The 72,089-nt window shown below is 48.3% G+C and overlaps 1 non-coding gene across 1 annotated transcript; it reads left to right on the forward strand.

Annotated features, from left to right (window-relative positions):
- Positions 1 to 37,417: 37,417 nt before the first annotated feature.
- On the forward strand, positions 37,418 to 37,524 carry LOC133755368 (U6 spliceosomal RNA). Its single transcript, XR_009865386.1, has one exon. It is a non-coding gene; the product is annotated as a U6 spliceosomal RNA (small nuclear RNA).
- Positions 37,525 to 72,089: the final 34,565 nt, after the last annotated feature.

Here is a 72,089-nt window from a genome sequence, read left to right on the forward strand (position 1 = left end):
CACAGGCCTCCAGGAGCAGAGGGGAGCTCTCAGGCCTCCTCTGACGGCCCCACAGCCAAGCCCTGGGCTCCACTGTGAGTCCCTAGGCTGAGTGCAGAGCCTGGGCCATCTCCGCAGGAGTGGGGATTGTGGAGGGGCCATTGGTAGTGGTCACCTGCAGTACATCAATAACAGCACTTTCCAGACCTGAGCTTGCATGGGACCAAGGGCTTTTGGATGCATAGAGAAGGCCCTGCTCTCTGACTTTCTGGCTCTGGGCTCCAGGGCCCCATGAGGCCAATGGAGCCCTGCAAGGGGCTTGTTGAGATGTCCCTGGGTGACACCTGCTTCCTCCTCCCACCAGGTCTGAGTGTTTTTGTGTTATCTAACCATTTGCATCTTGACTCTGCCTCAAGAGTTTGGGCCCCTGGCTGCACTCTCTGCCAGATGTCGCTGCCTATGCCCCCACCTGTCCTGGACTGGTGCTTGCTCCCACCTGGGCATCCTCTCTCACCCTGTGCTTCCCACTCCTGACAGCTGTGGACAGCTGAGCGTCTCTCCAGAGCAGCTTCTAGCTGTGGATCTCGGGCTGCTGCCTTGCAGGGCATGCCCAGGGAACCCCTGCATTCAGTTCTCCAGTCCTCCAGACTTTCGAAGAAGTCTTGGGTCACCTGGTCAGTCACCTCTTAGCTAAAGGCAGGAAAACTACTGTCATGTAGTCCCATCAAGGATACACAAAAGGGAGCCTTAATTTTCTGAAGATAATGCTGTGGAGAACAAGGCCAGTGAACTCAGCATCCAGACTTCCTCCACACCTGAGGCTCCTGGGCACAGCAGGGTTCCAGGGTCGGGGGATGGGGGCATGGGGGAGGATGCCTCATCTCTCCCCACCCTGCAGTTCCCCCCAGGCTGTGTCTACTCAAGCTCTTGTGGGTTCACTTCAGCCCCATTCAACCTGTGTGGAAAATGTGTTGGAGGCAGGGGCTGTGGTGTCCCTCCAGCAGGGACACAGTGCAGCCCACCCTGCCCCTGCTGGTATGGCTGGCACAGCTCCCACCTGGACTGCTGATGTGCTGGCTCCCCCTCATCCTGGGCACCTGTTGCAGTGTAGTGCCTGTAGAGTTGTGTGGTGAACACCCTGACTCTCCCCATCTCTGGGCCATGGAGTCAGGGGGTGGACTCATGCCAGGAGCAAGCCTACCACCAGCACCACATTGTGACCCTGGCTGAAGTCCCTGCAGAGCCAGGAGCTCCCTATGAGGCTGTGCCCCCTTCCCTGACAAGCCTTGCCCAGCTACACAGGGGCCCCAGACTTCTCTCATTCAACATTTCACTTTTTATCCCAGATTTCTGCATAAGTAGAACTTGAAGCTTTGATGCTTTATTTATTTTAAAATCAGGTTTAACTGCTTCCCACATTGCCAGATGTTCCTTCCCCCTGCTGGTTTTAATTTCCTCTGGAAAACGGAGTGCAGGCCAGTAGGACCAGCCCAGGTGTTGGTGCAGGCAACCATGCACCCCCAGACCTCTCTCCTGCCTTCAGGCTCCCTACCACCAGTCCTGGGCTCCCTGTGTTCCTGGGCTCCCTGTGTTCCTGCACCCCTGTTAATATGAGTGCTGCTGAATCAGCGCACACATGCAGGCAAATTACAGAGACAGGGAAGAACCGGCTCATGAAAGAAGCTGAAATAAACAGCAGGGGCACTTGGAGACCTGGAGGCAGATGAATTTGGTTACCATTGGAAAAGGCACGGTCATCAGGTTTTCTTCCTGGATCTGAGCTGTGGTGTAGGAGTGTTTCGCCATGGGAGAGCCAGAGGTTCGGATCCTAGTTTTGAAATTTCTCCCCTAGACCATCCTGGGGGCTGCCTTAGACTCAGCTGCTCTTTCTTTGTGTGGTGCAGGCACGTGATTCACTGTAGGACCCTCTGCCCCAGTCACAGGGCACCAGCACCATGGTCTGCCCCCACTGCAGGGGAGTCAGAGGCTGTTATTAACACTGCTGGAAAAAATTAAATAAGCAAAGAGGAGTCCTTGTCCTTAAATTTCCTCTAAGAGATATCGATTACATTTTCTGTGTTTCCTAGGAAACTAGCTCAGTGTGAAAATATATTCTTTGTCTTCTGCTCTTGGTAAAATTGTTTGAAACATCAAAACTCACAAAAGGTTTTTTCATAGGAGATTTGCACAGCATTAAGAAAAACTTAATTTGCAGTTTGCTGCGCTCAAGGCAGTGCACCTGTCTCACAGGCTGAATACCACAGATTATATTTGTTGAAAACTGGTGAGACGATGTCATTATTTCTGAAGTGTCTGTGAAATCAAATCTTGCTGTCTTTTTCCCTCCAAATCCTGAGTCTTTTCCCTTCAAGACACACAAATTGCATTGACTGCTGAAGTAGTCTTAGGAGATTCTTATCAGTGTTTACACAACAGAGCATTAAGGAAGGGAAACAATCTTTTCTCTCCCCTCCCCTCTCTCCTATCCTCTTTCCCTCTTTCCCTCCCTCTGTTGTCCATCCTCTTCTCCATCCCTGCCTCCCCTCTCACATATCAGGCTTGTGTGAGTGCTTGGTCTGTACAGAGTCGAGGGGCCTGGGGTCCCCAGTGCTACCCTAGGGTGGAATCCACCAGAGTCTTGGTCACCTCTGATGGGTGTCCTGGTCTCAGCATGGCCAGCTCATCTTGTGGTTTTGCAAAGGGCTGAGGTATTGGGTGTGCACTGGGCTGGGGATCTGCTGAAGGTGAAGGGCACAGGCAGGTTTTCCCTGAGTTTCAGATGTGGGCATTGCAGCCTGCACACCTCATCAGTGAGAGCCACCAGAGAACAGGATGAGAGCCTGGCTACCTGTGCCCCAGCTGTTCCTGGGCACATGGCCCTGAGTGTTGGTGGGATCCCACCCCTGGTGGGGGAACGACCGAGGCCGCTTCTGACATGTCCGAGCCCCAAGCCAGCCGATGAGACAGAGATGGAAAGGACTGGCTGCGGGGTGACCTCATGGTAGGAATGGCAGCTTTCACATCTCTGTAGTGCAGCTGCCACATCTGTTGAATGGACATGACAGAGGAACCTATCTGATGTGGTTCTTGGGAGGATACAGTGGCCTGGTGCCCAGGAAACCTGGCGCAGGGACTGGCCCTGCTGAGTGTGCAGCTGACACTCCGTGGGGAGTGGCTCACTTTTGGTGCCATGTGGAGACTGCTCCTCACCATGTGTCATCTGATAATGAGAGCTTGATGTAGCAAATGGTGCTCTGGGCACCTCCAACCTGGCAGGCTCAGAGAGACATGGAAGTATAGAGGTGAAAAAGGTACCATTTCTGCTCTTGTCATGCTTATAATCTAAAGAGGGAGCAGAGCTTTGCAATGTGTGGTGATGTGCCAGGAGAGGGCACCCAGACCATGTGCAGGGCAGGAGCACCATATGTCTTGTGTGTTCCTGTGAGACAGAGGAAGGTACAATGCTGGTTTCCTGACACAGGCTGACTACACTCAAGGTGCACAACACGATGATCTGGCATACTGGTCACTATGACCAAGTCGACACATCCAGATCGTGTTCCTCTTGTAACAGTTTGTGTCCTCTGCCCAACATCTCCCTGGCTCTCCCACCCCAGCAACCACCAATCCAGTCTCTGCTATTGTGCCAGCTACTTTGCTAGATTCCATGTGTAGGTGAGGTCATGCAGTATTTGTCCTTCTGTGTCTGGCCTAATTTATTTAGCATAATGTCGTCTACATTCACCTGTGTCTCAAGTGACTGCATTTCATTATTTTAATAGTTGAGTAATAGTCCATTTTATACACACACCACAATTTGTCCATTCATCCATCTATGGAGGCTTATGTTGTTCTGTGTTGTGGCTATTGTGGATGGTGCTGCAATGGACATGGGATGCAGATAAGTCTTCCACACCCTGATCTCACTTCTTTGGGACCCCTACCTGTTGTGGTTTGAGGAGTAATTTGGTTGTCCCCCAGAGACCCATGTGTTGGACTCTTGATCCCCAGAGTCTTATATGAATGCATTATGGGCACTGTGTTCAATCCAATTTCGATCTCAGAAGCAGAGGCCTTAGAAAGTGATCAGAGTGGGTGAGGATGAGAGGCTGGAGTCCTGTGATCAACTCTATGTGGCTCTTTGGAGAGAGACATGTGCTTTGAAGGAAGAGCCTGCTCCAGCCCCTGCTCCCTGGCCTGCCCCATGAGTGCGCTTCTGCCCCGCATCTGCTTTATTCAGCTTCCCCCAGGTGCAGCACCTCAGACTGTGGCCCCCTGAGCTGTAAGCTGAAATTGACCTCTCTGAAACTGCTCCTGTCAGGTGTTGTGAAATGTTGTGAAAAGCTAACGAATACAGACCCAGAGGTAGGACTGCTGGGTTGGATGGCAGATCTGCTTGTCACTTTTGAAGGTCCTCCATCCTGTTTTCCATGATGGCTGTAGTAATGTACATTCTGACCCACAGTGTGTGGAGTGTCACCTTCTCCATGTCCTTCCCAGCAGTGGTGATCTGACAGATGTGAAGTGACATCTCCCTGTGCCATTTTGACTTGAGTTTCTCTGATCAGTATCAATGTAGAGTGCCTTTTCATAGATCTGTTGGCCATTTTTAGATTTCCTTTGGAATGAGATCCTTTACCAGTTTTAAAAATTCAATTTGTAGTTTTCGCTATTGAGTCTTGTGAATTCCTTATAAATTTTGGATATTAATCAGAAATATGGTTTGCAAGTATATTCTGCTCTTCCACAGTTGACTTTCCATTCTTTTCACTGGTTGTATTGCTGTACAGAAGCTTTTCAATTGAATGTCCCATGTGTTTATTCTTGCTCTTGTTGCCTGTTCTTTTAGTGTCCTATATAAAAAGTTATCATCAAGGTCAGTGTCAAGGAATCTTCCTCCTTCTGTTTTCTTCTAGAGGTTTTGTACCTTCAGACTGTATGTGTAATCTTTACTCTGCATTCCTTTTAAAAGCAATACAATCTGCTGAGTTTTATCAGTGCACATGGCCCAAAGTCTTCATTTCCCTGCTTCTCTGGCTGTTTGGTGTGGCTCTGGGATTCCGTGCCTTCCCGTGGGATGTGAGTGAAAGTGTTCCTTCTGTGTGGCTCCTGGGTTAGTTAGTAAAAATTACTGGGTCTGTTGCACCCACTGCCTCTCTGCCCTTCCTGTTCACTGAGAGACTGGCACAATTAGAAAAGCTCCTGGAATCCAATTAGAGTCTGAAGCTGGATGGCACAAACTGAGCCTGTGGAGCCATCTGCCAACCCTGCACCACATGCTTTGGGGCTGTCACCTGAGAGGTAGATCAAATTCTACCTTTTTTCCTTTTCATTTTTTTCTTTCCTCTTTTTCCCCCCATTTTATCCAAAAGGCAGAAAGAGAGAGAAAGAGACAGATGTACAGATACATAGAGATCTTCCACCCACTGGTTCATTCCCTAAATGCCTGCAATGGCCAGGGCTGGACCAGGCCAAAGCTAGGAGCCTGGCATTGAATCTGTGTCTCCCACGTGGGTGGTAGGGGGCTCAAAGACTTCAGCCATTCCATTTGCTTCTGAGGGTGCACTTCAGCAGGAAACAAGATGGGACTCCAGCCAGGCACTCTGACATGGGAGGTGGTCATCCCAAGCGGCAGCTTATTGATTGTGCCCAGTGCCCACTCCAAATTTGTCTATTTCAGACTGCATGTTCTGAGTTACTATTTTCAGAAGCTAATAGAGGATGGTCTTGGCAGTGCGGTGGATTAGAAATGGGGACACCTCCTTTTTGCCACTAGTGTGTGGCAAGCAACTCTCAGGTTGTGATTTCTTCATCTTTAAAGACAGCTATTGAACCAGGTCTCTGGGCACCATGAGATGTGCCCTCATATTCCATGTGCTGCTTCAGAGTGAAAACAGAGTCTTCCTGTTGAAAGGAGTGGCAAGAACTCATGGCAGGAGGCAGGAATAGGCTAAGGATGGAGGGAGCAGCACTTCCCCCCTGGGGCCACCTGCAGCTGAAGATGGAAACTCTCCAGGCCCAGACAGAGGAGCACACAGATGCATTTGGGGAAACAGTTGTGAGGGAATCAGCTCTGGCATTGTGGTATAGCTGGTGAACCTGTAGAGTATGACACTTGTATCTCATAATGCCTGGGATTTAGTTCTGTCTCTGCTTCTGATCTAGCTTCCTGCCAGTAGACACCCTGGGAGGCAGCAGGTGATGGCTCAAGTCCTTGTGCACCTGTCACCCATGTGAGAGACCCACATGGAGTTCCAGACTTCTGACTCCAGCTCTCTGCTAATGCACACGCTGCTGGTGATAGCGCAAGTGCATGGGTCCCTGTTACCCACATGGGAGATCCCAGTTGAGTTTCTGGCTCCTATCTTTGGCCTGCCCCTGCCCCTGCTGTTGTGGGTGTTTGGGGAAACAAAGCACCAAATGGAGGTTCTCTCTCTCTCTCTCTCTCTCTCTCTATCTATCTATCTCTCTCCTTTTCAAATCAACAAAAAAGTGAATAAGTAAACTAAAAACGGAAATAGTAAATTGCCATAGCAGACAGATAAGCTCAGGTGTGCTGGTGCCATTTGCTGGTCACAGGCACCATGAAATAAGGCAGCAGGTGGATTTCCAGCTGTGCTCTCTGCTGTGCATTCTGCCACCTTCTCAAGACCTGAGGGTCTTGCCCAGAGATCACAGATGAGGCCAATCAGGCAGAAGAGCCCTAGGGGTAGGGGACATGGAGATCAGGGAGGGAATGGCCAGTTCTCCCCAGACCCTGTACATCTGGGAACAAAGGGAACTGAGTGACAGTGTTCAGAGATCCCAGGCCTGGAGTGGGCATCAGGATAGAGATGGCCACCCCTGTGGAAAAGACCAGAATTCTTTATCAGGCCCAGCAAGGCTTCTGTATCCCCAGGCCCGCCTTGATGTTTTGTTGACAGATAAGAAGAATAGGGGACAGAGAAAGACATTTCATGGTCAGTAGGATGGGGGCTCACGTCCTTTAATGTGATGTCTGAAAGGCCGAGGGCTTGTCCATGCACTATGTGGTGAAGGCAGGTGCAGTACATTTTTGCCAGCACTGGTAGAATGCTCCCCACTGCTGATATTTCCTCTCCTCACCAAAGGCTTTTTTGCAGATGTAGACAACACGGTGCCAAGAGTTGGATTTACTGGCCCAAATGGCCAGGCCAGCTCTAACTGGAACCCAGGTGCACAGACTCACAACAGGACCTGCTGTCTTGGAAGCCACACCAGGCTACCACCTTAGAGATGATGGTCACCAGGTGAGTCATGCTAGGGCTGGAGCTGGCTCTGTGAGCCCCAGTTGAGTCATTAGGACTGTTCTGGGTCACTGTCTCCCAATTACAAGAGCATCCCTTTGGTTTTTGTTTGGAAAGCCCTGCAGATGGAGTGACAAGGAAAGGTTTTGATCTTGCTTTGCAGGCACCCAGTTAAAATGAGATGCAGATGCTCCAAGACATAGTAATTTTCACCTTGCTTACGTTGGCTGCCGCGCCAACCTTGCCCTACTAACTTATACTGTTTAAATTAGAGTCAGACAACATGGCTAGATGTAGCTGCTTCTAGTCATACACACCAGTCTCACATCATCTCCTCTCCCCAAGCAAGAGAGGTCACCACAGCCCTTCCCTTCACCATGGAAGCCGAATGGGATTAAGCTGCAGTTCGTCAACAAAATTAAACATCAGTAAGAATTCAAAGCAGCCACACTTATATCAACCTTCAACCATGTTGCTCCTCTGCCTCTTTCTCCCCACCCCCCACAACACATCACTGTCATGTCCCCTGCAAAGGCAGGGCAGATCTTCAGAACAGTACAGCCCATGCAGTGCACACTTTGGAATATGTAACTTCCTTTTTAACTGCAGGCTCTTGACTGCGACCCATGAGATGGGTGGGAGGCAGCTGTTTGCACAGTGCCTCTCTTCACAGAGTGCACATGTGCTCCTTCCCACAGCTGCCTTGGTAGATGCCCTCCATGTCCCCATACTGACCAGCAGGCATATCTGGGACTGTGAAAGGCTTTTGTCTTCTTGAGGTCATGTGTTGAGTGCTGGGTGGGGGGTATCTGAGCAGGAACTCCATGTGGTGACACTAGGGAGGAGATGGTCAGCCTATCTCTGCCATGGGCACTCACGGCTGACAGACTGCAGGGGGTGAGTGTGGGGTGGTGACAGGGATTGTGGGGCCAAGATGTGGAGGAGGAATAGCTGGGAGGAGCTACCTCTGCCTCCATCTCCCACTGGAGGCTCTTCCAGGCTCAATCTTTCAGCGTGTCCATCAGCAATGATGTCGGAGTGCTCCTTGGGCAGAGTGGCCTAGAGGGCTGGCATGAAAAGCCAGCAGCTGCTTCACATATGTAGTCCTTCCTGTCACCCTCTCACTCTGGTGTCTCAACATCTTGGGTTTATTTGTGCTGATTGCCCAGCTGGAGATTCTTGGCCTCCAGTGAAGGTAAAAATGTGGAGACATTCGTGTCTGTGCTGCCTACTCCACTGGCACTAGCACCATGGAGCAGATTAAGATGCAAACTGGAGGTGCTGTTGATGTAAACTGTGGTTGCTAGTGACAACTGGAAGCCCTGCCCCCCTGTGTAGGGGCCTGTTCCCCTTTCCATTTTCTTGCTGAAATCCACGCTTTTGCAGTGACTTGGGACTGCATGTACTAAGTGTCCAGTCCTTGCACCGGAGAAATGACCTTGAGCTGGGCCTGTATTCTCACCACTCTGTGACCTGTGCATCGGAAAGAGAGTGACTGGATGCCAGCCTGGATTTCTATCTGTTCTTTCCTGTCCTAGTAAACCCCTGGGGGTCAAATTGTGTCTGTGTCCGTTATCTGCTGGTATCCTGGCATTTGTGTCCGAGGTCACCTTTATCTGTTTTTTTTCTCCTGTTGTTGGAAACCACCCTTCAAGAATGCTCCTGATTTCACAGTTACCTGCTCTCCCTACTGCTGCAGCCGAGAGAGATCACCGCTAGCTGAGAATGACTGCTCTCAGAATACTAATGGTTCAGGCTGGTGCCATGGCTCACTAGGCTAATCCTCCACCTGCGGCACCAGCACCCCAGGTTCTAGTCCCAGTCGGGGTGCCAGTTCTGTCCTGGTTGCTCCTCTTCCAGTCCAGCTCTCTGCTGTGTCCCAGGAAGGCAATGGAGGATGGCCCAGGTCCTTGGGTCCTGCACCTGCATGGGAGACCAGGAGGAAGCACCTGGCTTCTGGCTTCAGATCAGCGCAGTGCCCCGGCCATAGCAGCCATTTGGGGAGTGAGCCAATGGAAGGAAGACCTTTCTCTCTGTCTCTCTCACTGTCTAACTACGCCTGTCAAAAAAAAAATACTAATGGTTCTTGGGAGGCTGATTAGGATGAGTAAGAAAGTCATTGGCCACCCCAGCTGGGGATTGCAGCTGCCAGGGATAGCAGCTGCCAAACCCACATTTTGACCTCCACAGCAGGGCTGGCACTGAGTGGCATCCATGGGTGCACGTGTATATGTGTGCAGCTGCCTCTCTTCATTTTCTCAGGTTTCATTTCCATTCACTGGAGGCACATCTGCACATCTTCCTGTCCAGCCACGTTTAATGCCCTCAGTTCAGCCTTCACCCTCTGAGAGGTCATGGGCCCATCCCCACCCCCCAGGGGAGTCAGTGAGAAGGACTTGTGATCCTCCCAGTGCAATGCTAAAGATCCCCATCTGTCTGGTGGCCCCAATCAGTAAATGGGAGCCCTCCTGTGCCACTTCTGGATCAGGGTTGCCGCCACCTAGTCCTGAGACAAGTGGGGCCCTAGCTCCTGGGGCCAACAGCCCAGCCCAGAGATGTGCTGTTCTTAATCACATGGTTCAGTTCCTTAGCACACTGGGTGTCTTTCTGACTCTTGCACCAGTTGAATGTCTGTTTGTTTTGGAAGAGCTTTTGCTTCTGCAGTGAAAGCTGGGCAGGGGATTCTGGGGCACTAAAAGGCTGAGCAATGGAGACCAGACAGTGTGACTTGGCCCAGCACTTGCAAAAAACACTCAGGACCTATATGTCAGCTCAGGGCCTCCAGAATGCCCAGCATAGGGACAGCCACCGTGCAGGGGCAACAGCAAAGACCTCTGCAGAAACTCCAACCCTAGTCCCCCACAGACATGGCAGTTAGAAGTTGGACTGTGCCATCTGAGCAGACACCTCCCTGGGAGGCCCTGTCACCTCTGCAACAGACCAGTACCAAAGGCCACCAGATGGTCAGTGCCAGCTTGTACTGCACAGTTTGGAGCTCCTGTCCATGGCCTAGCTTTGGCTGGGATGAAGGAGCTGAAGGGCTTCCAGGATAAAGGCATGTTGAGCAAGGCAGAGATGCAGCCCGTGAGCTGCTGCTGTGCCACAACCCAGATGATGAACATGGAGATAAAAGACAAAGGCTATCAACTACACACTATAGGCCACAGTGGTGCCTGGGGCCTGCAGAGCGCCCTTTGTTCCTAGTAAGAGTCTACAAAAGCCCCCTGCCCCACTGCTGAACAAATGAAAATCAAGTGGCATGGAAACACACTCCCTGCTGCGCCTCTATCCACCACAACAAAAAGATAAACACACACACACACACACACTAAAAACAAATTCTTTCTCCCAGCAGTGTCTCCCACTCACTGTGGTACTTGGCCATGCACTGGGGCCCCTTGGTGAGCATAGCAGAGGCTGACCCACCATGTCTATTTTCATTTCTCTGCCTTGTGTGCATTGCATGTATATGCACGGCACCCAGCTTGGAGACACCACCCAGGTATCTGCCCAACCGTACATGGCATGGTCTCCAGCCAGTTGGTAGGGGGGTTTGCTGGCTCATGAGAACATGGCCTGATTGAAATGGTCTGAGGATGTAAGGGATGGGGGGGGGGGCTCTGGAGGTGGGAGGGGGATCTGTCACCCACAGCCCAGGGGCCCATGCTTGGCAGTCTCAGGGTGGGTGAGTTGGCATGCCCAGACTGCCACATCACAACCACCACACCTGCATTCTCCTTTATTCTGTCTGATTCCAGTCTTCCAAGGGACTGGAGGGATGAGGGAGTGTCAATACCTGCATTTATTTCAAAAGGGTTATTGGTGGTGGTGGGGAATGCTGATCATATGGACAGTTCACAGTGAACACAACTCAGGGTATAAGGCACAAATTTACATGTGGAAAACAGACTATTCAGAGATGTCACCCCACAAGAATCCCGTGTGATCAGATCATTCGCTTATGCAAGAGAGCAGCTGGCATACCATTGCTTCACACTGTCGGTGGACTTTGCTGTCTCAAATGCAAGGTACAATGAGCAGTGACCCACAAGCTGGTGCCTCCACAGAGACAGGGACCCATGGCAAAGCAAGGCTGGCAGCAGTGGGCACTGGATGCCACTCCAACAGTTTCTCTCCTGCTTGCTTTTGAAGTCTGAATCTGGAAGGACTTGTCAACTCATTATTTTGGTTTTTTTGCATGTTATAGGCCAGAGGAGACCTGACCAGCAAATTAAGTGGTAGGTTTTAACAACTATTCCCTTCTTAACTTTTTCCTGTAGCTACAGACCAAACATTCCAAACACAGCCTCCAAATTCAATCTACAACATATCTACTCAGTGAATTTATTGTAAAAGTAAAGAAACTCAATTATTCCAATTAATGGATTTCATGTTAAATAGTTTAACATTCACTGAGCTTCAGAAGAGCTGTTCATAGGATGATATGTGGAAGAGTCCTTTCCTTAGGGAAAAAGAAAAAGGGCCAACAATAAATAGTGACTTGCATTAATAGTCACATTATTTCATTAGAGTGAGAGGAGCAGAAATATATGACATCAACACCCAGCAGGCACTTATGAGCTAGAACAGAGAGCTATAACACTGGGAGGCCTTTCACAGTATCTGTGCACAGGGAGCTTCTGCCAGGGTTAAAGTCTAAGTTAGAATCATCAAGGAGTTCTTTTCTTGGTATTTTTCTGATTTTTATGATTAAAAAATGTATCTGTTGGAAACAGCCTGTGCAGTCACAGACAAGACTCTGTAGTTCCTGTTCATGTGTGTGTGCTGTGTGGTGTGCACAGAGCATGAGTGGGTGCATGTTTTTGGCTCATGTTTGTGATGCCAGCATCCTTTGTGGATGACACCTGCTGCAGGGTGTGGGGAAAAGCCGAGGAGGAGGTTTGAGGTGAGTCCTGCCGTGGCAAACCTTCACCACCAAGCCATGTTGCCCTGCTCTCTGTGTACCCATGTTCTGGGGAGGCAGGCCCTGCGGCCTCAGCTCTGTGCATCCTCCTGGCTGCTGGGGGCACCTCTGGGCCTGCTGGTGGACTCCTGACCCCTCCCCTTGGGATTATGTACACACATCACTGGGCTTCATGGAGGTCAGGGAGGGTTTGGGGGGCACATCAGGTTTTAAAGAGGGCACACACTTCAACTCCGGTTTGCTCAGCAAGCTGTAGCTGCTGAGGTCCAGCTGCCTAGCCACTGTCCCCCAGGGCTGACCCTGGATGGAGTCTGCCCTCTGTGGGGTGGGGGAGGGAGCCAGGGGCGGGTTGGTGGCTGCAGATGAGCAAGTTTGTTGGGGTAGCCATAGGAGGAGGAGTGGTGCATCTTTAGCCAGTTGCTCAGCCCATTCTGGAATAGAGATGCCGCCGGGAGGCTGAGCAAGGCTTCATGCTGGGGACCCTTCAGAAGCAGGCTATCCAGGTGCTCCAGGAGGCTCACCAGGGGGCCAGGACACTTGCTGCCCAGGTGCTCCTTGATTGTCTTGTACTCCAGTGTGGCTCCCTGCTCCTCCAGCACCCCCTGGACCACCTCACTCATCTTGGGCTGCTCCATGAACTCATGCTAGTAGTTTTGCTGTACAGTAATGGGCAGCACCGCCACCCTGGAGATGAGGCTGGGTGATGATGCCCATAGTGGCAGGTCTGTAGGGATCACAGGTGAGCCTAGGGGTGCCATGACCTTGGTGCAGGAGTTAATGAGGTTCTGGCTCCACTCCCACACCCTGCTGCCCCAGCTTGGCTTCCTCTTCTGCTGCAGCAAGGGTGTGGACTCCAGGGTGGCAAGGCGGTGAGGTCCAGGTGATGTTGGTCAGCCTTGATGAGCACCTTGGCCATGCTGCTGGGCATGGCCAGCTTGCCATTGTGCAAGAACAGCATGAAGATGGCCTCCAGCTTCAGCTCCCTGGCCTGGGAGTCCCCAAAGAGGCCACTGAGCTTGGTGACGCTGCTCATGAAGGCCTGGTGGGAATGCACCAGCTCCTTGTCCCTGCGCTGCCCTGAGGCCCCATCCTTGCGCCAGTGGTTGCACATGCAGTAGACAATGATGCTGGAAAACATGGCTCCCATGACGAATGCCAGGATGGCGGCGATGGCAGGAAGGTCATGTGAACCAGCTGGCCGTGGTCTTTAAGGTAACTCTCACACATCAGTCCTGTAATACACAGCACAGTAGGTTAGGAAGTGAGCGGACAGGACTGCTCAATGCTGCTGGGTGGTTGGTCAACCGATAATGGGGTAACAGAAATCCAGGGCCCCAGCATCGAATCCTCCGTGCCCTCCCATCACGTCTACTGGTTTGGCTTCATCGGGTAAGGCATAATTTGGCTATGGGCATTGGTTTCTCTCCTTTCAGCCTTCCCTCTTAGGACTGGGGTAACTGATACGTTTTTGGGGAAAGCCATTAAATGCACAAATCACAAGCATAGCAGGCTCCTGTAGGGGTCTTTTCTGACCACCTTCTGGAAACCATGGCCACCGTCTGGGAAAAAAAAATGTTTATGTCAAGAAGTTACAGAAAACAGTTATTTACTGCAAATGCAAACAACTAGGTTCACAGATAATAAAGGTTTATGGGGAGTCTTTATCACCTCCCAAATACAAAACATAGCCCACACTGAAGTTCAGGTAATATACTAATGCTCCAGTGTGGCCATTTCCTCTCAGAATGGCAAGAATGCTCAGAAAAAAAGACCAGGGAATGCCAGCTCTCTTTATTACCATGCTTAGAGCCTGCTTGCACCAGAGAGTGCTCTCTTTCATTTAATGAGGATTACATACCTTGCATGGCATTAACTGGTATGCTACCTTCCCTGCTCCCACCCGCCCAGTTAGTCCCTGCACCCATCAGGATGCACGCTGGGGCTTTTGATTCCCACAGGTCACAATTTCCAGGTCTTGTGTGCTGGATGTCTGAGCCAAAAAAAAAAAAAAAAAAAAAAAGTCTGATGCCTGGCCTCCTGCCTCGGGAGTACTTAGTGCCTGAGGATGTTAGTGGCTCTGCAGGCCATGGAAGCTCTGGAAAAACACAAACATGGTTTCTAACATGGACACCAGGGCAACGCTGAAAACATGCCTTCTCTGGTCTCGGAGGACATGTTTTCCCATCTCCTAAATCAGTTCTTTCTGGAATGCACTGAATGCATTTTTCTGGCAGAAACTCATGGCACAGATTTAGAATGAACCGGAATAAAAACCTTGGCCACCTCCCACCACAGCCCACCTGACAATAGCTCCACACTGTGGCTGTGGCGGCACTGACCCTGCAGTGAGCAGCCTACTCCTAGGGTTTTCTCGCTGCGAAATCTTGTAAGCCAGAGCCATGGCTTCACAGCTCAGCAACCCTGGCCTGCAGATTCCACTCCCTGTCTCTTCCTCCCTCCCTCCCACTAGACCCTGCTCCCCCTCTGTTGTGACATCACAGTTGGTTGCTGTGGCAATGACTGTCCTGCGACACCAGATGTGACTTCAGGTAGGAATAAGCAGAGCAGCAAATACCTCCTGGGAAACCCAGACTGTGAGTATGCAGATGGCTTTGGCAGCACAGGGCAGATGAGGCAAGTGGGGAGGAAAGAGTCTGGGAGATGCTGGGATAGTGACTCAGGTCCAGGCATGGCACCACTCACACATTTCCCCATTTACCTTCCTGAGTTTCAGGTGGCAGAAACTGATCAGCAAGGCCAAATCAGCAGGGTTTGTGACCAGGAGGCACACCTCATCTATGTGGCGCTCCCCTACCCATGGGCCCTGCACTCCTAACTGACATTAAGAAATGTTCCGGCTGGTGCCGCGGCTCACTAGGCTAATCCTCTGCTTGCAGCATGGGCACCCCGGGTCCTAGTCCTTGTTGGGGTGCCAGATTCTGTCCCAGTTGCTCCTCCTCCAGTCCAGCTCACTGCCAGGAGGGCAGTGGAGGATGGCCCAAGTACTTGGCCCTGCACCTGCATGGGAGACCAGGAGGAAGCACCTGGCTCCTGGCTTCGGATCAGCATAGCGCACTGGTCTCAGCATGCTGGCTGTAGTGGCCATTTGGGAGGTGAACCAATGGAAAAGGAAAACCTTTCTCTCTGTCTCTCTTGCTAACTCTGCCTGTCAAAAAAAGTCCCAGTGAAAAATTTCCCCTTTAGGTTTTCAAGTCCTTATGATGTGAAAGAAGTGATGCATATTTTCTTCTGTTTTGATTGCATAAGGGGATGTGCTGGGCATCATGTTAATGATCGACCCCAAATAGCACAAGCACATGCACCTGGGAATACAGTGGGTTTGCTCTCCTTCAAGGATGTGTTGAGTAGGTTGGACTCTCCCACAGGCTGGCCTCCAGGGCACTTTTGGTGTGGCAGTGCATGTAGCATGGGTGCTGTGCCTTCCCAATAAATGCACGGGCAGGTGGGAGGCCATCCCTGTCTCACTGGCCTTGTTTCCTGAGAGAGGATCTTGGGAAGGGTAGGCTCATGTGTGTCACTGGGGGAACAGCACCACTGAAAAGGCTTGCCAGTGCTCCCAACCTGACTCATGCCTCCCAGATGCCAGTCTCTTTTTTGTGTTTGAAGGCCTTGGGTCACTTAGATTCAAGTCAACACACTATTTGCATTCCAGTTTTACTGGAAGACACGAGCATTCAGGTGTTCAGCTGCTAATAAGTCAGCTGGGCTCTGAGCTCTGAGGAGGAGCGTTCCATATAGCTCCCACCTCTGCAGTGTCAGCAGTTCCCAGAGAACCTCTCTGATCTCTTTGTAGAACTGCAGGGAGGAGACTTCCTTCATCTGCAGATTCAGAGACCCCAGCAAGAAGTGTGCAAGTGGGCCCTGCCTTGTGGTGTAGCACCACCTGCAGTGCCAGCATCCCATATGTACACGTGTTCATGTTCCGGCTGCTCTGCTTCTGATCCAGCTCATGCTAATGCACCTGAGAAAGTAGCAGAGGATGGCCCAGGTGCTTGGGCCCCTGTCACCCACATGGGAAACCTGGATGAAGCTCTTTGCTCCTGGCTTTGGCCTGGCCCAGCCCCAGCTATTGTGGCCATCTGAGAAGTGAACCAGCAGATAAAGATCTCCCTCTCCTTCTCTCTCACTCTATCTTTCAAATAAAATAAATAAATCTTAAAAAAAAAAACCCACCAACTTTGCAGATCAGAAAAGAAGCCCAAGTACAAATGAAGATCAGAGAGGTTCCTTCTAGCAGTGTCTCCCAAATGTGCAGCTTTCTACTGGTGTCACAGCTAGGGGCATTCACAGACATGATCATGTCAACTTGATGTCATGGCCCCTCTGAAGTTCTCAGCACACCAGCCTTGCCATCGGCCAGGGGCAGTGATGGGCTTGAGGCATAGCCTCACTGGCAGGTTGGTGCCCAGCACCCCCCAATGCTCCTGAGGCTCCTATGAGCCCTGGAGGGCTGCAAGACTTCTGCGATGGGATATGTGGCTCACCCTGGGGGCTCCCACTGCAGGAGGAGTCAGTGTCCACCTCTCCACCTTGCTTATGGCCCCTGGGCCTTCAGCTCTGACCACCTGGAGATGGGCATGACCCTGATCAATTAGGCACCAACTCCTTCTCACCAGTGCCAAACTGCTAAATAGTGGTTCTATCCAGCTATTCTCTCCAGACCTTCTGCCTCCAAATCTCTGAGTCAGGCCAGACAAGGCCTCCGGGGCATACTTGTGCTCACTAAAGTGCCAGAAGCACTTCCTAAATGATATTCCAGAAGGCACATCCAGGCATTCAGCTTCAAGTCCAATCCCGGAGCCACTGAGGCAGTGTTCAGCAAGACTTTGAAATGATTTGTAAAGTAAATGACAAGTAAATGCACCAAGTCTTTCTTGGTACTGGGAGCATGAGTTTTGAGTGGACCTCCTGTATAGTTTCTATCCTGTGGCTATCGTCCTCTAACAAGGAAACCAGCACTGGGACATTTTCATGGAAAGTCAGGTCTCACTTTCCCCTGGTACCTAACCAAAGTGTGACAAATGCCCCACAGCAGTGTGTGGTTGCTCCTGTCAGAATCAACCCACCCTGCTGGCTCCAAGGCTGCTGCACAGATGCCTGTGGTCTTTGCATTTGCCCTGGCACAGATGCTGGTGGGGATTTCAGACACTCCCCCATCTGTGACCATGGACATCAGGTTGTAGGGGAGCTACAGAGATATGTCTATGTTAGATTAGCCCCAGGGCAACTGGGTGCCCCAGACAAGAGGAGCAGGCTGTGCACAGAGACCACCATTGCAGCCATTGCCTGTGCAAAGGCCTGCACCTCATGTCTCTTCCAAATCAGCTCCTCAAGCTTTGTCATAGCTGCCAAGCAGCATTTGAGAGAGCAGGGTTCATGGGTGCCAACATCTTTCACTATTTCCACATGACCAGACTCTTTTCCTGCGGATTCTGGATTAGAAGGAGGGACCTGAACTCAGGTTTCACTCCTCAAATTAATGTCCTCCTAAGAGTAACAACAGAGCTCTCAGTGGTGCTGGAGCTTATGGGTCTAACTGACTCTCTGACACCGATTAAGATCCCGTATCCCACGCACCCACTACATGTGAGGGCATCCTGGCACATTTCATGGACTTCGTGGCTCCTCCTCAACTTACAAATGAGGCTCATGGGACTCCTTTTTGTCCTTCAATCAGTTCATACACTTTGCAAGAGTTTGCCTGTGTCTTGCACAGCTGGTGTCTCTCTGGAAGCTGCAGCCTCTTTGTCCCATTTCTCGAATGGGCAGTGGTGTCTGTTATGTATTCCAGGCAAGTCCTACAGCACATAAAGCTGTTCTCACATGTGACATCAAGAACAGAGATGCCTTCCTCAGTCTCCATGACTTTGCCCTCTGTAGACTGTTTTGTCTATGGAACAGTGAGGTTTGCAAAAGAAAGCCTTTAACAAGTCTTAGAAAATAAACATGAAACAAGGCTGTGAGGAAAAAGTTGAGACAAACTAATGCTATTTTTTCCCATTTTTTACATGATCCATAGTATAAACTGACTCTCCCCATTTATATTATTATGGCCAAACAAAATCTAGACAAACACACTGCAGTTGAGCCAACTAAAGAGCAAATTTTAAGCTACTCCAGATGCTCTGTTAATCAGATCAGGCCAATCTGGTCCCTGCAGTCCCTGGATGTCCCATTAAGTTCTCAGGGAACTTTGTCATGGTGTGTGTGCTTGCACAGAAGGTGGGAGAGAATGAAGAAAAGGAGGCTGAGGGGAAAGGGCTGGGGTCAAGTACCATGTCATAGATGATGAGGTTTGAGCAAGAGGCTACAGAATAAAGGATAGAATAGATTCCAGAAGATGAAATGATTATTTTTTAATACCCTAAGGTTTAAGTTACTGTTTTAAAAGAAAAAGTTCAAGTCCCCATAACTGTAACTTAATTCCTTCAATTTTTGAGACAATGGAAATTAGGTGGAAAAAGATAAAAGTCTCAGTGAGTATCTAGAAAAGAAGGGAACCTGCAGCTTTCTCCATGGCATTTAACTCGTTTCCTCCTACCTGTTCCACAATAATCTCATCAAAAGGAGCTAGGCCAAATATGCACTGATGCCTGCACTATTGGGAGAGCAGAGAGCCTTCCACAAGCCTCTCATCCTGGCGCCACTGCTCTGCCAGCCTGGCACATGGGAGCTGCCCTGTCCTCTCTATGGGGCCCACCACTGAACTGTCCCCATTCCCTGACCTCCCAGGACAAGTAACAGACTACAGATAAATCCCTTCTCTGGTGGATATCAAGGAAATAATAGGTGTAAATAATGTGGTGAAAATGGGGCCACCCTGGCTTGTAGTGTCCCTGCTCTCTCAGGCTGGGGACAGACTCTGCTGGCTATTACAGACATGACAGAGAAGCCCACATCTGGATCCAGCTGGCCTGGGGTTTTATCCAAGACAAAGCACTTGGTTACCAACCAGCAAAATTCCAGTGGGACAAGGAGCACACACACACTTTAGATCCAAAATCAGTGCAAAAGTCCACTTGCCAATCTGGGTGTAACTAATATCCTAGGATGATTAAGTAACTTAGTATCTATCATCCATCCATCTCTCCCACATGTTCTTGGTTGCTTCCTTCCCACCATCCACCGGCCTCTCCCAGTGCCTGCAGCCAACGCCAAGGCCCCTCACCTGGCAGCTGAGGCTCTAGAGCAGCCCTTGACCTCCATTGCCCCTCTGGCCCCTGCTCAAACTGCACCATGCCCCTTGCCTATTGATCCTCACACACTGGACTGCACAGCTCCGTGTCCCATGTGTGGATTTTCCTGCTTCACAGGCCCTTTCTCCTCCTCTTGCCCCTGAAATCCAACACCCCTCCCATGAGCCCCAGTGAGGCCTTCCTTGGCCCCATGGGGAATCAGTGGGGCTCCCCCTCCCCACCAGCCTGGCCTCAAAGTTCTCTCACTCTCAGACTTCACTCTGTCCACAGTAGGCAGAGGTCACTTGTGTAGAGTCCCCACTAAACTGCAGGCTACTAGAGCACAGGCTCCTGTCAAAGCTGAATCGGTACCTTGCCCTTGGCACAGTTCCCATGCACTGAACATAAGATGGAAGCTTCCAAGGCCAGATGGTCCTCAGCCTGCCTTGTCACCATTGCCACATCACAAGGGGACTTCAGCCAGCTCATGGAAAAACATAGGCTAATTTTGGTGCAAAGATGTTGAAGTCCATGCATAGTACTTTCATAATTCACTTTTTCTGTGAACTTGTTGAAGACCCACCCCTACACCCTATTTTTTCCTCTTACTTTCTGGGTTTAACTTCTTGCCTTCCAAAGCCATGACACTGAGAGGGAAGAGCTATACAGTTGAAGAAGAAAGAATGCAATAGTGTTAATATAACAGTTGATAAAAAACATAAGATTACCAAAAATTAAGAACTAATAGTTTTTACCGTACTCCTATTTTCAGAACAAATTTGATTTCTGAGCCTTCCTAACTTAAAAGCAGCACTTGGAAGTCTGTGTTAGGTGATCATCTTTAAAATTACTTTTGATCATATTCCAAACATATAGATGATTTTCAATAATCATTCTCAGAAACAAAATACAAGAGTATTTCTCAGGGATCAAAATTTTTACTCCAACTCTTCTGATATAGGTCACTCCAGACAACCATGAGTTAAATGGCAAATGCAATCAAGAGACTGGATCTTTTGCATTCATGGGGAAAATTTATAGCCATGTCTTTAATAGGATTTCCAGGTAGCAACAAAATACACAGAACTCCTGGCTAAATTTGAGCCTCAGATAAACAACATCTCAGAAAAAAGTTTGTCTTGTGCAATATCTGAGATTCAGTTTTCTCCCAATGTTTTAAATGCATTCAGCTTTATTTGAAGTTCAAGTTTAACTGAGTATCCCAGGTCTGATTTAGTAGCCCTTCTCCCACAGTGTGCTTCCAGTGACCCTGAAACATGCTTCACACCCTCAATTTTTGGAATAAAAATATTTTAAAAACTCTTCTGGAGCAGGTACAGCTCAATTGGAAAATTAAAAAAAAAATACTAAGGAGAGGGTTGTCATTGTGGCATGACGGGTTAAGATGACACTCAACATGGGCATCCCATATCACAGGACTGGTTCTAGTCCTGACTGCTCTGTTTCCCATATACCTGGGAAAGCAGTGGAAGATGGCCCAAATACTTGGGCCCCTGCAATCATGTGGGAGAATAGAGCAAGATCCTGGCTTTGGCCTGGCCCAGTCACTGACATTTGAGGAGAAAATTAGAAAATGGAAGTTCTGTCTCTGTCTCTTGTCAGTCTGCATTTAAAATATGTAAAATAATTCTTAGAAAAGATACCAGAGGATTACATTTTAAGAACTGTCATGTATTTTGCACCAGCTGCATCACAGATAGCAGATTTCTTATGAAATTGAAGGATATCACTCCTCTGACCGTCAGACATTATCAAATTCAAAATCAGAATGCTGCTTTTTTTAAAGATTTATTTATTTATTTGAAAGTCAGAGTTACACAGACAGAGGAGAGGCAGAGAGAGAAAGAGAAAGGTCTTCCATCTGATGGTTCACTCCTCAATTGGCCACAATGGCCGGAACTGCACTGATCTGAAGCCAGGAGCCAGGAGCTTCTTCCAGTTCTCCCACGCAGGTGCAGGAGCCCAAGATCTTGAACCAGCATTCATATGGGATGCCAGCACTTCAGGCCAGGGCGTTAACCCACTGCACCACAGTGCCTGCCCCAGAAAGTTTCTTGCGACAATATCAATTCCTCTACCCACATCGGTGGTCTTTCTGTTCAGCCATGCCCAGCTCTACCTGGTTCTTCAGAGCCCCAGACCCTCCTGCTGTCAACACCCCATCAGACAGAAGCCCTTCCTCTAAAGCCCCCTTGATGACAGTCTCGCTTTCATCTTCACATTTAAAAGTAGCTGACATGGCTGGCGCCGCAGCTCACTAGGCTAATCCTCCACCTGCGGTACCTGCACCCCGGGTTCTAGTCCCGGTTGGGGCACTGGATTCTGTCCCGGTTGCTCTTCTTCCAGTCCAGCTCTCTGCTGTGGCCCAGGAAAGCAGTGGAGGATGGCCCAAGTGCTTGGGCCCTGCACCCACATGGGAGACCAGGAGTAAGCACCTGGCTCCTGGCTTCAGATTGGTGCAGCACCGGCAGTAGCAACCATTTGAGGGGTGAACCAAAAGAAGGAAGACCTTTCTCTCTCTGTTTCTCTCTCTCACTGTCAAACTCTGCCTGTCCAAAATAAATAAATAAATAAATAAATAATTGCTGACACGTGCTGCACAAAGGAGAGCTACACTAATTTTTATGAATTTTCTCTTTTAAGAAAAAGCTCATGTTATTTAAAAAAAAGTGCCTGACTTTTCCAGCAAGTCTGCAAAAATTCTGTGAATCCTGCATCAAGCAGCACTCCCTGGCCTCCATGACAGGTGACAGAGGCAGCAAGGAAAGGACGGAGTGAGGGCTGGATGCCTGCATCCAAGTGTGCGTTCCCTACTGCTGTCAGCCTGGTCATCTCGTGTCTTCTTCCAAAGTCTACAGTGTGTAGCTCCACCCAGCTCACAGGGACAACAGCCAAGGCTGCATAGGTTACCTGGTGTGCATCAGGTCTCCGTGGCTCTACATCTGGCCATGTGCTACAGCCTGGACAGGTGCTGTGTCTGTCTCTAGAATCGCCTCTATCTCTGTGGTGGCCCCAATGTGCACTACAAAGCCGGGATGCACCTTGCTTTTTGAGCCTCAGAAAACATTTCTGTCACATGCATGTTGCAGGGAGACACCAGAGGAAATTTTATTGGAGTTCAGGAGTCAGGACAAGAGCAGAAGCCCATTTTTCCTCTTTCATTACTGTCATCAGGCATCATTTCCTCTCTACATAAAATCACTTACATGTGGCTCGACAGGAGCTGAGAAATTACCTTTCTTGCTGGGCATATGCAATATGTTAGATGCTAAGCAATGGATGGTGGGCTGGGTTTATTCAGTGGTGCTCATTGACAGTGGGACTGCTCCACCTGTGGCTCAAGAAAGGCTGGCTCTGAGGGGTGGGGCTTGGCTGGCTGGAAGGGGGAAGAGGCTGCAGTGTGGGAGGGGAAGGCCAGGGGCATGCTCTGTGGTGGCACAGTCCCCGTGGGTACCAGAAGAGAAGGGAAGAAGAGCGTAGAAGGCAGAGCTTGGGGAGTGGCTTGCTGCAGTCTCTACTCCAGCACTCACTATGGCTGCAGAGGAAAACCCTGCCAGATGTTTCACAAGCCTAGCATGGCTAATTCTTCCAAGACTAAATCCATTTTGCTTTAAATTCCTGCTTGACTATCCTCAATCACAAAGCTTATTAGCTGGAAAAGGGACAGGAAGTACCAGGTCCTGTGACCTCAACACACTATCCCATGTGTTTACTTGGCTTCACGGCATGACCCTGACCTAGGGCTGGGCAATTTTCAAGTCTCACTCTTCCAAATGTCAAGAGCAAAGTTCCTGGGAGAACTTGGTATTGTGGGCTCCTTTCATGGCTCCAGGACAGTTACCCAAGTCATCCAACCACTGACTGCAATTTCAGTCACAGCGAGGAGAATCACTTCCCGTATTCTAAGGCATTTACTTAGTATTTTCACACTGAGGATTTTATATTCCTAATTAATGTGTACTTGGTATTTTAATTACATTGCTTCTAAAATATATTTCCAGTGGGAACTTCTTATCCTTATCATAAATGGGAAATATCACTTTTCAGATGCAAGGTAGTCACAAAAATACAATTAACCAAAACCAAATTGATGTTACATCCAGGAAGATCTGGCTGAAGACAGAGCCCCAGTCTAATGCCCAGTCTCTCTGTCATGAAGGAATAACAAGTAGCAAGTTTAGGGAGCATTAAGTGACAAAGCGCCACACTGAGACTTAGCCCCGGATGTTATCAGGAAAACCCAGAGAGGGGAAATGCAGAAATCCTCATCACATGCCTCAATACTCCTAAAGGCTGTGATGTCCCTGAGCTGTGTAATTCACCCCATGTCTAGTATCACTCACTCTTTCAGGAGGTAGGACTGTCGCAGGCTGCAAGGCACTTAAGGAATAAGTAAGTGGCTGTCAGGAGGATCATCGATCAACCCTGTGACTCCTGTAACTCCACTCATGACTGTAATAGTGTGGACGACATACTCCTCATTCCTGATGGCCTTGTGAATCCTACTGGAATATATTTCCCACTCTAAACTCTGCTAGCACAAGCAGTTTGCTCATTGATTAAAACACACTCAGCATTTAATGTGGTGAATTTCCGTTTCATTTAATCTCTAATGTAAAGTCCATAATTGCATCTTTTTGTGTGTCTGTAAGAGCTTATCTTTCTGTGATAATAGCTCACTTTTTCAAGATTTCCTGATATAAAAGCACAGTACAATTCTTGCATTTCTACTTCCCCTGGAGCATCTGTCTCTCCATTTCCTACTCTGTATCTGAGGGTTCTCAAGAATGCTGTCCAGCTGGAAGCAGAGCCCTTTCCACTGGGGAGGCAGACCTCTTGGGGTGGGCATCAGTCACACTTGACTTTCTTTTCCCCTGGATGAGGCTCGCTCACCCCCAGAGTGTGGTTTTGCTTGGTGAGAAACCAGAGGCACGAGTGGCCCTCGGCTCTGAGCACAGTACAGCCCGGCACAGGAAGCTCTCAAGTCTTCTGCTATCCGAGTAAGGGAGGGGCCCTGGAGAACCAGCCAGGTCTAAAAATAGTCTGGGTTTTCTTTCTTTATTGTGTGTGTGTGATTAGACCTCCAAGGCGGCCTCGAGAGTTCCAGGATGAATAAATAATGCGTATTTTTGAGGCAAGTCCCAGGCTGAAGAAGTTGGGGCCACAATCAGATGAGCCTCGTGGTAATGAGGGTGCCAGCTCTGGCAGCTGCACACCGGTGGTGTTTCTGCCAGGGAATGTAGGGCTGCAAGGATCCCGGGCAATATTAGGGCAAGGCTTCAAGGACGTGAGGCTTGTAAAAGGCAGCAGGGTCAAGAGAGGTGGGCTGGCCATGGAGAGACAAAGTCCCTTCCTGTGCACGCTAACTGCACTGTTCACACCTTATCCCTCTCCCCTCAGCACTTGCCCAGTGCCAAAGGAAAGAGCATTGGAAGGTCCCGTGGGGCAGGAAACACAGGGCTGAACCCTGCCAAGGGGGAGGCGGAGGATAATGGTAGTAGACAGGGTGGGGCTGCAGAGTAAGGCATGGTGCAGTGACACACAGGAGGGATGCACAGGATTGGATCAAGACCACAGACACAGCCAGGGAAAGACAGCAGGCCGGTCAGGTATGATAGAGGGGGAGGGCCAGGGACAGGACCAGGGTTACCACCGAGGGCAGAGTCGGGGGCGTGCTGCGGGGCAGGGCCAGGGTCTGGCTGAGGGCTGGCCCCTGGCCTTCCTTCTGGGGTTTTCCTGCACTCCAGGGGCGGTGGACCTGGCCAGGGCTCTCTTCTCTGCCTTTGCCCTGGTCCAGTGTGTGAGGGGAAGTGACTCTCTGGCCTGCTGGTCACCTCTGAGGTCGCCGTGTGCCAGTGTTCTCACACCTGAGGGCCAAGCGGCTCCACTTAGGGTCACAGGTGTGGCAGGGAGCACCTTTGTCAGCACCGGGCTTTGTGGACAAACAAAACCAGCAATTAGCTTTCTGATTGCATGGCTCTGAGCTGGTGGGGCGGAGCAGGCAGCCTTTGGCCACAGTGGTGTTCCAGGCATAGAGGATTAGAAGCCACTTGAATTACGAAGGCAGACCAGACCTAGGCCTGCATGTGTGAAAGTCAGATTTCTCCCCGGGGAGCTGAATGACCCTGGAAAGAAGAATTTCCTTTATCTGGGTCCAGTACGGGAGGGGGTCACTAAGCCTTGCAGGCTCATCCATGGCTGGGTGCCCACGTGGATACACAGTGGCCTCTCCAAGTCAGGCCCCGCCTGGGGGCACTAGCGAGGGGGCAGAGCTGATGGCCACAGGCATCCCCCACCTATTCCTGCTCAGATACCCTACAGAAAAGGAAAGGAGCCTGGAGAGAAGTGTGCAGCTTCAGAGTCCAACATGCACCTGCCACACACCCAGACAGTACCCCAGGAAAGGGAGTCTTGTGCTCCCAGGAACACCTGAACATGAATGGCAAGCTTATTATTAACCAGTGTTCTCCCCGTCCCAGAGTGGACGCAGTGTGTGGGAGTCAACCACCAGGACTCACAGGCAGCGCTGGTGGCTCCATGCCTGGGCAGCCAATGTCCCAGGCTCGGCTGGAGGCTCACTCTCAGCTGTTGTGACTGCTGGGCCTGCCACCGGTCTGCCTGGGAACTGGTCTCACAGACACAGCATTCCCTGTGTAGTTATGGTGCTAATGGGCCGCCCCCCTGGGAGGCAGCAGTGATGACTCAAGTACTGGTGTCCCTGCCATCCACATGGGAGACTCAGATGGAGGTCCTGGCTTCAGCCCGTTCAACCTGGACTCTTGTGCTCACCATCCATCCATCTACCCATCCATCATCCATCCTTCCATCAGTCTGTCAATCCATCATCCATCCATCTCACGCCCACCTGCCTACCTGTGCGGGAGAGAAATGTCTCCTCACTCAGCTTGTGCAGGGAGCTGCTCCATGGGTCCCGCAGGTGCACAGCAGCTCACTGAGAGCTGGCTCAGACACAGAGCAGATAGCTTCAGGTGGAGACAGAGCTGCTGAAAACAGAAAACCCAACCTCCTCAGAGTAATCACAAAGGCGGCCGGCAGGGATTTCCAAAGTTTTGGAGGGAAACAGCCTTGAAAAAGTGCTGCCTGGCTTTTGGGAGTCTCCCACGTGGGTGCTTCCCAAGCACAGCAGCAGGGAGCCGGGTGGCAAGTGGAGCAGCCGGCGTGAATCAGGCACAGCGTGATAACCCACACACCGGCTCCTACTTCAGGCTTTTTTTTTTTTTTTAAATCCCGAAACCCTGGCACCTTGATGGCTGAGGGGCCTGCCAGGACAGGTGGACCCAGGGACCCGCTGAGCTGAGCTGGAGGCCAGGGGTGCTTGTGCTGCCAGCTGAGCCCGCAAGGAGGCAGCAGAGGCCGCTGAACGAGCTCACCAGCTGGGACCACGAGAGTGGGTGGGGACTCGTAGCTCAGTGGGGAGGTGGTGCCTCCTTCCCTGTCCATCAGGCTGGCTCCTCCTCTGGGGTGGATCTGTCCTAGCCGCTCTCTGCCTTGCCTGTCTGGCCATTTTTGTCTGCGTGTCCCGCGTTTCCACGTCACTCCCTGCTGGGCAGTCATGCGATGATGAAGCCAGGGGTGCTCCGATGGGGCGGCCCGGGGAGGCTGGGAGGAGAGACCAGAGACAGCAGGGCCTAAGAGTGCGTGTCCCGGAAATCATAGCCCTCCATGTGGCCCCCAAGCCCTGCCTGCCCAGGGCTGCTGTTTCTGCCTCAGATGTAGATCTGAGCTTCCTGGTGGCCCTGGAGAAAAGGGAACCAGCTCAGGACCGAAGCTCCAGCCTAGAGAGCACCAAGGTGTCCCCGGGCATGGGCCTAAAGTTCAGGACCCGGGGAGAGGAGGCCACGGGGGTGGGGACCGGATGCATCTGTTGGTTTTTCCGCGGGACCCTTACAAAGCCGAGCTAAGATTTCCGGGGAGCTGTTGTTCCAGTCTCACCCAACTCCCATCACTGTCCCTTCCCTCGGACCCTCTCTGTGGTCAGCACCTGCCCACCCCATCCCCGTCCTACCCCCATGGCCTGTTCCTCCCCCTTTCTGCATGTGTGTGGTCCTGGCCCTGGCAGGAGCTGAGCTGGGCAACCGAACCTGGGTCACCACTTGGGCGTGACAGTTGCCCTTCTGAACCGTGGGGTCTGGGTTACCCGCCCAGCCAGCACTGGCCTCTGCCTTCAGGGTCAGAGCATGAAGTGTCCCTCCTTCCCCCAGCACCCACACTGGGTTCTGGTTCCTGAAAGCGGTCACTCTCCTTCCTCTGTCTCTGTGTCTTCCACACCTTGCTGGGATTCTGTGTGGCCTCCGTGTCCCAGCCCAGGGCCCAGAGGCTGTGATTCCTCCCTGCTCTGGGTCAGCATCAGGACCCCAGGACTCCCTGTTCTGAAGTCTTCCAGCTTCCCGACTGCCCGGGCTGGCAGGGTGGTGTCCACCAGGGAAGGCTTGCAGTCCTGCTGTCACCCCAGGACTCTGGACTGGGCTCCAGACCCCTCCTGAGCTCTGCCTGAGTGACATGGCAGAGGAGGGGGTGGAGCAGCCCCTGCTCCAGCCCCTGGTCTCTCTGGCCTCCACCAGGTCTTCCTCCATCACAGCCAAGGCTGCTATGTGGAGGGTGTCTGCCCCTGGCTGTACCTCCCTCCCTGCCCTATGTCTGGTTACACTCTATAGTCCCCCAGGGACTGTCCCCATTCCCCTAGAGCCCTTCCCCTCTGTGGTCCCCTGGGGGCTGTCCTCACACTGCACCAGGGAATGGGGAGGGGACCCAGGGGTGCTCTTGGAGGAGGGAAGAGGGCAGCCACCCCCTGGCTGTGTGTGCAGCTGCCTACCCAACATCTTTCAGCACCTTCCATGGTCTCTGGTGCCTCAGCAACTCTCCCCTGCTGGACACGGGGGACCCTGAGGTCTTTGTGCCACTCCCAGGACACCAGGTGGGGGGAGGTCAGGGAGCTACAGGGACTGAGTGAGGCTCTCCCCGCGGGTCCCTGGCAGGGGCAGAGCAAGGGCGCCTTGAAGATGAGGCAGACACATGTGCAGGCTGAAAGGTCGCCCAGCCCCTCCTGCCCCCATCCACCCCAGGACAGCAGCCGGCACTGGCTGGCCACTGGGAAGGAGCCAAAACCTGGACTTTGGGACCAGGGCTGTGAGGTCTCAAGAGTGGAGCAGCAGCCATGGTACTTAAGTTTGAAGGCTGGGCTGTGGCCACATGCAGGGTTTGGTTGGGTGCTGCTCCATTGATCATCCCCAGGGGTACTGAGTGCACTGTGGGGCCTGGGATGGGTGTTGCACCCCACCTGTCCATCACACGCTTCCTGGGCCTCCTGTTCCCACCTGACTGGCAGAAAGACAGTAGACACCAGGCAGGGTAGGCAGGTGCCACAGGCCCAGGCCTTCCATAGGAATGGCCGGGGTAGGCTCAGAGAACTCGGGCCATGGGCAGCAGGTGGGTGGGAGGAAGGCAGCAGGAGACATGGGTGTGAATCACATGTGTGATACAAACACAGGTGTGTGCATGCAGGCATGGGTATGGATGGGAGTGGGCATGGCTGTCCATGGTCTCCACTCTCAGGCTCTGAAACCCGTGCTATACATGCCTCAGGGACCTGGCCAGTGAGAGCCAGCAGTGGCCAGGGGATCCTGGCATGGCCTCAGCCTCAGAGCCATGCCCAGGTGGCCAGGTCAGAGGGGAACCCACAGAGCAGACACCTGGCTCAGCTCAAGACAGGGGACAAGGCGGATGCGTCAGCGCCCGCTTTGCATTCCAAGGCAGGGCAGGCAGACTACAGCCTGGGGAGAATGCAGACAGGGTGTAGCTTTGGGGACGGGGTGCCTGAGAACAGGGGAGGACAGGGGTATGGTGGAGGGGGTCTCCTCTGGCGCTACAGGGCACATGGTGCCCAACCCCTCCCACCCACTGTGCTGGGAGGGTCCCTGGGAAGAAGCCAGGGAGAGAACTCTGACCCTGGTGATGCGGTGTGTGGGGGGAGGCCCCCAGGACAGACAGAGGCATCCCTCAGAGGGTGACAGAGTGATCTCAGCATCCTTCAGAGGCAACATCAACACGAAGCCGGGCTCATGAGCAGGGCAGCCACTGCTGTCCCCGCATGTTGCTGAGCTGGGAAGACGCTGCCCCAGTTTTAATTTCTGGAGGAAGTGACCTTTTACGTTTCTGATCACAAGAAGTTAACTTGCTCCAGGAATGTGATTTCCTACCAGCTGAACGACACAGCAGTGATGAGCAGTGGAGACTAGAGGGATGCTTGCTCCTGGGCCCCTGACCCAATGCCCCCTGGGATGGGGGAGCATACCAGCCATGGGAGCAGCCAGGGCTCAGGGTGAGAATTTCCAGGGCTGGGTCGATTTGCAGCTGAGGATGCACAGAGCAACCGTCATCCTCGCCCCTGCCACCATCCTCCTCTCTGCTGACCACTTGTGGGCCCTTGTGCCACAGCTGCCACCAGGAAGCTGTGCTGTTCCCCAGTGAGGCTCAAGTAAGTGGGGGCACAGGGACCTCCTATTTCTGACCCCAACCTCCTGCCACTGCACCCCCACATGCTGACCACGGTCACGTCTCTGTGGGCTCCCAGGGCACCCTACCAGCTGCCTTGTGCTGGCCACAGAGCCACCACGACCTCTTCGCGACGAGGACAAACCCAGCCGAGCCTGAGTCGAACTGGAGCTGGTGGGATGAAGTCCCAGCCCGTGGTAGAACCCTCATGGGTGGACCGTGGCCAGCCACATGGCTGCAGCTGGAGCAGGCAGGCCCTCCTCCTCAGGTGTGAGGAGTGGGCACACAGTGCTGGCACCTCTGAGCAGCTCTGGACAGTTTCAGGTGGCACTGGTTTGATAAAGAGGATGGGGCTGGGCCAGGGAGGCCCAATCATGGAGCAGACTCAGTGGGTGGTGGGTGGGGCACAGAGACAGGGAGACCCTGTGGTGGACTCCAGCCCTCCTGGCACCCGCGTTCCCCAATGTCCTCAGGATCTGCCCTCTCCCACGGATGGAAGCCCCCAGGTGCCGCGGTCCCAGTCTCCCACCGGGTTCCCCCTGCCTCTACCAGCTCTTCCTCCTATGCTTGTTGGCCAGGGTGCCACCTGCAGGGGTGGGGCTGCCGAGGTGGGCCTGGGGGTTTTGAACCAGGGCCGATGTACCCAGGCTGCAGAAGCACCGTCAAGTCTTTGAACAAGGGTGGCCTGAGCCATTTGTTCTCCAATCACTCTGCGTCCCTGACCACACGTGTGCTCAGCACCAGGGAGACCCAGCTTAACTTGAGAACCCCTGGACCCGAGGGCCCCACCTTCCCCTCCTGTCCCTTCTGTCTTCCTCTCCCCAGACCCTGGAGGACAGCTACCCCCATGCAGCTGGGGACAGTGTCCTCCCTATGTCTCCACTGGGAAGGCTGGAGTGACACAACCCTGGAAGCCACTGGGCCATGCTCTGTTCCTAAGCTGGTCACTAAGCCAGCTCCCATCAAAGTGGCCCTGGAGAGGGCTATGTCCAGTGTGGGGGAGGCCTGGGCCAGGCAGTGGCAGTCAGGGTGGTGAGCAGTGTTGGGGTCAGGTGGACACTGGGGACCATCACGGGGATCCAGATGTCATCAAAGGTGAGACCTAATGGGAGGGGCTGGGGCTGTGACAATGGAAGCTGGGGAAGGGGGTCTGGGAGGAGGGGCTACTGGGCCGAGGACTCTGTGCCCATGGATTCCCCTCCTCAGGGAGTCCCCAGGAACCGGGACTAAAGCAGAGGATGGCAGGTCCCTGGTGGGAGACCCTGCTGGATATGGTGAGCCCCCCAGGCCTGGGGCTGGTAAATGCACTGTCCCTGGACTCCCAGCATGCCTTGCAGCCCCCGTGGACCCCAGAGCTGGCCAGTGCACAGGCATCACCCTTCCCCCATCCCTACCCTTTTTCTTCCCAGGGCCTGGCCGGCAGTGACCACTGCCCCAGCCTACACTGGGTGAGCCCCTCCAGCTCAGCTGAGACCCCTGGGCCAGCACACACAACTGAGGCCGAAGCCCCCTGGGGCTGAGTTTGAGTGGCTTCCCAGCCAGTGTCTGCCTGGGGGCTGGGTGGCCTAGTGGGGCCATGATGGCAGCCTTTGAAAGCCCTAAAGCCTAAAAGCCAAGGAGAGAGTGGGGAGAGCCCCTCCCCCAGCAGAGAGGCCGAGGCAATGATGGCCATGCCCACGCTGCCATATAGGGCTTCTGTGGGCCAATTAAAGAGGAACCAAGCCTCTGGTTTGCTCCCAGATGCTGGGACTCTAATTAGAGACATCTTAGACCCAGTCCAGATGCTCTGCCCATGTCCTCCCCAGCACAGCAGAGCTGAGGGCCTGGGTCTTCAGCTGGTGTTCTCTCTGCCATGGGGAGATGGCCCCAGACACCCTGTTTCATCACTCTGGGCCCCAGGGACCTCCTGGTCTACCCACTCACTCCCCAGTCAGGGGACAGAGCCCCCCCAGGGGAGGGGTTTTGAGTCATGGACCTGGACCCCAGAGGACAGAGACTTCCAGAAGGCAGGATTCTGGGGCTTTAGATACAGAGGCAGCCCAGCCACAGGGCTCCCCAAGCCCACCCCCACGCTTCCACCTGGGACGGAGGCTTCAGCCACTGGCGCCTGCCCCAGGTGGGATCCACTTTTTCTCCTGCAGCTCCAGGGGACTCCAGGCCCTGCTGCTACAGGATGCCACCCAGCCCACAGGGCAGGGTTTGTGGGGAGATGACTACGGTACTGTGATGGGGGCGGGGGGAAAATGAAAGACTCAGGGTCAGTGGCAAACACGAAGCCCACAAGGTCAGGGGGACTCTGTTCTTACCCCTCCACCACCCGGGCATTCTCACTGGCCTCCTTCAGATCTTCCTGGATGACCAGGTCTTTCGGGATTGACAAACTGCAAGGGTTTCCCACCCCGCACTGGTGATCTGAAACGTGGTCAATGGGCTCCAGCTCACCCTGACATCTGGCAACTCACTTCTCCCACAGCTGTGGCTGCCTGCTGCCTCTCCAAGCTGCTCGTGGTGCAGATTCCCACCCCACCCCCCAACCCCACATGTAGATCCCCCGTGCACACATGTAGATACCTCCTTCTGGAACCGCAGGAAGAAGGTATCCCTGAGTACACCCTGCCCAGCGGTGCTGCAAGGACCCTGGCCTCAGGGCTCCATGGCAGGGGCTGCCACAGGTGCATGGCTCAGCAGAGTGTCCAGCCCACAGGTACAGCATGGATTCGGCCTGTGAGTAATCTGCTGTTGAGCCATGGTGGGGTTTTGTGCACCAGGGGCTCAGCCTTGCTGCACCCTGGCAGAGATGCACAGGCCCCAGGCCAGGTGCAGTGCGATGCCTGGCAGCTGTTGAAATCTGTGAGGGGAGGCAGCGCTCACATTCAGGCCACCAGGTCCCCTTGCAGCCCCAAACTTCCCTTGAGTTCCTGACGCTTCCACCTGTGTGGCCTCAGCTCCCCACGTGAGCTCACTCATGGGGAGGTGAGGGCTGCACAAAGGGGCCAGGCTCACTGAAAGCCTCAGCAGGAGGGAGGAGACCCAACACCAGACCAAAACTCTGTGCACCCCGCGATGACTCCCACTCTCCAGCCAAGGGGCAGTCCCGCTCCTGGCTCTGCCACTGGCTTGGGGTCCTGACCATGGAGGGACAGATGGACAGATGTGTGGGGCTGTCAGCCTGGCTCTGAGGCCTAGATCCAGGGCCAGATGAGGGGCAAGGACTGTCCCCAGCAGGCCAGAGATCCCAGAGCCTTTGGACAAGACAGGAGGGGGCAGCAGGGGCCCCACAGCCCTGCATTTGTCCCTCCGGGTCCCACGTGCAGGTGCACAGGCCCTGCAGGGTCAGCTTCTCCTGTGGCCTCTGCAGGAGCTGTGGGGCTGTGGGTGGGGGTGGGGTCTGTGCCCTTGTCCTCCATTAGTGTAAGGACCCCATCCGATCTGGACAAGGCCCACCCTTTGGACTGTGCCCTCCTCAGCACCTCAGACCCCATCTCCCAACGCAGCTGTCTCCCGAGGCTGGGCATCCACTCAGAATTTCCCAGGATGCACCTGGACCCCTGGCAGGGGAATAGGAGGAGAAATGGGAGGGGCTGAGGGGACCAATCTGGAGTGTGTGTGTGTATGTGGGGTGAGGACTCTAAGTGGAGGCACCGGTGGTGGGCGGCAGGTAGAAAACAGCCCTGCCCCTGCACACTTAGGGGCTGAGATGGGCAGGTGCTGAAGGAGTGCCTAGCTGCTGGGGCTACTGCCCTGTGGCCCCAGGAAACCCAGAAGGGCTTTGGGTCCCTCACAGGCATGGCCCATGGCTTCCCTTGGTGCTGAGTCACCAAGACTGGCCCTCCTCCCCCAGGCCAGAAGAAGCCGCTGGAAGTCAACATCTTCACCCAGTGACCCCCAGTGGGGCCTGGGCTTGCCCAGGGGGCGAGGCTGCCACCTGCTCTGCCCTCAGCTGCAACTGGACCTGCAGCCTGGCAGCTTTGGGCCTGGCAGAGCTGGGGGTGAGGGTGGTAATGGAGGCCCGGGTCTCGGCATGGGAACAGCTGCCCCAGGTCCAGCTGCTGGGCTGGAGGCCAGGGGGGCACAGATGGGGAGGCACTGAGCCTGGCCAGACACTGCAGCCTTCAAGGGCTTCAAGACTCAACTGTGAACCTTCCACCTGCATACACTCCTCTTGCCTGTGCACACTCCCCTCACTGGCACACATCGCACCTCACCTGTATATCCCCCCTCAACTGTGCATATCCCCCTCACTTGTGTCCACCCAACTTCACCTGTGCACACCACCCACCTGTGTACACTCCCCTCCCCCGCACTCACGCCCCCCTCCCCTGCAGATACCCTGCCGCACCTGTGCATACCCCCTCACCTGTGCACACCTCCTCTCCTATGCACATCCCCTTACCTGTGCACACTCTCCTCACCTGTGACCCCCCACCTGCGCACACCACCCTCACCTATGCACATTCAGTCTTACCTGTACCCCTGGCCAGGCCTTAGCATGCCTGACAGGTGGGGCTGACACCCCAGGGAATGGCTGGTGTTGGTTTGTGGCAGGTGTGGTGTGGAGCTGGGAGGGAGGCTTTTATCTTCTCTCTGTGGCCTGCTGGTGAATCCGGGGCCCCAGCTGCTGCGGGGGAGGTGTGCAGAGCCCAGGACGGAGAACTCAGTGGCCTTTCTGGGACTTTCCAGGACTTTCTGTGGGATCTTCACAAACTGCGGCAGAGGCAGCATGCTGAGTCTCTGCAAGAACAAGGCTTCTGAGGCAGGGGGCCTTTGGGGAGGATGCAGGCTGGGAGGGGGGGCTGCTTCATTCCACATAGGAGGGGAGTGGGATGGCAGGGGGCTCTCCCATGACTGGCATTTCCCAAGAGTCAATTAAGACATCGGGAACTGATTAGGTTCTGACACTGATGAAACCCAGAGGTAAATAGCAAAAGGAAAAGAAAATCTTGATTAGTCCTCCGTATAATTCTGATTATTCAAAGTTCACGCCTGCAGGGAGTGGACTAGGGATATTTATTTATATCCCTTTTTGTCCATCAACTTTGTGAATCTAGATTATCAGAACCCAAACTTTACCATGAGAACCTGGCTGGGGCTGGGGCTGGGGGTGGGGCTGGGGCTGGGGCTGGGGCTGGGGCTGGAGCTGGGGCAGGCTGGGGCTGGGGCTGGAGCTGGAGCTGGAGCTGGGGCTGGTGCTGGGTCAGGCTGGGGCTGAGCTTGGGGCTGGGGCAGGCTGGGGCTGGGTCTAGGGCAGGCTGAGCTTTGGCTAGGGCTGGGCTGGGCTGGGCTGGGCTGGGCCAGGCCAGGCCAGGCCAGGCCAGGTCAGGGGGCTTGGCCTTGGGGTGCAGATGACCTTCCCTCCCTCCACAGCAAGAAATGCTAGAATGTCCCTGTTTGGGGCTCAGCCTTGTGCCGTCTCAGCCTCCTTCTCTTCATCCCACGGAGGTGGGAGAAAGGAGAGGAAGGAGTAGCAGGTCTGGGTCATGTGGGGGGAGCCCCCAGCAGGGCTGTTGCCCCAGCGTTGACCCTGCAGTGGCTGCCACCATGGACAGTGGAACCAGGAGGCACTGCCTGGTCTGACAGTCCTGCTTGGTCATCCAGGGCTGGGAGCCACCCCCTCTCCTGCACACACCAGTTTCCGAGGCCATGTCTCCCTGAGGAAGTGAAGAAGCCCATGTGTGGTTGAAGCCAAGCCCAGAGCTTAGGGCTCAGGAAGCCTTCATGGTTTGTAGTGACAAGAAAGGCTGAGGTGGACAGAGGCCACAGGAACACAGACGGGGACTACAGGACGAGGACAGGGGCCACAGGGATGAGGACAGGGATGTTTTGCACAAAGCCATCTTGGGGGCATTGGGGGTGTGTTGCAGGATCCTGGCAGACCCCAGAGTTTGGGGGAAGCTGGGACCAGCATGGGGACACTGCAGTGACTCAGCTGCCAGTGGTGTTAAGGGACCCTGACCTGAGAGGCGATGCCCACTGTAAAGATGCAGGTCTCCTGCAGCCCAGCCCCACCATGTCCTCAGCCCCAGATGAGCAGACAGCCAGGGGCACGGGGCACTGTGTTCTGAGTCAGCGGGGACTGCAGGAGACAGTCTCCAGACTTGGTCTTGGGGCTCGTGGGCCCTATCCCTCACAGCTCCCAGCAGCGTTCCTGTTTGGGGGTGAGCTTACTGAGTAGGGGGTCAGGAAGCATTGTTTGCTCCCAGTCCCTGCTGTCCCAGGCCTGTGATATTCAAGCCCTGGAGACCCCCACCCTCTGGGGTGGCTTGGAAGCAGGAGCAAGGGGGCCTCTCAGCGCAGAGTGGGGGCAGGGAACTCTGTGTCCTGCCTGAGGTCTGCCTGCTACAAAAAATTTATTGAAATAAATCTAACCAATGGTATCAAAGATCTCTACAATGAAAATTGTATTAAAAGAAGAAATAGACATTAAAAGGTGGGGACACCTTCCATGGTCATGGATTGGAAGAATCAACATCTTCCAAATGTCCATACAACCTAAAGTAACTTATAGATTCAATGTGATACTAATCAAAATATCAACAAAATTCTTCTCAGATCTAGAAAAAATGATGCTAAAATTCATATGGAAACACAAGAGACCCTGAATAGCTAAAGTAATCTTAGGCAACAAAAGCAAAGCTGGAGGAATCAGAACACTAGACCTCAAAACATACTACATGGCAGTTACAAACAAAACAGCCTGGTACTGACACAAAAAGAGACGTGTAGACCAATGCAGCAGAATAAAAACTCTAGACATTGATCCATGCATCTACAGTCATGTATCTTTGACAAAGTTGCAAAAATCAACCTCTGGAGCAGACAGTCTCTTCAGCAAATGCTGCTGGGAAAACTGGTCCTCTGCATGTACAAGTGTGAAACAAGACCCCTGCTTTACATCTTACACAAAAATCCATTCAAAATGGATCACAGACCTAAATCTACACCACGGTACCATCAAATTAAAAGAGAACTTTGGGGAAACCTTACAAGACCTTGGCATAGACAAAGAGTTCTTGGAGAAGACCCCAGAAGCACAGGCAACCAAACCCAAAATTAACCAGAGGGATTATGTCAAACTGAGAAGCTTCTGCACTGCCAAACACTCAGCAAAGTGGAGAGGCAAATGACAGGGTGGAGAAAATATTTGCAAACCATGCAACTGACAATTAACTTCCAGAATCTATAAAGCACTGAAGAAACTCAACCACTACTAAACAAACAATCTAGTCAAGAAATGGGCAAAGGACTTAAATGGACATTTTCCAAGAAAAGAAATTCAAATGGCCAATAGAAGCATGACAAAAATGCTCAGGATTGCTATCCTTCAGGGAAATGCAAATCAAAACCACAATGAGGTTTCACTTCACCCCCATTAGAATGGCTCTCATACAGAAATCAACAAACAATAAATGCTGGCAAGGATGTGGGGAGAAGGGTACCTTAGTCCACTGTTCGTGGGAATGTAAAATGGTACAGCCACTGTGGAAGACAGTATTGAGATATCTCAAAAAGTTGAATGTATTGTGCTCGCTTCGGCAGCACATATACTAAAATTGGAACGATACAGAGAAGATTAGCATGGTCCCTGCACAAGGATGACACGCAAATTCGTGAAGCGTTCCATATAAAAAAAAAAAGTTGAATGTAGACCTATGATATGACCCAGCAATCCCATACCTGGGAATTTATCCAAATGAAATGAAGTCAACATAGGAAAGTGTGATCTTTACCCCTGTGTTCATTTCAGCTCAATTCACAACAGCTAAGATATGGAATCAACCCAAATGTCCAGTAATTGAAGAGTGGATAAAGAAACTATGGTACATATACACTATGGAATACTACACAGTGGTAAAAATGAAATCCTGTCATTTGCAACAAAATGGATGCAACTGGAAACCATTATATTTAGTGAAATAAACCAGTCACAAAAAGACAAATACTATATGGTCTCTGGAATCTGTGGTAGCTAATGAAGTACTTAAAAATGTAATGTATAGGAACAAAATTGACACTTGAAGATATGATGATTTTGAAGAGCCTTTGCCTTGACTGTTAAAGAACAATGTTTTTCTTGTTTGTTTTTTTTGTTTTTGTTTTTCTTCTTACTAATAGGTGAACTCTCTACTTAGTATAGGGTTAATCTTATGAGTATAAAAGTTAGCTGAAAATTTACCTCTGTAAAAAACAGGAATTGAACAGGAAAAGGGAGGAGGAAGAAAGGCACGAGTATGGGTGGTAGGGAGGAGGGGGGAAAGAATCATCATGTTCTTAAATCTGTATATGGCAAATGAATGAAGCTCTATTCCTTAAACAAAACTGAAAAATACAAAAAAAAAACCTACAAGTATATCAGTGTAAAAAATAAGGAGGCACCGACTCTTGTTGACTTTGTGGCATAGTAGGCTAAGACTGCCTGCAGCAGCAGCATCCCATATGGGAACCAGTCTGTGGCCTGGCTGCTCCTCTTCTGATCCAGCTCTCTACTAATGGCCTGGAAAAGCAGTGGAATATGGCCCAAGTGCTTGGGCTCCTGCACCTTTGTGGGAGACCCAGAAGAAGCTCCTGGCTTTTGCCTTCAGATCAGCCCAACTCCAGCTGTTGCAGCCTTTTGGGGAGTAAACTAATGCATGGAAAACCTCTCTATCTCTCTCTTTAATTCTGCATCTCAAATAAGTAAATAAAATATTTTTTAAAAAATTAAATGAAAATAAGTTATCTATGAATAATATTTTCATATATATTTTATATATGAACTACATGAAATTTATTCCCTTTACATATATTTTCAAAACAAGATTTATATGCTAATATAACTTTAATGATCTGTGATTACTTTAAAATTTACAGCACATAGGTGAAATTCACTTGATTTCATTGGATTATTCTTTATAGTTACAGCCCTTGCTTTTATTCCTGCTGAACATGGTCTTTTTACTTCTTACTTGTTGAACTATTTTTAGTGCAGCATTAATCTTTTAAATTCATGTAAATTTAAAATGTTATCTCAAAAATAAAATACACAAAAATTTGAAAAGAATGACATTTGTGGCTTTTTAGATTTTTGGTGTGTATGTTAAGAATTATGTACATAGGTGGGCTGGCGCTATGGTGTAGTGCACTAGGCCTCCACCTGCGGCCCTGGGGTCACAGATGGATGCCAGTTCATATCCCAGCTGCTCCTCTTTCAATCCAGCTCTCTGCTATGGACTGGGAAAGTAACAAAGATGGCCCAGGTGCTTGGGCCCTTGCATCCATGCAGGAGAACCAGAAGGCCCTGGTTCCAGGCTTTGGATCTGCTCAGCTGCAGCCTTTGCCATCATTTGGGGAGTGAACCAGCAGATGGAAGACCTTTCTCTCTTGCTCTGTCTGTAACTCTGCCTCTCAAATAAATAAATAAATAAATAAATAAATAAATCTTTTTATTAAAAAAAGAATTATGTATTTGGGTCCCACAAGACAAACACATAACAGGTTAAGCTGCTGCCTGCAGCTCTGTCATTCCATATAGGCACCTGTTCCAGTTCCAGCGGCTCCATTAGTTCCCTGCTCATGCACCTGGTAAAGCGGTGAAAGATGGCCCCAGTGCTTGGGCCACACACTCACATGACAGACCCAGAAGAAATTGCTGGCTCCTGGTTTCATTCTGGCCCAGTGCTAGCCATTGCAGTCATTTGGGGAGTAAACCAGCCAATAGAAGACATCTCTCTCTCTCTCTCTGTCTCTCCCTCTATAACTCTGCCTTTCAAATAAATACACCTTTTTAAAAAAATAATTATGAACAAATTGAAATGTCTGTGTAATGATTCTCAACACCAGGAAAATCTAAACTTTAAACAAAAAATAAGCCTATCTTTTAATCCCATATTCCATTTTTATATTGCTGTAAAACAATTTAGTTCCAAATACACATGCAAACACTCTATGATTTTTCTTATGTTAATGAAACAATCAAAAATAAATGTTCATTTCCAGTCTTTCCACTCAGCACGACAATAAAAATCAATTTACATATTTATTATCACTGTCAATATTAATTAAAATATTTCCAACTACTTTAATATTAGCATGACATTAAATATTTTATAGCCCCTTAACCCTATGCACCAAATAAGATATTGGTATTTTTAGCTTAATTTTTATTAACAACAATTGTACACACTTATGGGCTACAGTGTGACATTTCAATATCCTTATATTATGTATGGTGATCAAATCAACATTTATTCTTCTTTGATATTATTCTATGGTTGAAGTCCTTGAGTTCCTGTCTCCTGTTTTCTCATAAAACATGTACTAGATTACTGTGACCTAGTCACCCAATTGTACTGTATGACAAGAGGAACTCACTCCTGATGTAACTCTGACTGGCACCAAATATCCAAAATGTTTTCCCGTATAGTTTTAAAAATTGAATTTGTTTGAAAGGCAAAGAGACAGAGAACAGAGAGAGAATATGTGTGTATATGTGTGAGAGAGGTGGATAGAGCAGGAAAGAGAGGAAGACAGCACTTCCATGCCCACAATAAGCAGAGCTTATCTGGGGTAGACTGAAACTGGCAGCAGGGAATTCAGTATCAGTCTCCAATCTGGGTAGTGTGAATGGAACTACTTATGCCATTACCTACTTCCTCTGGTATCCCAAGCAGTCTTTCTCACTATGCCAAATGCCATTCCACAACCTTTTGGAAATATTCTGAAATACCTCCAGCTTCCACGGGATGCGGCCATAGTCCTCTGGGTGCACTCCATCACTGTGTGGTCTCCTGCTCCACCTTAACTCCACACTCCCCACACATGACTGTGACTTCATCTCTTATCCCCCATCAGCCTATCACCTCCACTTTTGTATATGGTCTAACATGACAATACAGCATCAACTTTTGGTATGTGGGTACCAAGTCTGTCTCTGCCTGAGATGTGGGTACTGACAAGCCCAGTGTGCCATGCTGCTCTGTGTCACCTGCTGGACCCTGTAACCCAGACAGAACAGGTCAGCAAATCACAGAAGGACAGGTTTCAGGCAACAAACCCAGACCATGAGCCAGTAGGTGAAGGCCAAACTGGCATCTGCCAGTTTCTACCAGATTCCTACTCAGCTCCAGCCACAGCATCTGTGGTAATGGAACCAGTATATGGTTTGAGGGAGACCAGCCCACTAAGGTTACCCTCTTTTTCTCTCAGGTCTAAAAATACCATAATTGATACTATTTCAATATTCCAAAATCTAGCTTGTAAGAAAAAAATAATCTATTTTGAATTATTCGAAGTCTACAATTTTATAACTTTCTGCAACAAACATACTCAGCAAGTAACCATTACCTCCTAAAATTTCCTAAAATGAGTAATCAGCCAGCAGCCATTACTTCCTAAAATTCTGGAGGAGTTCTCTAATAGAATTGCCTCTGATAATAAACAGAGTCCCCATATTCCCAGTAAATGTAAAAATGTACAAGGAAGATATAGATTTTTAGATGATATTTCTCTTCATATTACCACATTTGTACTTTTTTTTTTATAGGCAGAGTGGACAGTGAGAGAAGAGAGACAGAGAGAAAGGTCTTCCTTTGCCGTTGGTTCACCCTCCAATGGCCACCGTGGCTGGCGCGCTGTGGCCGGTGCACCATGCTGATCCGATGGCAGGAGCCAGGTGCTTCTCCTGGTCTCCCATGGGGTTCAGGGCCCAAGCACTTGAGGCATCCTCCACAGCCCTCCCTGGCCACAGCAGAGAGCTGGCCTGGAATAGGGGCAACTGGGACAGAATCCGGCGCCCCAACTGGGACTAGAACCTGGTGTGCTGGCACTGCAAGGTGGAGGATTAGCCTAGTGAGCCACAGTGCCGGCCATATTACCACATTTGTAAAGTGAATAGAAAACAGGGAATTAGAGCAGGATATGTTCCTCAGGAATTTTTCACATAATTAGGGAAACACTGCACATCACAGAGACAGAATCAGAGTTTGGTGGGAGGAATGGCATCAATGATTCAAAAAACTATGAAAAGTGGTAGAAATCCACAGCATCAGGGCATCTTAATCCCGCAACTCAACAAAAGACTACCCACCTGGCAGTTCCCCAACCTGCCATCTGAAGGCAGTAGGCTAAATCCCTCCTGCAACTGTACGTGATCTCGCCAATGTAATCTACACTTTATCATGTACAATAGAATATAGAATTCCTAGCATACAATAAAACCTACCATTTATAGCATACAATCTAATAACCAATTTATCCTTCCTGCCTCCTGCTCCTGAAGGCATGAGTTCCTGGGACTGCAGCCAGGGCCCACATAGGGAACATGCACAGATTTCCACAGCACTTACCCGGCCAGGATGGATGACCCTGTGGATTCTGGTGAACCTACTGCCATGCCTCTTCCACCAGCGGGACCACTCTTCCTGCAGTTGTGGTTCTTCACTGTTCAATTCCTTGTTCTGAGGATCCACACTAGCACTCAGCACCCACCTGAAGAAAGTAACCCGCGGCATGGGACTCCAAGCAGGCAAAAGGGCAACAGCACCCCTGAGTAGCCTTTATATAAACTCGGTAGCCAACAGAGTACATCAACTCTGACTGGATAACCACCCACAGGTGCCAACCAATCAGAAAGCAAAGAGCAAGCCTGCTCAGCCTTGCACAGGGGTCGTGGCTACAGGTTGACACACAGGGCATGCTCTATGGCTCAGGAAGCAGTGGCCCAAGTCTTCTGAGTAGTAGGACAGCAGGCCATTTTTCTAATGGTGTCAACTCTATGTTGTTCCCATGGAAAGTATCCAAATGTCCCTAAGCCAGTACTCATACAGGTACAGTGATGTGGGGCAGTCAACTTACACTTACAGCACCAGGCCAGAGGAGTTACAGACCTTATCCTGGAGTTTAGGGACTCACTGCCAAAACTTGTGAGAGCAAAAATACTTCTACATGCAAATACTCCTCAGACAGCGCCCAACACATCCTGAACTCTGTATTAACCTCAACTGTTGGGATTTGTAGGGCCATGCTTTGTAATTATGTCATTTCTGCTCACATCTTCTTCATCCATAATCTCCATGAAGAAAGGGAAGAAAGGGATCTTCTCAGCTTACTCGCAATTCCTGAGCCCATGACTGTAACCCTGTAGAGCATTTGGAAATGAGTCCTCCAGCCAAGAGCCCACTTACCTATCCCAATTTTGGCATCTTGGTTGTGTGGATATTAGACTGGAGGTCAGCAGGTCTGGGTTCTTCTGATCCATGCCTGCCACTAATGGAAGCCCAAGGTCCCCAAGTGAAGGTTACTGCTGCTAAAACTGATTGTGCTGTTAATTAATCCAGCGTGCATTGTGAGCAAAAGGCATGGGAATATGTCCTCAAGGATACAGGTCAATCAACATGGCAAGGTCCTACAGGATTCTCCTCTTGATCTCATGGTAATCATTTCCCAGTCTCTACAGAGTCTCAAGGATTGGTCAGTAGCTCAAGGGGATGGATCAGGTCTCTCTTTCCCCTAAATACAACACTGAGTTGAGCCTTAACACACAGAACACACCAGATTCCTGGAACTAGTAGTGCATGAACCCCCATGAGGAAGCCCACAGAGGTGTGGGAAAGACTGCAATGGAAACATCTCTGTATGAATTGATCAATACTGTGACTGCAGTGACAAAGACATATATTGTGGTCTACAGGGGACTTAGAGAAGGACACATTAACATTGATTGGGCAGAAATCAGGGAAGACTTACCCTCAGGAGTGACATGTGTGCTGGAAGCTGTAAGAAGTAACTGATTTTTGTGTCTTGAATCTGTTGCAGGAAAGGGCAAAACAAGCCTCCTGAATCAACACTTGCATCCTGGGGAATTTCCTTCAGTCTCCCAACTTTAGAGACCATTGGGAGGCTGATAAAATCTGGATATCAATATCCATCTTTCCCTAAGCTGAAATCACTTATATTCAGTTTGTCTTCTAAATTCACTCCCCTACATGACATACTCAAAGTATGTCTAATAGGAAACACCAAACTTACCTGTTCCAGCTCTTGGTGCCTGTGTCTAACTCTATACCTCTTCCTCTCCCTCTCAGCTCGCTCTCTCTCTCTCTCTCTCTCTCTCTCCACACACACACACACACACACTCACACTTATCCATCCATCATATTTGAATAAACCTAGGTGCTCAATTAATTGTTTTATTGACTTTATATTAAAACCTGATTTCAATTCCATCCACTTCTCCATATCAATTTTCTGCAAACAGTTGATACACAACAATCTCTCTTCTGGAACACAGGAAAATAGTACTTTTATGCTCTTGATTCATTTAATAGTCTTGTATTAACATATCTCTTATTAGAATCTGACATTATACCCTTAACCATCTGTATTCCATTTTCCATACTGCAGATTCACTGTGCTTAAAATTCTTAAGTTATATAAACTTATATACTCCTAGTTAAAATTTCCTGTTGGTTTTCTATTGCTTTCTATATGCTGCCTATTCTATTGCTTCTAATGACAAAATCGTATATAATCTGTAACAAACTTCCTATATTTTCCTGAGTAAAACTTTTCTATTTCACAGACCATAAGTAAATAATTATCTTCCCTTAAGTTCATAAAATGAACTGAAGATCCCACATAGAATGTTGATTTAGGAAGACTCATGGACATGTCATTTCATTGGAGCAACCAGTAAGTTAGAAACCATGATCAGAATCAACTCTGGGAAAACTCTTTATCATAATGTGACCATCACATCCACCAGAAATGTCTGTGTTTAAAGCAGTGTTTGTAACAGTTTGCTGTTTAAGAAAATATCAGTAACACTATGACCATAGATAATGCTACAAAAAGTTCAGCAACCACACATCACAGGAATTAAAGACTTTAAAAATATTTTGATAAGCTCACTATAGAAATGAATTACTACCTAAAATGATTTGAGATGCCAAGGACTCTAATTTCCATGGTTACCACATTTTAATTCCCAAACTGTCTAGTTCTGAGAAAAAAATTTTTTTTCAAAGAAATGAGGAAATACTATGGTTCGGTATTGTAAACAAATAAATAACAGAATGCATCTTCGTCTCCTCACAGCTAAGAATTTCCCAGAAGGTTCTTCCAGCTGGTCTGAGGTTGACACAAAGAGCTGCTCTCAGAGACTCTGGGCCTGTGGACATGGAAACCCAATAGAACTTGGGCCCAGCAGGTACCCAGGAACCAGGCCTAGGTTCCCCTAAGCATATGACCAGAAATCTCATGCCCTGCATGCTTGTTTCTCTTTCTTGACCCCTTCATCTCTTCTTTTGATCATAGATTTGTATTAGTGCAGCTCTATTGTAAGCTTTGATAATGGCAGTTCAATATCACAATATTTGTTCTTTTTCAAAATCTGCTTAACTATTTCATGCTTTATGCATTTTCAAATACATTTTGAATTAGCAGATGAATTTTCACATGAATGCACACATACAGTTGTAAGGATTTGATGGCATTTCTATATATTTTAAAATCAATTTTGGAGAATGTATATCACAAAAACATTTTTCTAAAATCATAAACATATATCTCTTCTATTCAACTAGATCTTCTTTAAATTCTCACTGTAATTTTTGTTCTTAGCATAGGGATATTACATGTCTTTTATTTTTTCCCAGGGCCAACACTGTGGCATATCAGGTAAAGCATCACATATGGGTGCCATTTCGAGTCCCAACTGCTCCACTTCCCATCCAGTTCTCTGCTATGGCCTGGAAAAGCAGTTGAAGATGGCCCAAGTCCTTGGGTCCTAGCACCTGCATAGGAGACCTAGAAAAAGTTCTTGGCTCCTGGCTTCAGATCAGTGGAGCTCCAGTGGTTGCAGCCATTTGAGGAGTGAACCAGCGGATGGAAGGCCCCCACCCCCTTCCTCTGCCTCTCTGTAACTCTGCCTTTCAGATAAATAAATAAATCTTTTTAAAAAATTCCCAAGTATTTTATTTTTAATTCTTTTGTAAATTATTTTCATTTTCATTTCTTTTTAATAGCAATGCCAGTGAATTTTTCATGCTCACTTCATATCCTGAGGCCTACCTTAATACACTGATTTTTTCTCAATTTTCTCTTATATAATTCTAATATATGATGAATAAATAAAATAATAGCTTCTCCATTGCTAGTGTTAATATTTTGTTGATTTATTTCAAGTAACTTTGCAAATTATTAATTATTCTATTGTATGGTGTGTGCTATGATCATTGTTATTTATTTGAACTTACTTCCTTTAGGATTATTTTTCTCTTTTTCTTTCATTTTTTATTATTTATATACTTTTAAAATTTTAACCAATAGACAAAAATTATAGATATTTATAGAGAACTATGCTATATTTTGAGATACATAGATAGTGCTTTTACACAGGTTCAAATCAGGTTAAACAAACCTATCTCCTCAAACAGGTATCATTTTGTATGCTGAAAATATTCACAATCCTATCTTCTAATATTTTCAATGGACAGTACATTATCGTTTTCTGTAGTCACCCTACTGTGAAACAGAACACCACTTCTATCTCCTGGGTACAGCTCAGTAGAGCTATAACATGGAACCCTTTTGTCTTTTTGATGACAGCTGAGATAACTGGAGTGTCATGATTGATATCTTACTGTGGATTTGATCTCCATCACCCTGATGATGCGATGTTGAACACTTTTTCATTTCCCTGATTGTCACTTCTGTATTCCTTGAAATAACTTCTGCTTAGACCTGTGCATTTTATAATAGAATCATTTTTTTTTGCTATTGGTTTGTTTCGTACATAGCATTACTAATCCTTTCTCAAAGTATACCTTGCAAATATATCCTCCACTCTGTAAGTTGCCTCTTCACCCTAGTCTTTGTTTCCTTTGGAATGCATAAGCTTTTGAATTTGATTAAATCACATTCAACTATGTTTGCTTCCTTTCCTATGCTTTTGGGGTCTGATGAAAATAATGGGTGCCCATTCCAATGTAGTGAAGAATTTCCTCTGTGCTTGTTTTTACTAGTTCATAACTTCAGGTCTTAAATTTAGATCTTTGCTACATATTAGTTTATTTATGTGAATGTTGAGAGACAGCATCTAGTTTCTTCTGTTGCATGTGATACCCAGTTTTCTCAAATGATTCTCACTGAAGAGACTATTTTTTCAAAAGTACATTCTGAGCACCTTGACAAAGGTCACATGGCTATAAATATGTGGGTTTATTTCTAGGCTCTCTGTTCCTTTAGATTTTTTTTTTTAAGATTTACTTATTTACTTAGAAGGTGGGGTGAAGGGGAGGGAGGGAGGGAGGGATCTTTAATCCACTGGTTCACTCCCCAAATGGCCACAACATCCAGGGCTGAGCCAGGCCAAAGCCACGAGCCTGTAACTCATCTGGGTTTTCTAGGTGGGTGCAGGAGCCCAAGGATTAGGCACATTAGCAGGGAGCTGAAACAAAAGTGGAGCATCTGGGATTTGAACTGGCACCCATATGGGATGCTGACTTTGCAGGCAGCAGCTTAACCCACTGCACCACAATGTTGACCCCTGTTCCTTTGTTGTATGTGCTTTTATGATAATATCATGCTGTTTTAATAAGCAGAGATTTGTTGAGTATTTTAAAGTCAGATAGTTCCTACACCTGGGAGGGCGCCTCTGGGACAGGGCTGGTAGAACTCCACAATGCTACCATTACCCAGAAACCCCTCTTTCCACATTCTGTGGCAGTTAGAGGACCACTGTGTCCAGTAACTGACTGACCTGGGGTTCATTTTCTAGACAGGAGGCATGTTTGGATCCATCCAGCTCTGCATGCCCTGCTGACTTGGGGACATTTGCTTTCAGGTGGGTGGCTGTGGCCTCCCTGGGCTGCTGCTGAGGGTGATGCTGGCTGAGTCTTCAGTGGTGCCCATTGTGTGCTGACCATGGATATAGTCATGGCGTTGCTTCCTCAGAGTGACCCTGGAGCATGGGTGCCTGTGTGCCCTGGGTGTGAGCCTGTGTCAGGACACGGATGTCTGGGTAGGCAATATGGTGAGCACTGAATGCAGGTGTGAGGTAAGCCCATCTGTGAACCCACCAGGCATGTGGTTCCCACAGCCGGGAGTGGGGTGAGAGCCTTCTGCACAGGTGCACTGGTGGTCATGGGAGGACAGCTGGATGTCCAAGGAGGATAAAGAGTGACCTTCCTAGGGAAGTGGGGTGGGACTATTCATGTCCCTGTCCTCTGCACAGTTCACAATTCTGGGACCCTATCAGGCACTGCCTGTGTGGCTGATACCACCTCTGATCTGATGGACAGGAGCTGTGGGGAGAAGTTCCTTGTGGTTCTTTGAGGTTGTGTCATGATGGGATTTTTGCCTTTCAGCTTCAAGGAGCTGTGGGCCTTGGAGGTCTTGGTGGCCCAGCAAGCAGCACACATCATTGCCGAGTGTTACAGTTACAGAACTGGAGGCTGCATATCGACGAATTGGGGTTCTGTCTCATGTGCTGCCACACAGCTGCAGGGTCATGGGCTTCCTCAGCACACAGAGCACCAAGGGACTTCCCTGGTTCCACCAGCCCCTGAGTGTCCATGGCCTCTCACCAAGCACCCCCCCCCCCTTTGTTGCAGAGTCACCATGGAGGGCCACAGGTGGAGCCTATGTAAGAGAGAAGGAGTAAGCAGCTGCCTGGCCCTACAGAGGCTGTGGATATTGGAGCGAGTCTTCTGTCCCCATTTTGTCCCAGGAGTGGGGTCATTTTCAGAAACTCATCTCTTGAAGCTGGACAGGTGTCTACCTGTTTGAGAACTTGCCCCCAGCTGCCCTCACAGTGCTTAGCCTGACCAGCATTAAGCCAGAGCTGAGTGACTCACAAGCAACTAAGGGGGCTGGTAGGGACAGAGTGGAGGTACAGCAGGTGCTGTGAGCTCAGGGATTCACAAGGGGAGGGGGCAGCTGCATGTCCTTCCTGTTGCTTGGGAGCCAGCCCAGTTCAGCAACATTCCAGAGCATGTAACCACGGGGTGAGGGGCACCTTGCCTGGCCTGTGGGCAGGTATCCAGCAAATCTCTGGGTCCCAGGGGGTCAGGTTAAAAGCCTCTTGTAGAAGGATCCTAGGAGCAGCCATGGCTGTGGCATCTGTGTCTAACAAGCTGCCCAGGGACCCCATCTCTGGGGGAGCAGAACAAGAAGCTTTGCAGTTTACAGTGACCTGCCCTTGGTTCTGTGCTGGGAGGGGGGCCTATTGTGGAGGAGGCAGGACTTGAATCTGTTCACACCATCATCCCAGGACTGAACAGAAGCACAGAGACTAGGAGGTGGGCTGGGTAGAGCAACTGGAACAGTGCCCCAAGGGATTTTTCTGGAAATGAATAAAAAACCCACCTTTACTGATGGATGATTTAGGTATTGAAAGCCAAGTGTGTGTGTGTGTGGGGGGGGGGTATCTTGCCTGAGTATCTGACAGGACACAGAGCAAAAGCTGGCCACAGCCTGTGTGGTCTTTGTCACAGTTTCTGGGGCCGACAAGGAAGTGGCATGATGCATTTCAAGCATACAAGAGAAGCAGGTAGACAAAGGGGCATCCTCTATGGGGTGTGGTAGTACCAGGATGAGTGGGTGCCTAGATGGAAGGCTCTCAGCAGTAAGCAGTTCTCAGGCTAGGCCCCCAGACCCTGTCACTTCAGGTCAAGGTCACTTCAGGGAACAGCTGTTGTGAGGGCAGAGCCAACCTACTCCTGGGCAGCCCAGCCCTTCTCAGAATAGTCCTCACTAAGCTCTAGCAGAGGGTGATGACTTCTGCCCAGGAAGGGCAGTAGATGGCAAGTCCAGAGCCCCTCTGCCAGACAAGGAGGGTCCTGCTGGCCTTTTCTCCTCCATGCTCACAACCCCTCATAGGTGTCCACCTGCTGGACCACTGCCTCACCACTGCCTCACCTCAGTCTTCTGGGCTGAGGCTTCAGGCTGGATGAGGAAGAGACTGGCCCTTCCCTGGCTCTATGCATTAGTGGACAATTCTCAGCCTAGTGTAGATCCTCAGGGCACTGCCTCCCAGTGAGAAGTTGCTGACCCATGGCAGTGCCCTGAGGTCAAAGGTGGGGACCCATCTTTGTGACTGGGTCATCTGAGAGGCAGACTTGGGCAGCCTGTGGGTTTGGGCTACAGTGAGGGGGAGCACCACACACTCCTCCAGGGACAACAGTTCCTGTCGGACCGGTTGGGTGCTTGGTCAAACTGACTTCTCAGAACTGAACAGTAGCTCAGGGGTTCCTGACATTGGTTACCAGGATGCAACCCTGGGGCTGGGATCCAACTAGAGGCCCTGGCCTGAAGACAGGGTGTCCTGTGGTCATAAAGACAAGGCCACAGACACTCACCCAATTAGAAGATCTAGGGTCTCAGGATCTGACTCTTTTAAGTTCAGTCATGTTAGGGCTCCTATGCTGTCTCCAAGGGCCACTGCAGAAAGGCTAGCAACTAGTCTTATACCATCTCCTCTCCCTTCCTAGCCATCAGACGCACATACTCAAGAAATGACTAAAGATGCCGAGGAACTGGAGCAAATATCAGAATAATAGCAAGGTAAGGAGGAGGTTGAGGGTCCCCTTATGACAGCTTCCTGCAGGGTTGGTGCAAGCAGTGCCTATTTCCAGGCAGGGCCCTGCCTGGCTCTCAGATGGCTGGAGGTAAGGGTTCTCACCCTAAAGTCTTCCTGCTCATCTCCTGCAGGGTCATCTTATAGGGAGGGAAGCTGATGTCACTGTTCGGGTCACCACTAGGTCCAGGGTTGGGATGCATTTTGGTGCTCCAAAAGGGTGAATCTACTGGGAATGAAACCCACACCTCCCCAAAACTGTGGGTGATGAGGCCAGAGTCCAGGCAGAACCAATCTCCTCCAAGACACCATGGAGCCCAGGGCTTCCATGTTCCAAGCACCAAAAGCTGTTCTCCACCCCATCCTGTTCCATCCCTGGGGCCTTGTCTCACCCAAGCCTCTCCATTCCTGTAGTTGTGTCACAAGACAGACATGGGGATCACTGCCCAGGTGTGGGGGAAGAACTCAACACTGCTGCTAGACATGAACAAGGTAAAGACCGAGAGTCCAGGAAAATACCAGGTATGGGCCCTCTACCTACTCTCACACAGGGAGCACTAACAAACCAGACACTGTCATAGCCAAAGTCTCCCATCTGTTGTAAAGTACAGCCCAAGGGATGGCCAATACTTCTAGGGCCTCCTGACTGACTTGCCTTCCTTTCTCTGGAAGCTTCTCCAGCCCCTTCTCAGACTCTCCCAGACTTGGCTGGCCCTGGCTACCCACATTCCATGACAGAGAGCCTGCTTCTCTCCCTCATGGGCCTTTCTGTGAAGCTTGGCCCAGCACAGACACCAGGCCCAAGAACAGATTCCTCCTACCTTGAGACTACAGTCACATGTGGAAGAGGGGTTGGGGTGCTATGGGATAGGCTAGCGTCTTGGAAGTAAAGGTAACCCTGAGAGAGGTTAGGGGTCTTGGGAGAGTTGTGGGATTCCTGGAAAGGATCAAGGGTCTGGAACATGTGGGTAGCACCACATACCCAAAGCTCTCCTAGCACAAAGATCAGCCATCATCATGTCCTCAGAAGCTATGGGCTACCAAGCCCCAAGCTGGGACAATTGGGACCAGGACATTCACTAATAGAGAATGAGAGCAGCAAGCAAAGCAATGCTGCCCAAAGCAGGGTGCTCTGGAGGACCTGTGTGGATCAGGGGAAGAGACTTTCTGTCTGGACGAGGGACGAGGGACTCCTGGGTGTCAGAGTGGAAGCTGAGACCTAGAGTGTGACATGGAGGTGGTCGTGGAAAGAGTGGAGGGACAGAAGTGGGGGTCCTGGGGTAGGCGGATGGAAAGGAGCCTCAGAGTGTTAGGGTGAGGTAGAATGGAAACCCCTGAGGTGAGGGTAGAGACTGGGCTTAGAGAGACAGGGTTATCCTTGTGCTTTAACAGGTGTCCTGGAGAGCAGAGCTTGGAGAGATGAGGCCATGGGAAATCTCGGCCACCTGGAGGTTGTGAGAAGGGCCACAGTGAAGAGTGAGGGGTCTATGCCAACCAAGACCTAGCCAGGAACAGAATCAGGTTGGACTAGGATATACATGGAATGAACTGAGGGTGGGGGCCATCCAAATTATGCCTTATTTTATTATTTGTGCTCTCATATTTCTGCCTTTTTTTATTTTGACTATGCCAATCTATCACAACAATCAGGAATGAATAGTGTAAGAAACCCCAAATTCCATCTTTATAGTTCCCACAGGTACCTGAAGCAGTCTCCCTTCCCAGGCTCACACATCCATCCCCTCAGTGGCAAATAACTTAAAACAAAGCCAAATGCATCTGTAGGTATCTCAGTGTGCATTAGTAATTTAGAATTGTTTTTTAAACATGAGCATCATCACCCTTCAGATATTGCTATAAGTCTACAATATCCAGTCAGTATTCCTATCTACCTAACTGCCTTCCAGTCTCTAACTATATTCCATCAGAATGTGGAGATTATCTGTAGACAAGCTAGTAATAAGCAAGTAAAGTAAAAACTTTCAAATGTTTTAAACAATAACAATTACCACTGTTGCACTAAAAATGCTATACTGAGTTATAAATTCAACAAAATGTTAGGGTATCAGTTTGCAGAAAATTACAAATCACTCATAACAGAAACAAAAGATTTAAATATATGCAGATTTGGACTATGTTCCATGGTTAAGAAGGCCCAGAACTGCTATCAGCTTTGCCCACTTTGTTGAGCGGATTCAAACCAAACCCAGTCCAGGTCTCAGCAAGCTTTTCAGTAGACAATGGAATGGACATGGAAAGCAGAGGGTTTAGAATAGCCAAAATGATGCTTATGCAAAGGAGATATGTTGAGAGACTCTCACTATCTTTTTAGATTTTTCTACTATAAAAGTAAAGTAAGGAAGACAGAGCTGTGTTAAAGAAACGACAGATGCATAGATAGATCTATGGGAGAAAATGGAGATATTGGCTTCTCCTATTCAAGTGATCTTTAACTAAGGGGCCAACAGAACTCAATGGATCCAGGTTAGTCATTTTATTTTTTTTATTTATTTTTTGACAGGCAGAGTAATACAGTAAGAGAGAGAGACAGAGAGAAAGGTCTTCCTTCCATTGGTTCACCCCCCAAATAGCTGCTACAGCTGCATGTTGTGCTGATCCGAAGCCAGCAGCCAGGTGCTTCCTCCTGGTCTCCCATATGGGTGCAGGGCCCAAGCACTTGGGCCATCTTCCATTGCCTTCCCAGGCCACAGCAGAGAGCTGGACTGGAAGAGGAGCAACCGGGACAGAACTGGAGCCCTGACCAGGACTAGAACCTGGAATGACGGCACTGTAGGTGGAGGATTAGCCTAGTTAGCCGCAGTGCCAGCTCAGGTTAATCATTTTAACATTTGATACTGAAACAATCTGGCACTGGTATGCAAAGCAAAGCACAAAATCTCAATACATACCTCTAGAAAACTGATTTAAAATGGACCACAGACCTAATTAACTATGAAATCATAAATACTCCATAAATACACAGAAGGATATCTACTTTGATTTCATGATTAGTTTTTGTATAAATGCAAAAGCATATTCCAAGAATGACAGAAAAAATGATCAATGGAACTTCAATACTTTCACTCTGCCTACAATATTGTGAAGAGAATGAAGTAAAAAGCTACAGAATGAGTTATGATTAGGGAGTGGGAAAAATATATAATTTTTAAAGATTTATTTATTTATTTGAAAGGTGGAGTTAGAGGGAGACAGAGGCAGAGACAGACAGAAGTCTTCCATCTGCTGGTTCACTTCCCAGGTGGCCACAATGGCTGGAGACACTCTGATCTGAAGCCAGGAGCTAGGAGATTCCTCTGGGTCTTCCATGTGGGTGCAGGGGCCCAAAGCTTTGGGCTATCTTTTTTTTTTATGACAGGCAGAGAGAGAGAGACAGAGAGAAAGGTCTTCCTTCCGTTGGTTCACTTCCCAAATGACCACTACGGCTGGTGCACTGTGTCAATCCAAAGCCAGGAGCCAGGCACTTCCTCCTGGTCTCCCATGCAGATGCAGGGCCCAAGTGCTTGGGCCATCTTCACTGCCTTTCCAGGCCACAGCAGAGAGCTGGACTAGAAGAGGAGCAACTGGGACAGAATCCCACACCCCAACTGGGACTAGACCCTGAGGTGCTGGCGCCGCAGGCAGAGTATTAGCCTAGTGAACCCCAGTGCTGGCCAGGCCATCTTTTACTGCTTTGCCATAGCAGATAGCTAGATTGGGAAATGAGCAGCCTGGACTCAAACAAGAGCCCATATGGGATGCCCGTGCTTCAGGCAGCAGCTTTACTTGCTACTCCAAAGTGCTGGCCTCAGGAAAAAATATTTACAAAATATAGAGCTAATGAAAGACTTGTATCCAGATTATACACTGAACACTTAAAATATAATGCAGAGGGGCTGGCACTGTAGCTCAGAGGTCAAGGACTCTACCTGTAGTGCCAGCATCCCAAATTGGCACTAGTTGGTGTCCTGGCTGCTCTTCTTCTCTGTTATGGCCTGAGAAAGCAGTAGAAGATGGCCCAAGTGCTTGAGCCTTTGCACCCACATGGGAGACCTGGACGAAGCTCCTGGCTCCTGGCTTCAGATAGACTTAGCTCTGGCCATTGCAGCCATTTGTGGAGTGAACCAGCAGATGGAAGATCTTTCTCTCTGTTCCTCCCCTTCTCTGTCTGTAACTCTACATCTCAAATAAACAAACCCTAAAAAAATTTTAATGAGAAAAAAGGTGACCCTTCCACCCCACAACGGGCACAGTATATAAAAGGACACTACCTGCAATAAGCACACGAAAATACTATACTGAGTGTTAACAGTGTGATGAAATACCACTGCAAGTCTATTTGAGTAAAATCAACAGAACTGGTAGTAGGATATGTTGACAAAAATGTGGAGTAACAGGAACATGCATTTACTGAAAAAAAGGAATTCAAAACAAAACAGGAATCTGTAAGATAATTTGAGTTTCTTACAAAGGTACACACACAACATCAGACTACAAATATGTATCTCTATGTACTCAATTGACCTGGAAAACAAGCACACATAAAACCCCCTTGCCATGTTCACTGTCTTATTCACAATCACTAAAAACTCTCTACTGGATGATCTTCATGAGGGATGAATACGCAAGCTGTACCAGATCCATAATGAGGAACAGGATTCAGGGAGAGAGGAACAAGCCGTGAAGTCATGTGATGACCGGGCTGAATTTCAGGTGCATTTTTCTAAGAGAAAGAAGCCATAGCCTAAGGGCTACATGCTATGGTTCAACTCATAGGACATTCTGGGAAAAGGCCAAATAGAGATGGAGAACACATGAATGAATGGTTGTCAGTGGCCACTGGAATTCAAAGAGTTTGACTGCAAAGGGCCACACAGAAATCTTATAGGCAAAGGAGCTGCTACTTCAGTTGTTGGACTGGTGGTTAAGAGACACTCCCATGAGGGTTCAAACCATTGGTGATAAGGAGACACTCCCATGTGGGTCCAAACCACTGGTGTTTAGGAGACACTCTCACATAGCTTCAAACCATTGTTGGTTAGGAGACACCCATGTGGGTTCTAGCCCTTGCATCTCTACTTCCCACACACTGCTCATGTAGACAAAAATGAACCCAACTGTACATCTGAGTTTCATTTCATTATATGTAGATGTTACTCCAAAGCTCAACCAACATCTTTGTTCCCTGAAAGCCTCACTGTTTATTGGCAGATGGTCGCAACAGGACTTCAGTGTCGCTCTCAGAGCATGTTAGACCTCAGCAGCAAACCGGGCAAACCCTCTTTTCTCTTTCCCAGGAGGCAAGTCCCATTTCCTGTGATTCTGGTGTATTCTGCCTATGGCACTCTAAGTATTCCAAAAGGGACTCCCAGGTTATACTCCAGTCAGGAGGTCTTATGTCACAGAGACTCAATCAAAGCATGGGGGATGGATTCTAATGCAAAACTGAGACAAAAGGAATGGATATACAAGCAAGGGACCTCTATGGACCTGGCCACAAGTTATAAGAAGTGGTGCCTTCCTCCTGGGCCTCCATCAACCCCATACACTTTGCAGTGTTGGATGATGTTTCTCTAGCTAGGGACATGTCAATGGACTTGGTTGGGATCACGAAACTTGAGTCTGGATCCTGCAGCTCTCACCATATTTGTCACAGCTCTAGTAGGGAGTCCATGAATCTGAATTTCACTCCTGAAGAAAGCCAGTGCCCAGACCTTCTCTATCAAACCTTTCCCTTGAGGCAGACAGCTGAGGGTATCTATGGTCAGTCCTGGGTCTTTGCAATCTCCTGACTCACAGCCAGCCAGCCTCCCAAAGGCACTCAATTTATGGCTGCAAGGGGCCCTGGGCTGCATGCAAACAAAGCAGTTTCATAACTTGTTGGTCCTCATGGCTCTGGCTGGCCTTGCTAAGGTGCTTCTTCCTGGGGGGTCATGTCGTCAGAGTGCAAGGCTCAAGGCCTGCCATAGGTGTAGTGCCAAACTGGCACAATGGCCTGCCAGGTCCTGACCTCTGGGCAGATTAGGTCACTCCTTACTTCTGCCCTTCCACCCCAGGCAGCCCGAGTGCAGGCTTAGGAGGAGTCTCCCTGCGGTCATTGAATATAGGCACATACTCCTACTCTTGAGGTCCAATGCCCAGTGGCATGGGAGGCTGAGCCCAAGCCTAAGCCTGAGCTTCCCTAAGGCCTCTCACAGGTCACATCAGGCCCCCAGATGAGATCAATGTTTCCAGATGAAGCCAGTGTCTTTTTCAGGTGAGATGAGACCTTTCAGGTAAGCTTGACCCTGTCAGGTGATGCTTGGCCATGATGACTTTGGCTCTTGCAGGTACTAGAATATTCCCAGAGCAAGAATGATGTGGCAGCCCTTCTCCTCATGTACATGGATGAGAAACTGCTTCCTGGACCCAGGCATGCATTGTATGGTCGGTACATGATAGTGATGTGGTTTCTTGCCACCAGGTTGAATGATGGCCAAATGCCTGGATGACTGCACTTCCAACTGCTCCTGGTCCTTGTATGTCCAAGACAATCTTCTTAAGGATGGTCCCACAGCAGAAAGAGCTGGCAGAGATATCCCTACTGTGAGTTACAGCCCTCATCTCCCCATTAGCCAAGGGAGCTGTGTTCTGTCTGTGACCAACCTCTTGAGTCCCTTACCCATGGTCCTCTGGCCTTGTCCAGATGATTCTTATGGCCCTGCTGACCCTTCTGCCTCACCTCAATTTTCTCTAGTCAATCAATGAACCCAATGCCAGAGCACAACCAGATAGTAGGGTCCCCCATTCTAGGTCCCTTTAGCCTGACTTCCAAACCCAGTCAATATCCATCCTCCACCCAGCTCCCACCCCAATCTCCATGGCAGCCACCTATAGACCAACTGGACTCCATGTTTTCCCCTAGTTCACCTACTTCCCTCCTCTGTTCCTTTATCGTGACCAAATGAGCTCCCAGCTGCTTTAGCAGGTGAAGTCCCTGCCTCCTCGTCCTGTTGCTTTTCTGGGAGGCTCCCTTTCTCTGCCACTCCCTGGGAACAGCTCCTGTCTGCTAAGTGATCCACAGTGTTATTGATGCTGAAGGTGGAGACAGAGGACACAGGGCTGTTGTAACTGAGGACTGGCCAGCAAATGTAGGTCTTCCTCCTCACATCAGGTTGGGGACCATCTGTCCTGTTAGCCTCACTGCTGCTGGTGCTGAGAGTCAGTATGGAGGACACCAGGCTGTTGTACCTGAGGCCCAGGAGTGTCGGTCCTCCTTATGCCAGGTTGAGGACTATCTGAACTTCAGGTCTCACTGCTGCTGGTGTTGAGACTGGACATGGAGGTCACGGGGCTCTTGTACCAGAGGACTGGCCAGGAAGTGTGGATCCTCATCATACCAGATGAGGAACCATCCATCCTGCGGGCTTCATGGCAGGCATTTGGCCCTGATGACTGGTCACCTTCAGGCAGCACTGGGAACATGGCACTGGCCTGGAGACTGGGCATCAGGGAGGCTGCTTTATGGCCCAGCTGAAAGCCCAGCTCCACAAGGTAGTTTTGAGACTCAGCATACTGAGCAGATCCTAGAGGCTCCACTTTAGTGAGCTCAGTTCTTGCTGTTCCACTGAAGCCCTCCTGGGATTTCCCACAGCCCAGCACAGGGGACAAGCAGCCATCCTTCCTCCTCACAGCCCAGCTGGAAGACAAGGACAGATATTGCTGACCTTCAGCAACTTTGGAAGGACCTAGGAACCCCATGTCAATTTCGTTGGCTTCTTGTGTGCTGTAAGCCTTTGTCTGGGATTTCCCTGGCTCAGAGCAGGGGACAAGCGGCCATCTTCCTCTTCACAGCTCAGCTGGATGACAAGGTCTGGCAGGTATTTCTGACTTTCAGTATTTTTGGAAGAACCTAGGATCCCCATGTCTGTTTCATTTCTACCTCTCTTCTGTAAGCCTTTGCTGGTATTTTCCCCAGCATTGCATGGTGGTGGTGGTGGGGCTGTCCTGTTCTTTAAGGCCCTCCTGAGACACCAGGTTCTCCACAGCTTCACGAATTTCCTGGTTCTTGGCAGAACTCAGAGACTGAAAAGTGTAATGTCACTTGGTTTGGGCCCTTTCTGCTCCATGCTGAGCCACTTGTAGCCCATAGCATCTGCCAAAGTGGGCCTCTCAGCAGGGACAAAAGTGATTATCCATCTAGCATCTCTCCAGTTCCCTGCTTATATAGTAGGGGATTAGGTTAAGAGCCAGCCAGGATAGCTTCCTTCAGGTGCACAAAGCTCTCCCCTTCAAAGGGCAGCCACCCTGTTGCTATGGTGTACAGGACCAGGCCCAGACTCCACATGTCGGCTTTATACCCATCAAACTCCTTATCTAGGAACACTTCTGGGGCATAATATCCAAGTGTCCCACACAATGACTTCAGTTGTTGGCCTTCAGTCAGTTTTTGGCTAAAGTCCAAGTCAATTAGCCTAATAGATGTTTTATAGTCCAGAACAATGTGCTGCATATGGCAGTACTCCACTGCTGCTAATGTCTGAATGAAACACCAATATGCTTCTCCTTCCTGAAGGAGGCTGTACCCTACCACATACTTTCCAAGGTCCCCCCCCCCCGCAAAAAAATACCCTGTGAAAAGACAGGCTCTATCTGCTATGTAGTCTACCTATAACAGTTTTATAATGTGAGGGTGATGCACAGAATGCATAATATCTGCTTCTACTCATGCTTGTGGGAACTCGGAAGAATCCCCATCACCTCTGGCAATGATCTTCACAGCCCCCTTGATTCTGCTCTCCAGATGGAGGGCCAGCTTCACCTGGACAAAGCTGCCCTTGCCAATGATCCTGAGGATCTCATATTCATGGAACACCTCCTTCTCAGTGTGGGAGGATCTGATGCCTTTCATCATCAGGATATATCTTGTACCTAGTGTACTGGGACACCAGGAACACTAGCTTGTCACCTACAGTAGCTACGGTAACATGATAATCCAATGAGAAAGCAACAGATAAATCCAATGGAGAGCAACAGATAAATAGTGCTGGGAGAGTTGGAATCAGCAATTTTGCACAGGAAGCTTTGGAAGATGTTTACTGCAGTCTGTCTGAAAGTGGGACAAAACGGAAACAAGATGTGTTTGGTGCTTTGGAAAGTGTGAAACTTGACCACATACGATATCTATTCTTTTGTATCAGAAGCAACAAACAAAACAAGCCCATGCAGAAAACCCAGAATTTCTCAACATATTTTGTAATGCACATGGTTGCTGATCAAGACAAAACTGAATAACCCTTCAGAGCTAGATGAACGAATAAGGAGAGAAGCCTGAGAAATATAAAAAAATACTGAGGAGTAAAGCACAACCCCTCAAATGAGATAGCATGGAATAATTTAATCCAGTGCAGTTCTCTTAAATTAGTGGCTAATAGATTTAAAATAGCAATTCTTAGTAGTCTGTATGGGAAGAGATACTACTTGCAAATCTGTTACTAGGCGAAATTATCCCTAACTCTGTCATGATTGCAAATACACACAGTATGCATCCTAAACAATACATGGATCTTTTTCACAATGCTCTGTGATTTTTTACACTAGGCTCTAGTATTGAAAATTTATGAAATTATCTGTGGTAAAAATACTTATACATATCACATGACTCAAGATTAACATTGTTATCTTAAGCCTTGTAGAAAACTGTAGCTTGCTGACATTCATCTCTGGATTGGAGTAAAAATATGTAATGATTTTTGCATTGGAAATAACTGGAGCTCTGTCTCTGTCTCTCTTCCGCTCTCCTTCTGGCTCTTTTCTTGCTCAACCCTTCCCTCCAGTCTTTTGGGTTTCCCAGCATAAACTCTTTCCCTTACTCTGGTATTTGGTGTGTTTTATGGAGGCCTTACATTGGTGCCATGACTTAGATCCAGACTCCCCCAGTGACTTTGCTCTCTCCCTTTGGGAATCTCTGAGCTACTCTGGGGTCCTGGATTTCTGCCAGTGACAAAACACACCCCCATAACTCCTTCCACAACATCAAAATCTCCATGATCTCCATCCAAACACTGGGCTTCCAAATTCTGAGCTAAGATGCAGAACAGGAAATTCTCACGGTGACGTTTACTTCCGAGTTGTGGTTCTACTCTCATCTATGTTCACATGGAAGTCCTATTACTGGGCACCAGCCACAACTCGCAAAGGCTTTTTGTCTCTATGGATGCTATGTCTGGGTAACAGTGGGTGTGGGTGATGACTCAACCTCCTATTTCCCTTCTACAGCCTAAACCCTCGGCTCCAGTGGGCACTTGGGTGACGACCCTGCCCTCTGCTCCCATATCTTTTTAAATGGGACTAAATAGAACTACAAATCTTAACAAAGTTTTGTTTCTCCTGTAGTCTTTATAAAGCCTCACAACTCCTAAGAATAAATCTGTATAACTAGATCATCACTGGTAGTTATCTCCGCCTTCCAAAATTCCCTTCCAAAACCATTAGCACCTTTTAAGATTCAATGATTGCTGTAATTTACTTTTAGAAGTCTCAACCTTGTTTTTTCTAAAAATGTCACTTCCAACACATCCAGTGTTAGTAAAATGTATGTAATACTATGAAGCAGACCATCTATTAAATATCAATTTTATTTCCTATTAGACTAAGCAATAAAAGTAACAATCAGAAAACTTTGACCAGAATTGCAGAAGATTTTATTCTGATAGCTCTCATTCATGCAGATCACCTTCTCGATAAAGTCATCCTAATCTATGTCTCATTTTTGTGTACCCTTGATCTGCTTAAATCTCATTGCAGATATTCTTGCTGTATTTTCCAAACACCAAATACAAGTAAGATTTTTTGGTTACAAACTGTTGAGTGTAAATGAGTGAGTGAGTGAGTGAGTGAGTGAGTGTGAAGAGCATCTCTCTAACAAATATGATACCTTTAACTTACAAAAGGATTACTGGGGCCAGTGCAGTACTGTAGTAGGCTAACCCACCACCTGCAGCACCATTGTCCCATATGGGTAGCAGTTCATGTCCCGCTGCATCTCTTTCAATCCAGCTCTCTGCTATGCCAAGGAAAAACACTGAAAGATGGCCCAAGTGCTTAGACCCCTGCACCCATATGGGAGACCCCAAGGAGGTTCCTGGCCCCTGGCTTCCAATCAGCTCAGCTCTGGCTGTTGCAGCCATTTGGGGAGTGAACCAGAAGATGGAAGACTTTTCTGTCTCTTCCTCTCTCTGTTACTCTACCTCTCAAATAAATACCAATCTTGAAAAAGAAATTATTTACATATTTGAAGTTGAAAATTTGCACATGTTTGAATTTTTATCTATATACCTCTTCTCCATTCTACTGTAGGATAATTACCATCTGTGTGAATTAAATTGAAATAATTGTAGAAGAGAAAAATATACAAAAACTCTAATGTATGTTTTACTATTAAAACATTAAAATCATAGCTGCACAATATAGTAAGAATAGCTGTAATTTAGCAAGAATAAATAAGTTTTTCATGGATAATTTTATACTTGATTTCTCAAAGCACTTTTCAATAAACTTATTGGGCAAAAGTAAAACATAGCTCAAAATGTTAATTTTTTAATCTTTATTTGTTTAAAGTCAGAGTTACACAGAGAGAAAAGCAGAGGCAGAGAGAAGAGAGGTGGTATTCCATCTGCTTGATCACTCCCAGCTGGCTGCAACAGCCGGAGCTGTGCAAATCCAAAGCCAGGAGCCAGGAGATTCCTTCAGGTCTTCCACGTGGGTGCAGGGGCTTTCACAGGCCATGACAGGGAGCTGGATTGGAAGTGGAGCAGCCAGGACTTGAACCAGCACTCAAATGTGATGGCAGAACTGAAGGCAGCATCTTTACCCATTACACCACAGCATTGGAACCCCTCAAATTTTAGTTATCTAAACATAAAAGCTCCCACCATAAAGAACAAAGAACTGCTGAGGTGGATTTTAAGGAGAATGTCTGGGATTGTACTGATGAGAGAAATCAATGAAGACTTCCTCTAATGATAATAAACCATTAACATATAAAGAAATAGAATGTTCATCTCATGGCCGGCGCCGTGGCTCACTAGGAAATCCTCCGCCTTGCGGCGCCGGCACACCGGGTTCTAGTCCCGGTCGGGGCACCGATCCTGTCCTGGTTGCCCCTCTTCCAGGCCAGCTCTCTGCTGTGGCCAGGGAGTGCAGTGGAGGATGGCCCAAGTGCTTGGGCCCTGCACCCCATGGGAGACCAGGAGAAGCACCTGGCTCCTGCCATTGGATTGGTGCGGTGCGCTGGCTGCAGCGCGCTACCACGGCGGCCATTGGAGGGTGAACCAATGGCAAAAGGAAGACCTTTCTCTCTGTCTCTCTCTCACTGTCCACTCTGCCTGTCAAAAAAAAAAAAAAAGAATGTTCATCTCAGTAGTTCCTCAGATGTTTGTTTCTGAGAAGGAAAAGGAAGTTATTACAAAGATAACCAAACAATCTGGAAAAGAAGACAGCAGATACACCTGTCAACTTCTTTAGGTAATAATCATCCTTGTGAAAAGAGGGATTTCCTTTATCTGAAGAAAGGCATGATGCTAGCAGGTAAGCATAAAATTAAAAATTCAATTGTGTGGCGCTGGTGCTGTGATGTAGTGAGTTAAGCCACCATCTGAAGTGCCGGCATCCCAGCTGGGTGGCGGTTCGAGTTCCAGCTGCTCCACTTCTAATCCAGCTCATTGCTAATGCATCTAGGAGGGTGACAGAAAATGGGCACAAGTTCTTGGGCCCCTGAACCCATGTGGGACACCCACATGAAGCTCCTGGCTTTTGGCTTCAGCCTGGCCCATCCCTGGCCATTGCAGCCATTTGGGGAGTGAACCAGCTGATTGAAAGCTTATCTTTCTGCTTCTCCCTCTCTGTAACTCCACCTTTTAAGTAAAGTAGAGAAATCTTCTTCTTTTTTTATTTATTTTTTTGACAGGCAGAGTGGATAGTGAAAGAGAGACAGAGAGAAAGGTCTTCCTTTGCCATTGGTTCACCCTCCAATGGCCGCTGCGGCCAGCGCATCTTGCTGATCCGAAGCCAGGAGCCAGATGCTTCTCCTGGTCTCCCATGAGGGTGCAGGGTCCAAGGACTTGGGCCATCCTCCACTGCCTTCCAGAGCCATAGCAGAGAGCTGGCCTGGAAGAGGGGCAACCGGGATAGAATCTGGTGCCCCAACCGGGACTAGAACCTGGTGTGCCGGCGCCGCAAGGCAGAGGATTGGCCTGTTAAGCCACGGCGCCGGCCTTAAGTAAGTAGAGAAATCTTCTAAAACATTCAGCTGTGTGCTGTTGACTATAAATACACTACTAATCAGGAAATTGAAGGAGGTTTTAATTTAACCAGAAATAGAATCCCAACTTGTTGTCACCTGAGGTTAGCTACAAAGATTATTTTCCTAGTTTGAACAAACAGAAGTCATGCCTTTTATGACATAAACAGACTCTACACTTAGAACATTCCACCCCTTCAATTGGATAAAGTTGAAAATAGGTATTTTATTAAAAATGAGCACAGAACACAATCTGATGATGTGAGGATTTTTTTAAACTATAATTTAATGAATATAAATTTCCAGTGTACAGTTTATGGATTACAATGGCTTCCCCCTCCCATAACTTCCCTCCCACCCACAACCCTCCCCTCTCCCGCTCCCTCTCCCCTTCCATTCACATCAAGATTCATTTGCAATTCTCTTTATATACAGAAGATCAATTTAGTATAAAGATTTCAACAGTTTGCACCCACATAGAAACACAAAGTGAAACATACTGTTTGAGAACTAGTTATAGCATTAAATCAAAATGTACAGCACATTATGGACAGAGATCCCACATGAGGAGCAAGTGCATAGTGACTCCTGTTGTTAACCCAACAAATTAACACTCTAGTTTATGGTGCCAGTAACCACCCTAGGCTGTCGTCATGAGTTGCCAAGGCTATGGAAGCCTTCCAAGTTTGCCGACTCTGATCATATTTAGACAAGGTCATAAAAGACAGGGTGAGGATAGTAACCAATGATCCTAAGAGAGGCATTAACCAGGTCTGAACAATTATACAGCATTAAGTGGGGAAGAGGACCATCAGTACACACAGGTTGGGAGTAGAGCCATTGGTGGTAGAGTAGAGGTTATGATTACAAAGAAATGAGGCCCAAGTGCACTAGACAGGGTCTAGAACAAAGGACAGAGTCATTATTAGAGGAGCTAAGAAAGGTGCTGTCTAAGATACAATTAAGTTTTCTGATTGAGAGGCAAATAGAACCTGACATAAGGGGCTTGATAATAATATGTTGGGCTTTAGGCTTTGTAAGTTAAGAGGCCCAGACCTATCTATCTCTTCACATGGGGTATATCCTAAGGGAGGTGTGAACCTCCTAGGGGAAGGCACTCTGTTGACTTTCATTACTTGGTTGGGCTGGGAGGAGAGCTGGCCAGGTAAAGGCAAGTTGCATATCTAACATGAAATTTACAATTCTGCCTTCAATGTTGCTGACCCTACTTGGCTGTCCCCTCAGCTGCAGTGGTCACTTTGGAAGTTGGGCTGAGTGAAGGGCTTTTCAGCTTAGAGCCAATAAGATCTGTGGCTCTGACCTGGGCATCCTTCGACTCCAGGGCAGGTCCATTTCCAGTGATCCAACTCTTGGCAGAGCTGCCAGGGCTCTTCACAAGCTGACTTCTGCTGAAGCCCAGGCTTACCACATTGAAAGCCACTGCAGTGGACTGGCCTGTTGGGTCTCCTTGAGGGCAGATCACTGTACAGATCAGCCATTAATAGGCCTGCCACCCATTGCTTCTGATGCCTAGCTTTCTTTTCCTCCTGGTTTTTGTTAAAGCAGACCAGAGGATGCAAGTCAAGGGAGTGCCCGTGTCCCATCTCTAATCTTCGGTGGCCTGAACTACAAGTCTATAGTCACAGGCATGTTCTGTAGTAGTTTTTCTAAGGTAGACAATGCCCATGAGGAAAATTATATTCTCCCTTAAAAACTTTCTTTCCCTTTGGTCTGAAAGGGAGGTTTTTTTTTCTACTTACTGTATACTTCACTGATGGCAAAGTAAATCTAGCTATGAGATTATTATTTAAGTTCTTATTTTGGCTATGCTATTACAGAAAATTGTTAGCCATCTCTTTTATAAGGTCTAAAGATTAAATTGTGCGTCCTACAGATTCCTTCATAATAGAATTAGTTTCCTACCTTGAGGAGAATAGAGAAATGAAAGAACAAGTTGGGTTTAGAATAGAGAAATGAGGGAGCAAGTCCTAGATCGCTTGCTGACAATAGCAATATTACATGAATACTTAGCAAACAGTTTCAACCATTAGATAACAACTTAAGAAAACATTTACCAGAAGGTCCAAAGCCTTCTATAAATTTTAAGAATCATGTATTTGAAAACACCTCTTAAATATCGAACATGGTGTAGTTTGTTTAACCAGTAAACTTAAGCACAACCATATAAAATGATTTTAGTTTCTTTCTACTAAGAAGTTTAAAACATATGATACACAGATTCAGGTCACACAAATTAAAATGTATCTTTGATTAAATTTAGCAGCTTAAATTTATGGGCAATCTAATCATAAGCCAATTAAAATAAAACTCTTAATAAAATTTCCCCATGTGGACATACAACATGTACACACATATAACATAACATAATAGACCAATATAGCAATTTTAATAATAGCTTTTAAAATCTTTAACTCTTTTTGTAGGTTTCCAATTGATTTGAATTGCTTTTTGTTTTTAGTAACCTCAGTTAACCATACTTTCTCTCAGTTGGTACTGTCAATACATTATTGGCTTCATCTGTTTACAGAGCCATCCCAAAGTACTGAATACAATAAAAGTGGCTGGAAAAAGTCCATAGGAACCTATAGGAGGACAGCTAAACACAGAACCAACAACGCTTTAGTTTTATGAGCAGCAAATCATATATAACTGTGGATGACAAAAGACTTTAAGTCGCCATGTTTAAAATTATAAACTCATTAACCAACAAGAGGCACTTGCTTACTTCACAGTATTTTTGAAAGCACCTGTAGGATTTTACAAGTATTTAACCCTTTAGGCCTCTGGGCTTTCTCATTAAGATAACTATCATGTCTAGTAACACAAGATCATTAGACTTTTTAATTCTCAATCATTTGTATTAATAGCATTTTCCATTATAGAAACTTAAAGTTTGGTACCATGTCACATCTTGACAGTACTTATAATATAATCCAAATAGCCTGATTAGTTGGTGTCTCTATAAGATGAGAGACATAGGTCCTTTGATTTTTTCAGTTGGGCCCAAACTGGAAAAACCAAAGTCCAAGATTTACTGGAAATTTTAGAGTCCGGATTGTTTGGAACTTTGATTTTTTGAATGCCTGTCAAGAAGGCCAAGAAGGCTCAAAATCCAAAATATCTGGTGGAAATAAGATTCTTTAAAATCATGACATAACATAGACCAAATTTGATCATTGGTACAGGGTGATTATTCAAATCTTTGAAAATAAGCACATATTTAAATAACCCATAGCTCTTAACAAAAATTAAGCTGTTTTTGAATAATTAGAATTTAACAGACATCAAGAGAACATAATAGATTACTATAACACATTGCTGTAACAGAGCATCAGAGTTGCTGTGAGGTTTCCTTCCTTTACCTTCTTTCATATTGGTGACCATGTTTCTGTGTTTCTGTGTGTAACACATCTTTAAGCATCTTTTGCAGGGCAGGACGAGTGGCAACAAATTCTTTCAGTTTCTGTTTGCTATGAAAAGTCTTAATTTCACCTTCATTCACAAATGAGAGCTTTGCAGGATATAATATTCTGGGCTGGCAGTTTTTCTCTCTTAGTACCTGGGCTATGTCTCGCCATTCCCTTCTAGCTTGTAGGGTTTCTGATGAGAAGTCTACTGTGAGTCTAATTGGAGATCCTCTAAGAGTAATCTGACATTTCTCTCTTGCAAATTTTAGGATCTTTTCTTTATGTTTCACTGTGGTGAATTTGATTACAACATGTCGTGGTGAGGATCTCTTTTGGTCATTTTTATAGGGGTTCTATAAGCTTCCTGTACTAAGATGCTTCTGTCCTTCTCCAAACCTGGGAAATTTTCTGCTAGTATCTCACTGAAAATGCCTTCTAATCCTTTCTCCCTCTCCATGCCTTCAGGAACTCCTAGAATCCAGATGTTAGGTTTTATAATAGTATCCTGTAGATTCCCGACAATATTTTTTAGATTTCTAATTTCCTCTTCTTTTCTTTGGTTTGCCTGTTTCCTTTCCTGTTCTCTGTCTTCTAATTCCGATATTCTCTCTTCTGCTTCACCCATTCTGTTTTTAAGGCTCTCTAATGTGTTTGTCATTTGATCTATTGAATTCTTCATATCATTATGATTTCTCGTCACTATCGCAGTTTCTTGTTCCACTAGTTGTTTCATTTCATTTTGATTCCTCCTTAATATTTCATTTTCACGAGAGAGATTTTCTATCTTGTCCATTAAGGATTTCTGTAGTTCAAGAATTTGTTTTTGAGAACTTCTTAATGTTCTTATCAATTTTTTGAGATCTGCTTCTTGCATTTCTTCGATCTCATCATCTTCATAATCTTGAATTGGGGTGTCTTTTTCATTTGGGGGCGTCATAGTGTCTTCCTTGTTCTTGTTTCCTCGGTTTTTGCGTTTGTTGTTTGGCATGTTGGAGATATTTGGTTTCTTCACTGTGTTGTTTTTTCTTGTTACACTATGGCTCTATTTTAAGTGCACTGTCTGCTTTCGGTGGAGCCTTAGAGGCTTGAAATGAGTGTGGCCTGATAGCTGTGTTTGGTTCCTCAGAGTTGAGGGTGTGTCAAAGAGGACACTCCCAGGTTAGGCGAGGTAAATCTCTCTTTCTTTCTTTCTTTCTTCCTTCCTTCCTTCCTTCCTTTCTTTTGATTCAAAAGGGAAGTAATTCCACACAGCTGAACATAATTGGAGGTAGTTAGCAGGTGAATGATATACCCACAGGAGCCAGAGATCAGAAGCTCTTTCCCAAGAATCACACAGGGAATCTCTGCTGCCCTCAGTGTGGGCTCCAATTCTCCTGCAGTCTCCCACTGGGTTGCCAAGTTAGATGCTAATCTCCTGTTATTTTACCCCTCCCCCCAGAGTCAGGTTTTTCTGCTAGGCTCAGGGCTGGTGCAGATCTGAGGTTGCCCTGCTTATGACGTATGTCCAAAATGGCGCCTGCTCTTTGTCTTGCTCGCCTTTGAGGGGTGAGCAGAGAGAAACTTGTGTCCGTATCGGTGACTTTTTTTTTTCCCTCTCTCTCTTCTAGTTAGCCTGGTGAACTTTCCCCTACCCCACCCCGAGTTTCAAGCCTCGTTCCCTCTAGTCTCCTCTTTCTGCTTGCCCGCTGGTGTCTCGGGCTATTGAGGTTCGGCTCACCTCGCGTTCCAGCGCTGGTGCATTGAGCCTGCCGCTGGTGTCCCGAACTTGGGCTCCCACGCTCTCCACGCAGGTCCACTGTGAATCACTAGTTCTGGAAGAGTTTCCTCTGCTGTTTCTTCCCCTACTCTTCCTTGACCCTGCAGTATCTCCACTGTTATTTGATGTGAGGATTTCATTCACGTGTATGTTGACTCATAAAAAAATATCTGCTTCTAAACTTGTTATAAGACATCATTTTAGCTGGCGCCATGGCTCAACAGGCTAATCCTCCGCCTTTCAGTGCCAGCACACCGGGTTCTAGTCCCGGTCTGGGTGCCGGATTCTGTCCCGGTTGCCCCTCTTCCAGGTCAGCTCTCTGCTATGGCACAGGAGTGCAGTGGAGGATGGCCCAAGTGCTTGGGCCCTGCACCCCATGGGAGACCAGGATAAGTACCTGGCTCCTGCCTTTGGATCAGCATGGTGCGCTGGCAGCAGCGTGCCAGCCACAGTGGCCATTGGATGGTGAACCAATGGCAAAAAAAAAAAAAGTTTTCTTTTTCTCTCTCTCTCACTATCTACTCTGCCTGTCAAAAAGAAAAAAAAAAGAAAAGAAATCATTTTAGACTTGAAGAATTGAACAAATAGTACAACCAAACTAACACTTCGTAACATTTGCAGACCCTCACAGCCTAGACACTGGTTTAAATAAGAATGCTTGAACTCACTACCTATGCTTTTTCAATCCCAGAAAGTTGAAGACATTTCCCAAGGTCACAGAAAGACAGCATGTAATAAAACAAATATGCAAACCTAATGACACTTTACTGATTCGGGACTATCAGAGAGGATTCAGAATATAAGAACGTGCAGAGAGCTACTGTTTATTGTGTAGAAACAACCAAAGAAAGCATGATTCCTTTATAGAAAATTTTGGAACACATTTTTAGTTCTATTTGTCAGGATGCTTGTCCTCAAGGCTTTAGAAAAATCTTGATGATATTTATATGAGACCCTATTCATTTGATTTAAATTTCCAATTATTTATGAATTTTTAATGGTTCAGTTTGAAATGTGTGAAAAAATTTACTGAATGAATATGAAACTAGACCATGCAACTTATTCTTATCCATACAGAAGGAACTTAACATTGTTATATACATAAAGATTTACTGTCATTGGAAGTAGGCTTTTTTTGAAGATTTATTTAATTGAGAGACAGAGTTACAAAGAGTGGGAATGGCAGAGAGAAAGGTTTTCTATCCACTGCTTCACTCCCCAAATGGCCACAACAGGCAAAGCTGGGCCAAACTAAATCTAGGATCCAGGAGCTTCTTCCAGGTCTCCCACATGAATGAGTACAGGGGCCCAAGCACTTGGGCCATCTTCTACAGCTTTCCCAGGCTGTAGCAGAGAGCTGGATCAGAAAAGGAACAGCTGGGACATGAACTGGTGCCCATATGAGATGCCAGTGCTGCAGGTGGAGGCTTAGCCACAGTGCCAGACCTGGAATTAGGTCTGACACCACAGTGCCAGACCTGGAATTAGGTTTTGAATATTTTCCTTGGTACACTCTGTCATTCAGTGACCTTGGGAAAATGTTTTGGACTTTTTGGGATTGAAAAAGCATGGGTAGTTATTTCAAACTTTCTTATTTCAAACACTTTCTAGGCTGTGAGGCTTTGTAAACACGATGAATGCAACAATACATCAAAAAGGTATTATCACCACCTTCCCGAATCTGTATATATGAAATACATGAAATTTGTATATCTTAAAATAAAAAGTATGAAACAGGAAAATTATATATATATATATATATATATCATACCTTTTTGATGTATTGTGTGTGTGTATATATATATATATATATACACTCACACACAACATGTAATATGATAAAGTGGGTTTTATCACAGGCATGCAAGTGTGGTTCAACATCTATAAAAATCAATGAAATCACATCAGCAGAATGAACAACATAAAACAAATGAACATCTCAATAGATGCAGTGGATGCTTCCGTCACAAGATGCAACATCCCGTGATAAAAAAAATTGGAACTAAGAAGGTAAAGAGGGGGGCTGGTACTGTGGTGCAGCAGGTTAATGCCCTGGCCTGAAGTGCAGGCATCCCATATGGGCGCCAGTTCAAGACCCGGCAGCTCCACTTTCTATCCAGCTCTATGCTATGGCCTGGGATAGCAGTAGAAGATGGTACAAGTCCATGGGCCCCTGCACCCATGTAGGAGACCTGGAAGAAGCTCCTGGCTCCTGGCTTTGGATCAGCAGAGTTCCAGCTGTTGCGGCCAAATGGGGAGTAAACCATCAGATGGAAGACCTCTCTCTCCTCTCTCTCCCTCTCTTTCTCTCTCTGCCTCTCCTCTCTCTATGTAACTATGACTTTCAAGTAAAAACATAGCTCAAAATTATCAAAGCTTTATGACAAAACAATAGCCAATATCATACTGAATGGGAAAAAGCTGAAAACTTTTCCCCTGAGTTTTGGAACAAGATAGTAACTCCTCATAAAACATTTTTAGTCAATACAGTATCTCAAGTACTCAAAAGAGTACTCAGGTAAAGAAATAAAGGATGAAAATTGGGAAGGAGGAAGTCAAAATATCTGTCTTTTCAGAAGACATGATTTTGGAGAGAAAAACTTAAAACACTGCAGTAAAAACATGTTGGGAGTGATAAATCAATAAGTCACAGGATACAAAATCAATGTACAAATAAGTTGCATTCTTACACACTAAAAATGTGTAAAGGTAAGTTTAAGACCTTTGTAAAAAGTAAGAATGGGAATAGAAAAGGGAACAGAAAAAAGGGTGGGAATATGGGCAAGATGGAGAATAGAGTGGAAATTATCACGACCTTCCTGAATCTGTATATATGAAATACATGAAATTTGTATATCTTAAATAAAGGGGATTCCAATACAATCCCATCAAGGTGGCATGTACCAATGCCATCTCACTAGTCCAACTGATCAATTTCAGTTCACAATTGATCACACTGATAGGTCTAAGAGTCAAAGGGATCACACAAACAAAACTAGTGTCTGCTAATACTAACTGATAGAATAAAAAAGGGAGAGAATGATCCAACATGGGAAGTGGGAGACACAGCAGACGCATAGAATAGCAGATGTCCTAAATAGCACTCTGGCCTCAGAATCAGCCCTTAAGGCATTCAGATCTGGCTCAAAAGCCCATGAGATGTATTTTAGGCATGGAAAG

The sequence above is a fragment of the Lepus europaeus genome, unplaced genomic scaffold (genome assembly GCF_033115175.1).
Source record: "Lepus europaeus isolate LE1 unplaced genomic scaffold, mLepTim1.pri SCAFFOLD_3_1, whole genome shotgun sequence".
Taxonomy (NCBI): domain Eukaryota; kingdom Metazoa; phylum Chordata; class Mammalia; order Lagomorpha; family Leporidae; genus Lepus; species Lepus europaeus.